Source organism: Pinus tabuliformis, chromosome 1_1 (genome assembly GCF_031772625.1).
Source record: "Pinus tabuliformis cultivar Carrire ecotype Pingquan chromosome 1_1, CPIR1, whole genome shotgun sequence".
Taxonomy (NCBI): domain Eukaryota; kingdom Viridiplantae; phylum Streptophyta; class Pinopsida; order Pinales; family Pinaceae; genus Pinus; species Pinus tabuliformis.
In genome coordinates, this window is record NC_142297.1 from 546,367,032 (window position 1) to 546,439,120 (window position 72,089).

Below are 72,089 nucleotides of genomic sequence, written 5' to 3' on the forward strand. Positions count from 1 at the left end.
TTACCAAGATGATCTTAATGTTTTTTCTAAAGATGGTATCAGTCATGTAAATCATCTTAGGCAGGTTTTCGATAGATGTAGAGAATACGGGATTTCTTTGAATCCAGCTAAGTCTGTTTTTGGAGTAACGGAAGGGAAATTACTCGGCCATATCATTTCTAAGGAGGGAATCAAGATTGATCCTGAAAGAATTGAAGCAATCCAAAAGATTCCTCTCCCTCATAATCTTAAATCCCTTTAGTCTTTCCTCGAAAATATAAATTTTATCAGAAGGTTTATTCCAAATTACGTAGAAATAGCTAAGCCTATTCAAAATCGTCTAAAGAAAGATGCAAAATTTGTTTGGCAAGAAGACCGCAAAAAGGCTTTTCAAGAAATCAAATGTGTTATCGCAAGAGCTCCTGTCTTAGTTAGTCCCGATTATTCCAAAGATTTCATGATTTTTTCTTTTGCTTCCGAAGATACCATTGCTGGTGTCCTGCTTCAAAAGAATAAAGATGGTCACGAGCAGTCTATTGATTTCATGAGTAGAGCACTTCAAAATTCCGAATTGAAGTACAATACCATGGAAAAGCAGGCTTATGCCCTGGTCAAGTCTCTTAAGCACTTTAAAACTTATGTGGGTTATTCTAAAATCATTGCTTTCGTCCCACATTCTGCTGTCAAGGATATATTAACTCAAACTGATTGCTTAGGGACGCATGTTAGGTGGGTTACTAAAATACAGGAATACGATTTAGAGATCAGACCCACCAAGCTGGTCAAAGGCCAAGGTTTAGCTCAGATGTTAACTGAAGGTAACGAAAAGGCTGTTGGTTTGTTCTGTCTTAGCAATCTATCTTCGCCGGAGTTGCAAAGATTAGGAGAGCATGAGTGGTACAAGGACATAGTTTATTACATGATGAATCTTGCATGTCCTAACCATTTAGTCGCTCATAAGAGAAGGGCTCTTAGACTAAAAGCCACTAAGTATTGCCTTATGAAGGATGGCTTTGGATGGAGAAATCCTGAGGGCATAGTGCTTAGGTGTGTTGACGACGTCGTGTCCAAGAAATTGATCTCTCAGTTTCATTCAGGATTTTGTGGTGGTCATTATGCTGCTAGAACTACCGCCCACAAAATCCTGAGGGCTGGCTATTATTGGCCTTCAATCTTTTCTGATGTGCACAAGTTTGTTAGAGCCTGTCAAGCCTGTCAACTATTCACTGGGAAACAGAAGCTTGCTGCCCTACCTCTACAACCTGTCATTGTAGAGGCACCTTTTTAGCGTTGGGGTCTGGACTTCATAGGGAAGTTCCATGAAAATTCTAGCAATGGCTACTCATGGATTTTGACTGCTACGGATTATTTTACTAAATGGGTTGAAGCCATTCCTACTAAGAATGCCACTGAAAAGGTTATTATGGATTTCATTGAAAATAACATCATTACTAGGTTTGGTGTCCCCGCTAAGATCACTACTGACAATGCCAAAGCTTTTAGTTCTTTAGAGTTTTCATCATTTTGTTTCAAGTATGGCATTGTCTTATCTCATTCGTCAAATTACTATCCTCAGGGTAATGGTCTGGCTGAATCAAGTAACAAGAATCTCATAACCATTATCAAGAAGATAGTAGGAGATAATAAGAGATCATGGGACAGCAAGATCAAGTATGCTTTATGGGCAGATAGAATCACTAAGAAGAAAGCTACTGGTAAATCTCCCTTCGAATTAGTTTATGGATTGGATATAACTTTACCTGTGCACCTCAAATTGCCAGCTTATCAAATCCTCCAGAATTTTTCTACTAATAAAGATGTTGTTCCGAATAGAATAGATCAGATTGTGGAGTTAGATGAAACTCGTAGGACAACTTTTGATGCCATATGTAAAAATCAATCTAACATTAAGAAAAGCTTTGATAAATTTTCTCGATCTAGATCTTTGCAGGTGGGAGATATGGTATTGCTTTGGGACCGCAAGAATGAAAAACCAAGAAAACATAAGAAGTTTGACAGTTTGTGGCTGGGACCTTACATCATTCGAGATATAGCTGGACCAAACTCATTCCACTTGAGCAGACTGGACGGTGAACCACTTGATCTACCAGCGAATGGCCAAATGCTCAAGCTGTTCTTCAAAGATGATATGTGATGCCACAGGGCATCCTTTGTATTGTATTTCTATCCCTACTCCTTGTCATTTCAGCATTTCATTTCTGTTTTAGATTAGATTTACTTTTCATAGTTAAAGAGCTTCTATCTTTTATGTGCTTAAATGTTATATGATGATTTTTGAATGGACGCTACTTATTTCTGTTGTGTGTTGCGTGGATGCAGATTCTGAATTCTCACATTCCTACAGTGCAGCAACGTGTCCCCAAGTAGAGCCAGATGTTAACCACTACCGGTCAACTGCCCATTGCAGTACACCCCCTTTTTCTTTGCAAAAAGGGTAGCGCTTGATCGACATGTCCGTGCCATTCTACAGTCATCGACAACTTGATCAACTTATGTTGTAAACCCAGTCTGCATGTATAAATTGTAAATAATCTTAGCAGATATGAGTCATGTCTGTAAATTGCCTAGGTGGACCTAATTTTCTAAGTGATAATCTACGTTCCGGAAGGTTTTTCGTTTCACCGATCCATGATCGGCAGAGTTTTCCTTCAGCCAACCCCAAAGCCGGGATGGATTTTGTCATTAGAATCTTAGGAGAATCCTAGTGTGTTAATCTGCTAGATTATAGTTGTGTCGCAGAACTGGGTGGTTTATGAGGGTCTATGTCAAATGGGTTTTCCCCCCTTGGGATGTAAAGTTGTAAAAGTCATGATGTAAAGTGTCTTGAGGGTTAAGAAATGTTTTAATCCCCTCATAAGTCCTAAGTCCTAGGTCCTAGGTAATTTTCCCAAAAGCTAAGTTCAAGGATCCATTTAAAAATAAATTAAAAAAATAAAATATATATATATATATATAAATAATAATAATAATAATATAATAAAGTAAAAAACCTAAAAATAATAAAATAATAATATTTTGAGTAAATAAATGCAGAATTTCAATTTTTTAATACATTAAAAATTCGACGGATGAGATCAAGAGATATCTTGATCCTCATCGACGGTCGAGATCATTTTGACATGGATCACTTGAACTAGCTGTTGGGATCTTTTCCTTTAAATAGGGTGCTAGGGGTCATTTGAGATCATTGGATCTGTGAGTCTTGTGCTGAAGAAGCTCTCTCTTGTAAACTCTTCTGGTGCTAATAAAGAAAGACTTTGGGGTTGAAATCTTGCCGGTGTTACTCTCTGGAAGTGCTGTGAGCTATTTTATTTTCTGCATATTTTAATTTTCAGCCATTAATAGCAGCGTATTATAGAGTATTGTTGAGCATAGGTATCTTGTTCACTTGCTAGGGTTTGAATGGCATTAGGTTTTCTAAAGTAATGGCAAATATTTCCATTGCTTTTTGAGATCTAGTATTATTTTTTCTCTCTTTATTAATGGTTGAAGTGAGTTGTGCAAGAAAACCGTGATTGAAGAAGATCAATGGGCGTTTGGGGAAATTCTCGGCTGAACCAGCCAACTCCTGCAAGCATCTTTCTTGCAGAGCCCAGCTAGTTTTGATCCTGGGTTTATCGTTCAGTTTATTTTTCTAAATTGCATGAGAGATTTTCTGAAACTCTTCATAGTAAAATCTGAAACTTTCGATAATATTACTGCTGATTACTGATAGATCTGGCTGTTTAAGAGTCGACAATTGTAAATTTTTAGCTGATTTGGAGTTTCATTTGTTTCTGGTAGGTCTCACTTCTTGGTGTTTTTTGCATTTCAGGTCACACGTACAGATCTTCAAAGTTTACTTTTGTTTTCAGGGTTTCCGGCAGGGAAAATCTTCATCGTATTTTCTAGATTTCTGAAGGGATTTGGTGGTTCGTTGTAATTGTTTTGTTGCTCAAGAGTTATTTGCAGGAAGAAAGATTTTTTTATGAGAGCAGGTTGTTTCACTTCTGTACAGCCTCCTGTTCTCCACGTGATTTACTTGGCAACCCTCTATTCCTGCGATCCCTTATCTGTTGTCGACTGCATACGTTGCCCCTACTGCTCTCCTCATTGATTCTTCCACGTTGTTCTCCATTCCACCATAGGGTTTACATCAAGTTGCTCGCAGAAAATTCACTACCCACCAATGTGTGGCATTTCTGCTCCAAACCCGTCACCCCTCGCTTGCCTGTTCACGCATATCGTCTTCTACCCACGCTATTCCTGCGTTCGCTGCTCTTCACGCAACTCCAACCTCCACCTGCTCAGCCGCTTGCATATTTCCCCTCACCTGCACACACATACAACGTAAATTCGATTTCTTTTAATGCGCTAAAGGAAAAGCGTATCAATCGATCCCTGTGGCTACGCCTTTCACCGCATATCATCTCCATCAAAACTGCCTGGCCCCGCATCCGTCCAAGCAGAAAATCGTTAAAGTTCTCAGAGACGGGGCAAGGATCAGGTTTTTCTCCCGTGGACGCCAGGTGAAAGTCCTAATCCATGCGTTTACAGTAAAGAGTGTTGATCGAATTGTTTTATTTACGCTTTGTGTAGGAAGCATCCCTTTTGTTTTGGTTTCAGCGTAATCAGGTGAGTTTAGGTTCTTAGCTTAGGTTTAGTTTTAATAATTAGAGCAATTCAATTTTATTTAAATTTTAAAGGGAAAAATCATAAAACTTAGGTTTCGATTTTTTCTTCTTTTTTTTTTTTTTTTCCTTAGTCTTAGATTAACTCTTAAATTTTAAAATTAAAAATATCAAAAATAACTTTTTGTTCTAAGTTAGATTTTATTTGATAAATTTTTCATTTTATATTTAAGATTTTAAAAACATAAAAATATTTTTGGAAATATCTTGCCAACTTTAGTCTCAGCTCAGGGATTTATCACGTTTTATTTTTTCTGCTAAGGCTAAAATTTTTGATGTGGAATTGATGTTTATCTAATTTAGCATGCATGAATAATCATTTTGAAGATTTGCTACATGAATATGATATCTGGTTAATGTTTAAAATTACGTGGTTGTGTATCGAGCTTTATCTTTCGAAGTTTTAAAATTGCTAGATCATTGTTAAAACATTGTGAATTTAATGAATATCTTGCATCATTCAAGTTATTTGATGATAAATGATTGTTGTACACGGTTTACATTTCTGCAACATCTAGTAAGTAATTGTTTAAACATCAATCCCATAAGGCACTGGTCCATTAAATTAATAAAGTCAATTTAGTGCTTGTTCCTTCGTGTCTCCCAGTCCAACTGTTTCACAGTTGGTTGTCCATTTCCCTACAGGGCCTACCCCCCTTAGCCGCGGGAGACAGGCTTAAACGGAGAGATCAGGGATCAGAGTGATAGCCCCCGATCTGAGCGTTGTCGTGACAATTTGTGCGACAACAGGGTCATCGAACTTCCTTGAATGGAAAATGAGGATAGACATAATCCTCAAAGAAAATGAAGCCATTGATCATATCAATGGAAAAGTCTCCAAACCATCCGAAGGTCAAGCATTAATTGAATACATGGAAAGGGATCAAAGGGCTCAAGGGATTCTTATGAAATCAGTCAAAGGTCCCCTCATTCCCTATATAGCAGGATTAGAGACAATATATGATAAGCTGGTAGAACTATTATTTAAAGATGCAATAAGAAAGGTCAAATCACTTAGATTTAATCTACACAAATTGAAGGTATCAAATGATGAAGGGTTATATTTATAAGATCTCAACTGCAAGATCTAGGAGAGATGATTTCAGATAAGGAAATGATCTCCTTTGTTCTAAATGCACTAACTGATCAACAAGGTAACAAATGTCTATGAGGATAAGAAAGTTATCCCATTCAACAACTTGTGGTTTCTATGCAAGATAGGAGATCACAGGTTGAGCAAAAAAGTGTTCAAGCATCAAATGAAAGGATTCAAACATTTGCAGGAAGTCCATTAAAGAGGAAAAGCATTAGAAGCAAGAGCTCATGACATCACCATAGGAAAACATGAAGGACAGCTGGAACAAAATTTATGGTAGTCAAATATGAAGGATATAGCTCTTGGGAACCTCATTGAAAACTCAAGGAAAGGAAGAAGTCATCCAGGACAAGGCTCACCATACATCAAAAGGTAACATCTACTGGATAGGATATACAAGAGCCTCAAGATTCTCTGATGGAATCTTCATCGGACGGTTCACCGATCTAGAGAGGAAGCAAGTGTTTCATCAGGAACTCCAACTTGTGGAATTCATTAAATGATGTTATGATCACATAAGAGATGAAGCGGATCAAGAGAATGAAGCTTCTTCATTCAAATGAAGCTACTGCAGAAAGTTTGGATGACCCAAAGGAAAGATGAGGTATGTATGCTTACATTTGATATTATGGAAGTGATGTCATATGGTTGCAGCTAACATGGATCACTTCTCTATCTTGAGAAGCATGATGAAAGAAAGGATCTCCTCCATCAAAGGGATGCAGGAATGCATGGGTGACATATTCAGTAGATGAAATCAACATAATATTTCCTCATATGAAGTATGAGGTGGTTGACTGCAATTGATTCACTCTGATTGGTAGCTCTTGGGAATGAAATGTGTGAAGAAAGGAAAGAAGAGATAGTGAGATATGCAACCATGGTAAAGGCAATCAACATCCGAAAGACCAAGAATATTTGACTAGGATATCTCCATGAAAGATATGAAGACTCTGATGGAGTCTGAAAAAGAAATAGACCCTTGACAATATATATCTTTGGGAGGTGTCGATATGTATGCAAGATGTTGTTGAAAACTTGTAGATGTCATGATGAAAGACCATCACAAAGGTAATGTTGATTTTAATATTAATTCCTTTATTTTTGAATAAATATCTGGATGGGTTTATGCAAGGCTACCATGGGAAGATTTATGGATGTCTTCCACCTCCAATACACATGTAGTAGGATGAAATATCCTTAAGTAAACATTGCAAGAAGAAAGCATCAGGGCATGAAGGAAGGCCATATATGGATTGATAGATCACTTTCCAATGATGACATGGCTGACTCTCGGATGAAAATAATGGATGGTTGGTGCCCTATGTAGAAGTCCCAAACATGAAGACTCCTAGATAAGGAAAAGAAGTTCATGACATCGTGAGGAGGAGTTCTTCAAGCAGTTGGTTGTCCCATCATCTCCACCTGAGGAGCTGTTGTAGGTCCCTAATTCAGAGGGAGCCTGGAAACAAGTTTATTACTTGGAATAAACTTGGAAATTCCTAAGCCAATTGGAAGCTTAGGTACATTCCTTCCGTAGGAATGAGTACATTCCTTTAGTGGAATAGATATGTCCTCCCTAATTGAGAGTGAGAAATAGACACGTCATTCGTGTCTTCACTTGGGAACCTCAGTGGGGTATGTTCCATGAGAGACAAAGATTAGGGTGTCTATAAATCATTGATGTTGCCAGCATTGAGCTAAGATCTTATGGAGAGATAGATTTGTTAGTCAAGGCCTTGCTATGCGACAATGCTGGTTGATATGATGCTATATAGATGGGTTACAAATCCAATTCATCTTATGATAAATTCTTCAGATTGAGAATGACCAAGTACCATTATGAATACCTCCCTAGTTAAGAGGGAGAGCTGAAAAGTGTAACTAAGTTCGGTCTTTTAATGACATGTAATTATGATTTTTATGTAATTGATGTAAAGAAGAAAAATAAAATGATTGTATGCTTGGCTCCTGGGTTTCATGAGCAAGAGTTTTTATTTTTAGATGGCTCCCATTAAGAGCCTTTAGGATTTGTCATAAAAGTCATATAGAGTCAATTTCCTGTACGAAGAACCCTTCTTGGGCATGTTACTAATGTATATGAGTCAATAAAATGGTCTAGTAGCCCTCCAAGCCAAGCACGAGGTATCCTTCTTCATGTCGGCTTCAAGATGAAGTGAAGAACTCATGTCGGCTTCACATTATGGAGACACACCTATTCATATGCTCTTGTTGGCTTATTTATAGAGGGAACCAATATATATATGTGTGAAGGGTCTTCGCATTTCCACAGAAATCAAGCTCAGATCTCTGAAATTCGGATCACAGAAAAGAGTTAAGTTCAGATGGAACTCGGAGAGGTGATGAAGGGACACCAAATATATTTTGGGCTAATCACAGAAACAAAAGCTTGGATAAGGGTACACAAGAATCTCGGTGTAACTACAGATATCACAGTGCGGATTGTAGCAGACAAAGTTTTGGTGATACCACAGTGACATCCCCTCACTTTCTCAGTGCTATATCCCAACAAGGATCTCGGTGTAATCTTTGTCTCACGGAAAAGAAGTATTCGGTGCCACCACAGGAAGAAGGTCACAAGTGTGTGAGAAGATCTCAGTGCTATTACAAGGAAGAACGTCTCGGTGCTATCAACAGTGACTATGGTTCAATGGTATGACTTCAAAATTCGGTGCTATTGGAGAAGGAGAGGTTCGGCATCCTTGTTAAACTCAGTGACCACAGTTCGGTGTCATCGCATATGGTGTGAAATCTGAAGTAGAAGGAACTGAGAGAGAGTAAAAGAGAAGGTGGAAGAGGACTTGTGTCTTGGTCTTGGAGTGTGGAACGAACAAAGTTCATTATTCAAGTTAAATACTTCACAATACTTGGAATATGTAGATCTGCATTGAGATACAAGAATATATATTAAATGTATGAATAAGAATGATGATCCAAACGAGAGTGAGGGGCTTCCTTATATACTAAGCAGTGCCTCTTCATGGAAGGTCATGTCCCATTTAGACATGCCCCTTCAGTACTAATTACTAATTAACTAATCATTATTACAAGCATCCTCATTATTTATATTTATATTATTTATATATATTTTATTCATAACATTGCCTTCCTCAAAAAAGCTTTGTCCTCAAAGCTTGTTGATGTGAAAGGCTTATCTCTTTTTTGATTTCGAATCACTTCTCGTCTCGGTGTTGATTTGGGGTAGCATCGGATGTGCTCTAGCCACGAAATTTGGTGGAGAGGTTGGGGCACATGAAATCTCTGATACCCAAAAAGGGTTTTGGGCAGATTCTAAACAGTTCAGGAGATATTAAAATAATTAATATTTTAATGGAGTCCCTAAGTCTAAACATACGGAACATAAAATATTAATGTGTATTAATATGAAACTGCGTTAGAATGGTCCAAAAGACATGGATCAAGCCAGATCTAATCTTAGTCGTTGATTAGGGATTTAATCTCGACCGTTGATATGTCAACGAGAAAAGTATAAGAGGGGGCTTGAGTGTCACTTGGAGAGTACACCAGAGTGATCACTCATTCTATTCTCTAGAGCGGGGTTTGCTAAGAGAGATAGAATCAGTGATCGGAGTTGCAACTGGGGGGTATTGAGTATAGAGAGACATAGAGGCAGAGATAGTGTCGGGAGAGCAGCGCAGTATCCGAGGAGAGTGACGCAGTAGTAGACAGGGCTCACGCAGGGCCATGCTGAAGCAACCGGGAGCAGCGCAATAGTCGAGGACAATGACGCAGTAGCCAGGGCTCACACGGGGCCATGCAGAAGCAGCCGGGAGCAACGCAGTGCTTCAGAGAGGCCAACGTTGTTGATGCAAAGGGCGAGAAGGCTGACGCAGACCCATTCAGGGTGACTCGAGGCCAGTGCTAGGCAGAGAGGGGTTGACGCAGTTTTAGCCGAGAAATTTGTCTCAAACTGAGAGGTATTACTACCAAGGAAATTCTTTGTTGGGTAGGCCAGAGTTGGCACCCAGATTGTACTATGATATTGCTTAATAAGAAACCCCTTAGATAGTTGCACCGGTTTTCCCACATTAGGTTTTTCTGGGGACATTGGTCCAAAAATAGCAGTGTCATTTGGTGTGATTGTTTCTATTTCCTTCAGTTGTTGATTTGTAATATGTTGAGCATGCACTAGTGTTTATTTTCAGTATTTACATTATAAATAACTTGTTAAGTAACGGAACAAGTAGGTAGGAATAAATCAGATAAAGTGCATGGAGGGTTTCTAACTAGTAGACTTAAAAACTTCAACATGGTATCAAAGCCTGATTGCAGATCCCTGGAGGACTAAGGACATCAACTGAAAGGAGCAATAGCAACAGAAAAAAATTGTCCTGAGATGACAGAAGTTGTTTCTAGCAGAGCAGCAACAAGGGAAGGGTGACGCAGTGCTTGCGTCATCAAGGGTGAGCCAGGAAGAGGCAACGCAGAGGCTAAGGAAGGCAAAGGGAGCCTTACGCAGAGCCACGCAGAAGCTAGGAGAGCTAACGCAGTTGGCTAAGGAGGTTGGATTGTTGGTGTCGGGATTGCGCACGCCTAAGAGCTCTCACCTTCAGGTTGCTGGGGTTTAGAAGGCTATGGGAACATTGCAGAGTGGAGCTGGTGAGGTACTATAGTCAGAACAATACCTGACAGGGCAAGGCCAAGAAGAGGAAGTTGCTACCAAGGGTTTCTAGCCAAGAAACTCGGATCAGTGGTGCAGTTGCACAGACGATCAGAGTAGGGGGCATCTCGACATCGGCAAGAGGATTTCCAGGAGGGAAATCAAGACTCAAAGGGAGTCAAATCGAGGACTTCCAGGAGGGAAGTAGAAGAGCATCATGGCACTACACGGAGTAAGAGACCAGGACAAACTAGACGGAGCGTCGAACTTCATAGCCTGGAAGGCCAGAATCTTATCCGTACTTTATAGAAATCATGTCAAGAACTTCGCCTTGAAGATTATAGCTATCCCAACCGACCCAAATAATAACGACAAGTACGGGGAGGCAATGGCGAGGACCAAGACCATCTTCCTTGACGAGGTCAAGGACCATGTAGTACCACACATTGCCGAGAAGGAAACGGCATATGAGATGTGGGAGGCCCTCAAGAAATTGTACCAGCATACTTCTATGCAGAGAAGAATGTTACTAGAGAATCAATTGAGGTCGTATCAGATGAAGAACGGAGAATCGATTGACACCTTCCTCGCAGGACTAAATGAGATCCGAGATCAGTTGACTGCGATAAAGGCCACGCCGGATCAGGAACTGATGGTGAGGACAGCCCTAAATGTTGTCACAAAGACTAGGAAGTATTTGTCCAGAGTATACTAGGCAGAGGGACACTTCCACCTTGGGATAAGATGTGGGCGGCTCTTCGCAAGGAAGAGAACAAACGACAACCAAAGATGCGTAGCACAACAAGGGGATCAAAGTCAAGCAGGAGGAGGAAGATGTTGCCCTAGCATCTAAGGAAAAGTAGGAAAAGAGGAAGAAGAAGGATCTCTCCAAGATCAAGTACTTCCACTGTGGGGAGTTGGGTCATTATGTGACCCATTGTCCAAGGAAGAAGAGTAAGGGAGAGTCTTCCGAGACTAAGGCAACGCAAGCAAGGGAAGAGAAGTAAGTGGAGACAGACGATGACTGTGCCATGATTACACACGTGACAATTGAGAAGAAGTGGGGAGACATCGAGCTGTAGTCAGGCGGACTACAGGCGATGAGGGGCAGGATCCTCGAGGTACCCAGACTCTTGGATTAGACCTTGCTACTATAGCCCGAAGAGGAGTAGCAGCATTGGCTAATGTGGGTAAAGACGGATGCAGATGAAGCGACAGAGAGGGCTACAATGCAGGAGTCACGAGGCAACCCGAGGCTAGTAGGCTGCAGCAGTGCGAGAGGCACGGGAGTGTTGCACCAGTGCAGAATGGCACAGAGAGGTGTGCAGTGGTGCAAGAGTCAGGGAGTTGTTGCAGCAGCGCAAAAGTCATAGAGGGACCACTTGTCAGCAGTAGAGGGAGCTTCAGCATCAGGAGGGTCTCTAGCCCAACAGAGAGGTCAGAGTTGGGAGATCAGTTACTTACTTCTTAGTAACTGAGTTGCAGTGCAGCAGTGGGTAGCACGATGCAACATGATGAGAGGAGGTGCAATGTGGATGCAGTGCTGGGAGAAAGGACCAACAGCAGCACGGATGCAAAGAGAGTTGTCGTACGGATGCAGTAGTGGCAGTGGCAGAACCATGGGCAGTAGTACAGGATACAACAGTGCAGAGGATCGTGTGCTGCAAGCTTAGCATCAGCACAGGGACCGATGTCGGATCATCAGAGTAGTACTCAGTAAGGAGTATTGCTAGAGCACAGTCTTTGCTAAGAGGGAGTGTTGACTTGGGGTAGCATTGGATGTGGTCTAGCCACGAAATTTGGTGGAGAGGTTGGGGCACGTGAGATATCCAATACCCAGAAAGGGTTTGGGCAGATTCTAAACAGCTCAGGAGATATTAAAATAATTAATAATTTTAATGGAGTCCCTAAATCTAAACATAGGAAAAATAAAATATCAATGTGTATTAATATGAAATTGTGTTAGAATGGTCCAAAAGACATGGATCAAGCCAGATCTAATCTTAGTCGTTGATTAGGGACTTAATCTCGGCCATTGATATGTCAACGAGAAAAGTATAAGAGGGCACTTGAGTGTCACTTGGAGAATACATCAGAGTGATCAGTCATTCTATTCTCTAGAGTGGGGTTTGCTAAGAGATATAGAATCAGTGATCGGAGTTGCAGCTGAGCTGCATTGAGTTCAGAGAAACAGAGAGGCAGAGATAGTGTCGGGAGAGCAACGCACTAGCCGGGGAGAGTGACGCAATAGTAGCCACGGCTCACGCAGGGCCATGCAGAGGCAGCCGGGAGCAGCGTCATGCTTCAGAGAGGCCAACGTTGTTGATGCAAAGGGCCAGAAGGCTGACGCAGGGCCTCCTAAGGCTGACGCAGACCCATTCAGGGTGATGCAGGGCCATTGTTGGGCAGAGAGGGGCTGACATAGTCCAGAAAGGCAGACGATGGGGTTTCTGGGGCAAATTGGAGCTAAGGAGCTGCCAGAAGGATTATCCGGGGTTTCAGCCAGGAAATTTGTCTCAAAACTAAGAGGTATTACTGCCAAGGCAATTCTCTGTTGGGTACGCTGGATTTTGCACCCAAATTGTACTCTGATATTGCTTAAAAAAAAACCCTCAGATAGTTGCACCAGTTTTCCCACATTGGGTTTTTCCAGGGACATTGGTCCAAAAATGACGGTGTCATTTGGTGTGATTGTTTATATTTCCTTCAGTTGTTGATCTGTAATATCTTGAGCATGCACTAGTGTTTATTTTCAGTATTTAGATTGTAAATAACTTGTTAAGTAACGGATCAAGTAGGTAGGAATAAATCAGATAAACTGCATGTAGGGTTTCTAACTAGTAGACATAGAAACTTCAACACTCGGCACTGTCATCTTCATTGATACAAGTTGATATGATCTTCTAAGTGACAAACAAAATTTTCGCCCTGAGAAGGGATTATACCATCCTAGATTAATCTTCTGTGGAATATTCTGATCAATGGAATTTCGTAACAAATTGTCATCATAGGACTAGATTGAGGTTACATCAATATTCTTTGCAACATCAGTTTGTTGTTTTCGTTCTGAATGGTAACGATACGTAGCTTGTTGAGTTGTCTACTCTCATGATTCGGATGTCGATAGGGAATTTTTTTGGTTTGACTTTCCCTTATTAGGTGTGTGGAAATTTTTTGATTTTCTTCTTGTGAGGATGTTGTTTAGTTGGTTACAAAACCTTCACTTGGGATGTTCATCGTCTGAACTGCAACATCTGAGTGTGTATTTTGTTCAACTTGCTTGTCTTCTTGAGTTGTGAAATTCACTATATTGGTATGTGCTCCCTTATCTTCAACCTGGACTGTTATGACTAGAGACTTTGATACTTCTTGAGCAAGTTGTTCTAACTTGTCTGTTAATGACTTTTTGTCCTTTTTAAGCTTCTTGATTTGTGTTAATAATTTTTCACTATGGTCTTTCAGCCGAGAAACTTCTTCATTTTTGTCAGTGGTGATCTTATCAACTTCTCTTTGCATATTTTGTAGTACTTTTTTACCTTCTTGAAAAATTATTTTCGCAATATCTTCTATGTCTTCTAGTATTACTGAACCTGGCTTCACCATAATATCTTGTAGCATTATTTTTTTCCTTTTGTAAGAAAATGTCAAAAACTTCTCCTTCGTATTCAGGATGAAGGAACCTAGGGTTTCCATCCATGGCAATCCTAGAATAATGTCACCTAGATCATTCCATAGAGATCGAACAAAGAATTGCGATATAAAAGTATAATCACCAACATTTAATTGTAATTCGGTTATGTCATATTGTTTTCTACTCAAGCAGTCTAAACTCTTAATTATATTTGACTCTGGAATCACCAATTGGTTAGCAAGGTTAGAGTTTATATAATTTTTCCCTTCAGTGGGAGAAATATAAATAATAACGTCTTTTCCTACAAGAGTCCCTTTAATTCTTAATAGCACTGGAGCAGCGCAGCGTGAGGCTCCTAAAAATCTCCCCTCCTTCAATTCCAAATTAGATGCCATTTTGCTTGTCAAGATGAACTTTTAAACTTCTAAAAGTGACCCACTGTCTACATATATATATATATATAAGCAATAATGAGGAAAACTAGAATAAAAAGGAAAGCTATTGAAGAAGTATATTTTTAAAGGACGAAACTTATAGGAAAGAAAAGGGGGGGGCCAATTTGTCACGCTACTATTATTTTTCGTTGAAGTAGAGAGTGGGTCACTTTTAGAAGTTGATATATATATATATATATATATATATATATATATATATATATTATAGTTCCATGTTATCCTTTTAACTCAAAATTAAAAAAGTACTATTATCATTTTTAAATTCAAATCCTTCACACTATTAGTCTTTGAGTACCCTTCACATTATAATATTAACATCCAATTAAATTTTTCTTTTAGTAACTCACTTAATATTTGATCGGATGATTTAACCTTGGAATAAACCTTGAAATAATTGTTTTGTATTTGTGTTATGAGAGGCCACAATTGTAGGTATAAGTATAGATGGCGGCAACGTTTCTGTGTAAGTTAAAATCAATTAAAATGAACAACGAACCAACAAAAATATGGATTTTAAACTTCCCTATACTGACAAAATTTCCACAAGTAGTAATTCCCTTGGAGTCGGAATGGTGGTTGCATTTTGCGGGTAAAAGTAGTGAGGGAAGGCTTATGTGCAAATTGCTCTGGTCGATGGAAACAATGGTGGTCAATGAAGGGTGCTTGGAGTTATTGTGGATGGAAGTTAGCGAAGCTTGAAGATACTGGACAGGGGAAGAGTTAGCATATGACAGGTGTCGGGGGCTGTGTTTGTAGCGAGTAAGGGGTCAAGCGGCGACGAAAGAGAGACAATCAATTGTCTGCAATGGGTAGATGATTGCAGCAATGGTGGCATTTGTGGGGTCCGTCAACCCGTGGCTATGCGGTCGTCTTTCCGGCATGGACGTAGCAATGGTGAGGCAGTGTTAAGGGAGAGTGATGGTCAGTGGGTGTGGACGCAAACTATCGTGGTTGTTGCTGTGTATGCTTCCCGATAGTTGCAGAACAGCGTGGTCAGGCTGCTGCTTGGACGACAGTGTGGCAAGTATAAGCTGGTAATTCGTTTTTGTTTGCTATTTTTTTTTTTTTAAATATATTTTCTTGGGCCTCTTGACGAATCAGCGATGGAGAAACTTCGAACTTATGTAGCGAAGTGCTTCAATTGTGACAACAACAACGTTCACGCAAGGTTGTTGGCCAAAGACCTAGATCGGAGAGCGTGGCTCTGTGCAGCAGTTGAGCAGCCACAGGATCGAAATGCTCTGATACCAAATGGAACGAACAAAGTTCGTTCTTGAAGTTAAATACTCCAAAAGACTTGGAATATGTAGATCTCCATTGAGATACAAGAATATATATTGAATGTATGAATAAGAATGATGATCCAAATGAGAGTGAGGAGCCTGCTTATATACTAGGCAATGCCTCTTCTTGGAAGGTCATGTCCCATTTAGACATGGCCCTTCAGTACTAATTACTAATTAACTAATCATTATTACAATTATCCTCATTATTTATATTTATATATATTTTATTCGTAACAAAGTGACTAATAGGTCAAGGGTCTTGGTCTTGGTATTCTTCAATTGGAATCTCTATAAGAAGAATTTGTGTGATTTTTCCTCTCAAAGAGTGAGAGGTTTTGGCACTGGCTCATAGCCTACATTCTGAGTCTCTTGTCTATTTAAATTCATATATTGGTAGTTGTTTGATGAAGAAGAACACTAATAACTTAAGTAAAGAATATCCTAATCTAAAGCTGTAAATATCACTCACAAGCAGTTACTAATGAAAGAGAAATCAGCTAACTATTGAAGTGTTACTTCTAGATCGAAGTACTACTACATCAAGGTCGAAGATCTGCTGCTGCATTTGGGTCAAAATTGTTTTTGGAAGCTTATCATCTGTAGAAGAAGGGAAGAGCTGACTTGGTGATTAGAGGAAGAATGTGTCTAGGAGTCTTGGATTATCTCGTGAAACTATTGAAGGAAGAATTGTTGACTGGGTTTTCCCCTAGATAGGGGTTTTGCCCTGGCTATCCGCCTACACCTGGTGTCTTTGATCTTCCTGTTATGGTTTTGGTAATCTTGAAGAACTAAGATAAAAGAAGAACACAAGAAAGTTAATAAGAACATAAGAATATCACAAGTAATTATCAACATAAAGAAAATATTTTTGCCTTTCTGACTTTCCAACAGAGGGTGTCTAGACAGGTGGCCAAGTCAAGGTGGTCTCTGGCCGCTGATGTTTTGTGGAGGATTATTGCTAGGTGGAAGTCTGTTCATAAGCCTTATGGACAAGAGTCTTATGGCATTCTAAGAACAATGCTTTTGTAGAGTTAAGGACTATTAAGTGGCTGCATTTTTTGTGTGCCCTAGATCAGTCTTCCTTAGTGGTGTTAAGGAACTATAGGTGGGCTTAATGGAAAGCCCTAAGTAAAGTGACAAAGGAGCACACTTGTCACTGTGTGAGGGCAGCTTGATTTAGCCCTAAGTCTAGTCATCTTTGGATCAACAGAGATATAGGACAAGGGCAGATTTGAAGACCCTAAGAGTTGGTTATCTTGGAGGAGCAAGAGAGAAACTCGAGGGCAATTTGGCTGACCTTATGATAGTGATCTTGGAGTAGCAAAGACACTGTGTGAATGCAATTGAGTTTTGTTCACAAACGAAGTTGTGGACAATGTTTGTCATGGGCGCGTATGCAGTGGGAGATGGACTTATCTACTATGAGAAGCCAATTTTGACAACTTGAAGATGCGAGCCATTCTAAAGTTGTAGAAGTACTTGTGAGCAGCAGAAGATGTGGAAAAGGACATGCCAAAAGTGTTCAAGGTACATGGACTGAAAGGGTTTTGGAAGCGCTACATCAACAAGTAAGTAAAGTGTACTTTGTTCAAGGTAGATTGATGATCATAAGTTGTTGAACTCAAGCCCTAGTTGAACTATGAAGAAGAAGAATAAGAAGTGATCGAGAATGTATCATACCATCCTCTACTGACCCGAAGTTAGTCCCATACAAAAAGAGAGTGTCTCATACCACTCTTACTGATCCGAAATCAATTCCAAAAGAGAGTGAGCTATATCACTCTTACTGACCCGAAGTCAATTCCAATCGATCCCAAATCAGTATCATCCTAGCATAAGGAGTATGGTAGTAAAACAATGCGTCCATCGATATTACTATGGTCCCTATCCTCATTTCCCTACTCATTGGCGAGATGAGAAGTACTTCCCATGAGTCCCAGACTGCATGGGTAGGATGTCTCAACAAGAGAAGGACGAACCACTCATCCTGCCTACATGTCGCCAGAGGTATCCAAGGGGAAAGCTGAAACACTCACCCTGTACACAACAAATCACTATGGTAGGGGAAGGCTAAACGACTCACCCTATGATTGTGTCTCGGCAGGAGAAGGATGAAGCACTCATCCTGCCTACATAGCAGACCGTTAGGGGAAGGTTGAACCACTCACCCTATGGTTGCTCATCGCTCCAAGATGTACCCCCAAGCCCCCGGAGCTCCCAGAGCTCAATGCCCATATCATACAGGACCCTTAGGAGAGAGTGTCTCCATGACTCCTAGCCATTCTCGGAAAGTCACAAATTTGACCTTTCCCAGGGGCTTTGACAAAATGTCGGCAACCTGTACATCAGTCCAAATGCGATGGAGCCTTCTTGCTTATCGATGTACCATATCCCAGATAAAGTGGTACCTGATGTCTATATGCTTGGAGCGATCACAGAATACGGGATTCCTCAACAATCGAATCCCCCTCTATTTGTCATAGAAGATCACGGTAGTATCCAGCATGTGTCTAAATAGCTCACTGGAGAGCTTCCACAACCATGCAGCTTCACACAAGGTCATACTCATAGCTATGTATTTAGTCTTAGCAGTGCTCAAAGCAACCGTCTTCTGCTTCCTGCTCATCCAGGATGTCGTAGCAGAACCCAAAGAGAACCAGCACCCAGAAGTGCTCTTGCGATTCTCCACGCTACCTGCCAAGTCAGAATTCAAATAATCATGCAGCTTCACATTTCCTGTAGTGTATCTCAATCCATGAGAGATTGTGCCCTGAAGATATCTTAAATGATTCTTGGCACCAATCCAGTGAGGCTCATCCATTTATGAGCTCAACCTGCTGACTGTAATACATATATCTAGACAGGAGTTCACCAAGAACATCAATTCTAGTATGAGTTTTTGAAACTCAGAGGCACTTCCCAAATCAGTTCTGGCATCAAGGTAGTCACGGGCTTGCAGTTCACCATTCCAAATATAAAATCCAACTCCCTCTTACTTTTGCAAATTAGACGGTCTGTACCTGTCAAAAAGAGGTCGTCCTCATAAGGTACCAATATGAGAGGTCTATCATCCAAAACCTTCAAGCAATGTGTAATATTCCTAACCCAGAATATTCCTCAAACCCCAGCAAAAACTCCAACCAAATATATCCAAATGATATAATAACCCAGAAGTGATAGAATAACAGTGGAACAGCATATAATAATGTAAACCAGAAATATAAGCAGATACACAAGAAATGCAGCGAGAAAATGCTAAGCCATTTTATTATACTAAGCAATAAAATGAGTACAAGAGGTGATTAGACAAATGGCACCTCGAGTTGCACAAGGAAAGCGAAGAAATACTCTCAGAATGACAAGAATGGCCTCTCTGCGTGAATGTTGTTGTTGCTGCTAGGAAACAAATGATGATATGGGGCTGCTCCCCTCCTCGAAAAAAGCTGAAACTCTGGATTCGGGCTCTACTCAAGAAACCTAGAAAAACCCAGAAAGCTTTCCTGGAATGGCCAACCCCCGAAAAACACCCTCTTGGGGTTCTGCGCAGTTCCTCAATGCCTTGCGCTGCCACTGAAGAAAACCACTCTAAACTCTGCCTGAAACACTGCTTGAAACCCTGCCAAAAATCCTCCAATGAGACAAGAGTTGGACCCCTGCTCAATCTCCCATCATAAATCCACCTATAAAACCCCAATCCAGCACTACAACCAAAAAGAATTGCGTCCCCCTCCAAGTACTGCGCAGTCCTCCAAAAAAGCTGATGAAACTGCTGCTAAAATGCTGATAAAACTACTGCTGAAATACCGATGGAAATACCTTGCCGGAGCAGGCACTCAAAGTCCCCCGGGGCTAAGGGTGAGATCTCCGAACGGAGACACTCAATGCACTAAACAGTGCTGCAGACCAGCTAAACAGCTCGCGTGCTCAAAAGTTGAAACGACTAGCTCAAAATGCACATAACTGAATGGTCCAAAATGAGGGGGCTCCTCTCTATTTTATAGCCTCTGCCTCTCACAATCCCTAGGCTCACCTCCTCCTACGTGCTTCTCCTCTTGCCACGTGTTCTTCCCTCCTGCACAGTCTCTCCATGTGTCTGTGTGGGCTCCATTTCTACGTCCCCCTTTGGCCTCCTTGGCTCCCCTTTAAGTCATCACGTTGTGCTACCTAGGAAGTAACTTTTATTCTAAAGTGAGTTATGTCCCCCTTCCTCACCTTTTATTTACAAATAACTATAGAAGGCAAAAATTGAACAAAATTGAATATTCCAATTAGCCATGGCTAATTAGGAATATTACAGTCTCCTCTGGCAAAATGTTGCTTGTCCTCAAGCAACTGAAGTGATGGATGCTGTAAGATCTTCTCACTCTCCCAAGGGGCATCCTCATCTGGCAAATTCTTCCACCTCACCAAGAATTCCCGAACCGTCCTGCTCCGCAGTTGCCTCTCCCTGGTATCAATGATAGCCTCCAGCTGTAATACCAAATATGCCCCTCATCATCCATGGGTGGTAGCTCATCTGTCACTGTCACCTGCTGCGCCAATGCCTTCTTTAGGCATGATACATGAAAAATTTTATGAATCTTGCTGCCTTGGGGCAGCTCCAACTCATATGTAACCTATCCAATCCTACGTATCACCCTGTATGGCCCATAAAAGCAGGGCTTGAGCTTCTCAGCCCCCTTCTGCTTCAGTGACGACTGTCTGTATGGCTGTAACTGTAGGTAGACCAGGTCCCCTACCTCGAACTGCCTCTCCACCCGACCCCTATCGGCATATAGCTTCTGTTGGTTCTGTGATGTAGCCATGTTATCCTTGAGAGCTTGGAGGATATCTTAACTCTCTTGGATCCAAATCTTGGCTCTAGGAGCCCTACTATCACCAAACATCACGTCAACAAAAGATAAAGGAAGATACATGGTGACATACCAATGGACATGTGATGTGAAGTATTGTAGCAGTACTCCCCCAGATGAAACCGCCTCAACCATGCTCGCTGCTGCCCGCTGACATAGTTTAACTATCTCTGTCTGTCTATCCGTCTGTGGGTGATAACTGGTACTCAGTGTCAACTTCGTACCCACCAACCGGAAAAGCTCCTGCCAAAACCCGCCCATGAAATGGTTGTCCCTATCACTGACGATGGTCTTAGGAAGACCATGTAGCCTAAAAATCTCTCTGAAGAATAGCTCGGCCACCTGTGCTGCTGTATAGTGTGCGGATATGGAAAAAAAATGTGCATACTTTGTCAGTCGATCAACAACGACAAAGATACAATCCTTGCCCTGTACCATGGGCAACCCTGTGATGAAGTCCATCGAAATACTCTCCCATTTCCCCTCCGGAATGGGAAGAGGCTGCAATAATCCCACGGGATGGCTCATTTCTCCCTTGTTTCTCTGGCAAACATCGCACTCCCTTATGTGCTGGAATACGTCCTCCTTGAGGCCCTTCCATGAGAAACTCTCCCTAATGGCCCTGTAGGTTTTGGTAAACCCCTGATGTCCTACCAATGGTGAATCATGAGATGCCTGGAGTATCTTCTTCTTGAGCTGAGACCCCTCAGTCAAGAAGATCCGGTTGCTGTAATAGACGATCTTATCGACCACCCTGTACTTGTCATCTGCCACCTGCCCATCCAGAACCTCACATGTAAACCTATCCTTGGAGTACTCTACTAAAAGTCGAGCCCTTTAGTCTATATCCAAGCTCATAAGAGACAACATTGTTGGTCTACGTGAAAGGGCATCTGCTACCACATTGTTCTTACCCTTGACATACTCAATGTCAAAGTCATATGCTTGGATCTTACTGATCAACTTCTGTTGCCTCTCCTGTAGCTGCTTCTGCTCCAAAAAGAATTTGAGGTTGTTGTGATCAGTCCTCACCCTGAACCTGTTACCCACAAAATACTGCTAGTACTTAGCCAATGCATGCATGATGGCCAACATCTCTTTGTCGTATATGGAATACAACCTCTCAGGTGGAAGGAGCTTCCGGCTCTCAAAAGCTATAGGGTGACCTCCCTGCATCAATACTACGCCAATCCCCTCTCCCGACGCATCACACTTTCAAAAAAATGGTTGCCTAAAATCTGGCAACGCAAGCACTGGGCAGCTGCTCATAACCTCCTTGAGCTTGTCAAAGGCTCGCTGCGCTATATCCGACCAACTGAATGCCCCCTTCCTCGTCAAATCTGTCAGGGGTGCAGCAAGCTGTGAGACACCCTTGACGAACTTCCGGTAGTAAGTACAAATGCCAATGAATCCTCGAAGTTCCGTCACGTTTCTTGGCTCCAGCCATTTTCTGATGGCCCTGATCTTCTCCTCGTGGACCCTCACTCCATCCACTCCTATGATGTGTCCCAGATACAACATCTCCGTCAACCCAAACTCACACTTGGAGAGTTTGGCATAGAACTGCTGCTCCTGTAAGATATGCAATACCATCTCAATGTGCTGGAGATGCTCCTCCCAAGTCCTGTTGTAAATGAGAATGTCATCGAAGAATACCAACACAAACTTCCTCAAGTGACTACGGAAGATGTGATTCATGCAGGACTGAAATGTAGCAGGGGCGTTGGTTAGCCCAAAAGGCATCACCAAGAACTCAAAGTGCCCATAATGACACCTGAAGGCGGTCTTGGGAATGTCCTGCTCCCTCACGCGAATCTGATGGTACCCAGATCTCAAATCAATCTTTGAGAAGAATCGTGCTCCCCTCAACTCGTCCATCAACTCATCGATCCTGGGTATGGGGTACCTATTCTTCAGGGTCTTCTTGTTCAGGGCCCTATAGTCAATGCACATCCTCAATGTACCATCCTTCTTCTTCACCAACACTACAAAAGAAGCAAAAGGACTCGTGCTCGGTTGAATGTGCCCAAGAGCCAGCAACTCCTGGATAGCCTGCTCAATCTCATCCCGATAGGCCTTGGGGTGCCTATAGGGGGTGGTGATCACGGCCTGTATGCCCTGCTCAAGCTCGATGGTGTGCTCAAACCCCCAATCTGGTGGCTGTCCTGGTGGAATCTCCCCAAACACTATGGCATACCGATCAAGGATGGACTGTATCTCTGGATGTACCGTCTGTCCTGTAGTCCCTGCCTCTGATGCCCGCAGCTCCACTGCCCACTCTATGTCTCCCTTCCGGAAGACTGCCTCCATCCGATGAGTCGAAACAGTCTGAGGCGGATATGTGTGTTGTCCCCGTATCTTCTCATGCCTCCCTGTCTTCTCATCATCCCACTCCATCTCTAGGGTCTTCCAATCCGTCGTGACCTTCCCTAGAGTAATAAGCCACTGAACACCCAATATCATGTTGGTGTCCGGAATATCGACCACGAAAAAGTGGTCAGTCAATGTGTAGGTGCCCATCGTCACTGAAAGCTCTGGAACATAGCGAGCACACGTCATGGTCTGATCTCCTGGAACCAATACTGAAAACCCATCGAAGCTCTCTGTCTGAATACCTCTCCGCTCAACCATCTGGGCATCGATGAAGTTGTGGGTCGCCCCACTGTCCACCAAAACTGATACTCGCTGGCCACGTACTGTCCCCCATACGCGTAGCGTCAGATACTTGGGAACTCCTCGCAATGCTGCAAGGGTCCCTCCAGTAGGTGCAAAAGATGCACCACCTGCTGCTGGCGGTGGAGGTGGCAAAGGTCCTTGTATGGCATGGCTATCTCCTGCCTCCACATCATCCTCACCATCCTCTTCTCCACTGCTCTCAAAGAAGACCTCAATAAAATATGCTTTGCCAGCAGCACATCTATGTCCCGGTGCCCACAGCTCCTGACATGTGAAGCACAACCGCTTCTTCATCAGCTCCCTCCTAGCATCGTCATCAAGTTGTACCCGTCCTGGATTCCCCTTTGGAGGAGGAATCCTCACATCCTTCCCCTTAGACTGGAAAGTCTGTCTCTGGGGGTAAGGTGTCCGGGTCCTGGGTAAGACATCCTGTAAGTCCCGGGTCCTACTGATAGCGTCCTGGAGTGTGGCTGGTTTAGTGGATCGGACTAAACCCCGAAGTGGCTCTGCTAACCCCTCAACATACATATAGACCCTCCATGTCGTGGATAGGTCTGGCACCATCACGGAGACCCTCAAGAAATCTGCAATGTAGGTCTCTGGGCTCCCTGTCTGTTTGAGCCTCGTCAGCTCAACAAAATGCTGCTCTGGATCCCTCCGATCAAATCGCTCCATCAGTCTCCTGGTAAACTCGGCATATGTCGTCACTGTGGAGTGCCCCAGTGTAACCATCCCATGAAACCACCAATCCTAGGCCTCGCCATCCAAATGCAATGTTGCCACCTTGATGGCCTCTGCCTCCGACATCTGGTTAAGCTGGAAATAAATGTCCAACTTCTCCACCCAAGACTTTGTCGAACTATTTGATGAACCATCAAACATAGGCAAGTGGAATCTACTCGCTGCACTGTGGGTGTCACTATCATGGTAATGCCAGTACCCTCTATGATGGTCGCAGGGTCTACTATCCTACTGGAGCTGAACAAAATCTCTGAATGAGAGGGCTTCCCTGAACTCCTGCCCATAGGCCTGGTACTCTGCAAAATAATCGCCCATATGTCCGGGCTCTGCCTCCTGCTGGGCTACGGCCCCCGTGTCGGCTCCTAAGAAAGTGGGCATGGTAGAGCGTGTAGGGGCATGTGAGGCCACCTGCTGCACAGTATCACACTGCTCTGGCAAATGGTAGGATGCACCCGATCCCTCACCAACCTGGAAAACCCGTGGGCTCTCACGCTGTCTAGCCTCTACTGCCGTGAATCTCTGCCTCATCACCTCAATCTGTCTCGACAGATCCTACACTGATTTGAGGAGCATATCTGCAAATCTCCTCCCGTCTTCATCTGCCATCTGATCCTTCTGCTCTGCGTCCACCACAGGCTCCTCTTGTTCTACGTCCACCACCGGAACACAGTCTCCCTCTTCGTAGGTATTCTCCAACCTACGCTCACTGTTTCTATATTTCCTACCTCTGTAACAGATGTAGGGTTTTTCCCCTGGTGTCATAGATTGCTAGCTCCACAGGCTGAGCCAGATCTGTGCTCTGATACCACTGTAATATTCCTAACCCAGAATATTCCTCAAACCCCAGAAAAACCTCCAACCAAATATATGCAAATGATATAATAACCCAGAAGTGATAGAATAACAGTGGAACAACATATAATAATGTAAACTAAAAATATAAGCAGATACACAAGAAATGCAGCGAGAAAATGCTAAGCCATTGTATTATACTGAGCAATAAAATGAGTACAAGAGGTGATTAGATAGATGGCACCTCGACTTGCACAAGGCAAGTGAAGAAATACTCTCAGAGTGACAAGAATGGCCTCTCTGCGTGGATGTTGTCGCTGTGTTGCTGCTGCTAGGAAACAAATGATGATTTGGGGCTGCTCCCCTCCTCGGAAGAAGCTAAAACTCTGGATTCGGGCTCTACTCAAGAAACCCAGAAGAACCCAGAAAGCTTTCCTGGAATGGCCGACCCCCGAAAAACACCCTCTTGGGGTTCTGCGCAGTTCCTCAATGCCCTGCGCTGCCACTAAAGAAAACCCCTGTAAACTCTTCCTGAAACCCTGCCAAAAATCCTCCAATGGGAGAAGAGATAGACCCTTGCTCAATCTCCCAGCACAAATCCCCCTGCAAAACCCCAATCCAGCACTACAACCAAAAAGAACTGTGTCCCTCTCCAAATACTGCGCAGTCCTCCAAAAAAGCTGATGAAACTGCTGCTGAAATGCTGATAAAACTATTGCTGAAATACTGATGGAAATACCTTGCCCGAGCAGGTACTCGAAGTCCCCTGGGGCTAAGGGTGAGATCTCCGATGGAGACACTCAATGCACTAAACAGTGTTGCAGACCAGCTAAACAGCTAGCGTGCTCAGAAGTCGAAATGACTAGCTCAAAATGCACATAACTGAATGGTCAAAAATGAGGGGGCTCCTCTCTATTTTATAGCCTCTGCGTCTCACAATACCTAGGCTCACCTCCTCCTGCGTGCTTCTCCTCTTGCCACATGTTCTTCCCTCTTGCGCAGTCTCTCCATGTGTCTGCGTGGGATCCATTTCTGTGTCCCCCTTTGGCCCCCCTGGCTCCCCTTTAAGTCACCACATTGTGCTACCTAGGAAGTGACTTTTTATTCTAAAGTGAGTTATGTCCCCCTTCCTCACTTTTTATATACAAATAACTATAAAAAGCAAAAATTGAACAAAATCGAATATTCCAATTAGCCATGGCTAATTAGGAATATTACACATTGGTTTGGATCGACTTCACTTGTTAAGTTACGGTATGTTCTATGCTTATAATAGTTTACTTCTTTCTCTTATTATATTCCACAGATTAACAATCACATGTACATAAAATAAAGTGCACATAGAACATTAAACGATCGACAAAAAACAAGCCAAGACGAGACACAAGATGTGGCGGCTAGCTAGGGACAAACCCCACAATGTGTGGGGAAATCCTTTGATCAAATTTTCTTTTATCTTCAATAATTCAGCAGAGAGAAATAGTACAATAAATCTAATTTATATTAGCAGTAGCAAACCCTAGATCAGCAGCATCAGCATTAGTAGCTTTATCATCAAACTACGGCAGAGGATATCTCACAAACCGACCGTCGGGTCGACGTCATTCCACCACCAAAAGTTGCAGCTTCCAGAGGAGGTTCAAATGAACCTACAGCGCAATTCAGATGAGGAGATCTTCTAGTCCACGCACGTCAAACTTTACTTCTGCAGTTGCAGCTTCAGTTTTAGCAGCTTCCGGCTTCAAACTAGGGCAGTCGATATCTTGCAAACCGTCTGTCGCATTGACTTGATTCCACCACCAAATGTTGCGTCATTCAGAGGAGGTTCAGATGAACCTACAACGCAGTTTAGATGAGGAGATCTACTAGTCCATGCAGGTCAATCTTTACTTCTGAAGTTGCAACTTCAGTTTCAGCAGCTTCCCGCGTCACATGTGTGAGGGAGAGACCCTTTTCTGCGCAGTAAAGAAGAGACTCTTATCTGCGCAGTAGAGAGAGAGAGATGTGATGAGATGAGTGAGTCCAAATGAGGAAAAGTCCTCCTATATTTATACACAACGTTGGTGTTTGAATAGATGTGACTGTTCGGCTTCTGAGCCTACATGAGTTGTAGGTCGGCTTCATAATAATTCCATAATCAAAATAAATTCATACTCCATGAATACTTATCGAAATCGGATGATCTTTATATCAATCCTACACCTCTCGACGAGAGGAATCTAATAAAAATATTATCAGCCATGAATAAGATGACCCACATGAAGTTTTGCTCTGGTTGCCAATTTTAACATCACTCCTAGTGAATCTCACCTTGATCAGACAACTATCAATCCTCTCATATCAAGCCCGGGGTGTTAGCTCTAAATCGTAGAGAGATTTCTTCAACCTGCATACATGAGATTCTTGATCATGAATCTCAAACCCCTCGGGTTGTTCCAAACCTGTGGACTTGCTACATGAGGGGAATGGTCCCCTTGTAAGATTTTTCTTTTGGTACATCTCGGACATGTACCTTCATGCTCTTCTTGAATTCAGGCATCCCTATCACATTCTGACTCATATCGGGTAGGGCCCCCCAATAAGCAGACCTTCGGTGCTATAGAAGACACGTGTCAACTGACATGGTCCCTAATGGACTTCCTGCAACTTGATACAAATTGCCAACCCTGAACCCAAGAATAAAAGCATCTTTGAAAATTCCATTTTAAAACATGCACCTTTCCATCTATGAATGCCACCTTAAAACCTTTGACTTCCATTGCTGAAATGGACACCAGGTTCTTCTTGAGATTAGGTACATAAAGAACTTCTTATAAATGAATCGTGTTGCCCTCATTCAATTGAGGGATGACATTCCCTACACCCTTTTAAGGATAGGTGGCATTGATTCCAAGTATAATCTCCACGATTATCTCCTTCTCTATCAAATTAGAGAGAGCTTCCTTCTATTTGATGAAGTGCCTTGAAGTACTACAATCTATAAGCCAGATTCCCAAAGAGTCTGGAGAAGTAGTGGAGAGGGCCAATATAAGATAATACTTCTTTAGCTTATCAGAAACAACATTTGATTCTTCATACCTAGAGTTCCTTGCTTTCTTTGAAGAGTCGGCCATTTCCTTGATGACCTGCATTACCTGTCATTCCTCCAATCATTGAAGATGTCCCTAGAATGATTGTTATCATCATCAAGTGATGTGTCCCTACCATTTTGACACTCCTTCACATAATGGCTGAACTTATTGCAAGCAAGGCATCTGCCTTTCCTTCCACCCTTAGATTCGAACTTCCCATTGGAGTGATCTTTAGTTAGGCCATCAGATTCTTCTGCTGCGCCACTCAATAATATTCTCAGCTTCAACTTCACCCTTGGTGAATTTGAAGAGGGATGAGGAACCCATTCAGCCTTTTTGTCCTTTCCAACTGTCTTTGGTGATTGCTCTTTCACTCTTGCTTGGGCTTTGTCTTCACCTCAGCTCTGATACCATGTTAATTTTAGGTGTGTTCTATGCTGATAGCAAATTTACTTCAATTTTCCATATTAGCTCAATATCAATTCCAGATTAGCAATCACATTTAACATGATAGTAAAATGCAGATAGAACATAAACATAAATCGCAAAAAACAAGCTAAGACAAGAGGACACAAGATATGGCGCCAGCGAAGGACAAACCCCAATGTGGGGAAACCCTTGATCAATTCTTATTATATGTTCTTCAATAGTTCAGCAGAGAGAGAGATAGTACATATACATCAGAAGTCAACATTTTGACTTATCTAAATAAGAGCAGGGATCTCCTTAAAGAAGATGTCACATGAGGTAGCTGATATGGACTCAGGTGAAGGTATGTTGATCCTCCAAGGTGACTCCATCACCATGCTACACCTCACTGTGTTGCGCCTCATCATCATGCTGCACCCGTCACTGTGTTGCACCCATTCACTGAGCTGATCTTATCACTGAGCTCCACCCAATCACGACTGTACCCATCACTGTGCACTATGCTGCACCATTCCATCACTGTTGTACCCATCACCAACAAGCTACTGCAATATCGAGTCGCTTCTATACATACATATAGTGCCACACCATGTTGCATTCAATGTGTTGCACCATACTGCACCTTGCTACCGACAGCTGTCATTGTATTCATCAATGCATTCATTATTCATGTTGCATCCATCCAAGTATGTTGCATCTTAAAATACTGTCCATCATTATTGTGCTGTACACTGCAATACTGTCAAGGGACAGACTTAGCTGCTTGTTATGGCTTGCAGTCTAGCAAAGCAGCTAGTTGTAGCAACCCTTCAAATCAAGCTCAATCCTTAACACACTTATCATCTACAACATCATGACAACACTGTCTTCCAATCAGCCTTATAACTACACAATCACCTTTCCTTACAGCACAGTATGTACATCCTCCTTTGTTGTAGATGAACCCCTTGTTAATTGTAGCCTAGAACAGCGAGTTAGGGATCTCTTTATGGACAGTATTAAAGTCTTTACCATGACTGTGTTTAGGGTAGCATTAGGGTATATAGAGACAGTGTTAAGGTCTACTTAACTGTATCTAACAGTCCTCTAACATTCCTTCTAATTGTCCTCCTTAACTGCGGATTGAGTTCCCTTCATGGACTATGAATTGACAGCGTCTAGGGCACCATTTTGTGACTCATAAGACTGTGGTTAGGGCAGCGTGAACCGTCTTCCCTTTGACTGCGTTTAGGCCTTAACCATTGCTTCGTTTAGGGCTTAACCATTGTTGCGTTTAGGGCTTAATCATTGTTGCGTTCTTCATCATGATTGCGTTAGGTGGCATCTTCATTAGGCAACATAGCTCCTTCTTACCCATGACAACAACTAGGTCTAGGGTATCTCCTTAGCAGCATAAACTCCCTTTAGACCTGCGGCTAGGGCATTTTGCCTTCATGACTGTGTTTAGGGCATCATTAGGCCAGCGGTTAGGGATTGCTTCATACCAACGTTTAGCCTTCTCCATGATAGCGTAGAGCCTTCTCCATTAGGGCAACATTGTCTCTTAGGATCTCTCCTCCCACCAAAACCTAAAGAGAAGTGGAGAGGAAGAAATCACAAGAAGAGTGTGTGTACAAATGACTAGCAAGCCACCTGTTTTTATACTAAAACATTGAGCACAAGTGTGGGCAATTTTGTTACTAGCCGACCTTGACAAATTGTCCCATAACACAAATAAATTCATATCTCCATGAATACTTATCGGAATCGGATGATATTTAGATCAATCCTACACCTCTTGATGAGAGGAATCCAAAAAAAAAATCAACTGCCATGAATAAGTATACGCACATGGATTTTGCCCCTAGTTGCCAATTTTAACACCTATTTTTGTCTCACATGGGTACATGTGAAGATTGTAATGTAAACATGTTGTAAAAGTGAAAGACCAAGTGTCAATAGTAGGATGTAACAGTCATGTGTAAGTTGAAGAGTCATGAGGGTAGGTGAAGAGTCACAAAGGGGAATGTCAAGGGTCACCCCACCCTTTCCTATTTATAGAACCTCATTACTCATTGTATAGGCTTTTGGGAGTCAAGCTTCCTATAGGGGTAACTTAGAGAAATCTTGGAGTGTATTGTAACATGCCTTGGCTTCTCCACAGTGCAGAGCTAGTACATCTCTTTGAAGGAGCATGCGGCAGTGACTGTAATGTTCCGCTATCGGGACTAGTAGAAATCAAGGTTGTATGTATGATTGGATATTTCACTCTTTTAATATAACAGAGCCAACACATTTCATGCATATGTTGTTATTGTAGTTCAGCTATCCTGGTTACTTTAATGATGTATGTAGCTGTAATTTACGCATGTATGTATGGACTATTCCGTATGTGTTTGAATGAATCTTATGGAAGCGTGTTGTTGGTATAATCCATCACTTTGGATGGTCGGCTATCTTTCTTTCCATATCGTGATGTCTTTTTCTCGTGTGTTCCCTTTCAAGCTGCGTGTTATCACAGGTTTCTAAGGGGCGCACTCTTCCCCCCTTCCGTGTGTTAAAGCCTTTCATGCACCTTCCTTGACTTGCTGCAAGGTCACACCCTTGCTACCAACAAGGACATCTTACTTACCTCTGCGCACAAATCCAGTCAATGCAATACCGTACTACCCACTACTGGGACTCCTACTCCAAACGGTCTGATATCTAGTTGGGACTTCTTACCGAAGAGATACCTTGACATGTTGGCAGGTCCAACACCGTCAACAGGTCCACTATGATGCATCCATGGTTTTGTTATCTAATGATTGTTGATTTGTGCTTGATCTTCAGAAGGTTTCAATAGGTGGTTCTCATCACATCAACGAATGGATGCTTGAGGTGATTTCCCCACCTCCTCAACAAATCAATAGAGGTTGTAGAATCCATTGCAAAGAGAGAGAGAGAGATTGACTTTGATGGTGTAGTGTTTCCTACCTAGAGCATAGAATTAGGTTATTTGATGACCCCACATGATGCTTAACACCTCGCGGGACCTCCAGATGTTGAAACATTGAGCTCATGACGCTTGGTGTTAGAGATATCGATGATGTGCCCAATGGACCTACGATGCCCCTAGGCTAGCCTTAACAATGTTTGATGGGCATCACTTGTTCCAGAGCCTAGATATTGATGGTCATCCTTGAGATGACAAGGGAGGGGTTGCACATCACCTTGGAGCCCTAACACTTGAGCTATTAAATGCCAAGTCACCCTTCTTCATGTGAAATTGCCTTAATTGCAATTACCATAATTTATTCTTCTATATTATGCATATTATTTTTCTTTAGAAATTAATCACGGAAAATAATGAATAAATCACTACTGCAATTTTCGCAAATAATAACAGTAACTGAGAAATAATGCACACACACAAAATAATGAACACAAATGTTTTTGGACAAATTGTACTTCGAAAAACCCCAAAGGGAAAACTAGTTTTGCAAGTGAAGGTTTTATTAATAATCTTCAGAAAATTAAAGAGTACATCAATCTCTTGCCTGACACTGGCAAAGCTCCAGTAATTTTCTTTTGCACTGCAATTGACCAAATCAATCTAGGAAATTTGGAATCCCCCTCTACAAGTCAAATCAACCCTTTCTAGCAATTCGCTTGGCTATCATGCAAATCGCTCTCCCAACAATTTTCACTTCTTGTAAATACAGGAATCTGCCCTTTCTTGCAATCCGCCTTTCCTATAATCCACCTACAGGAATTCGCACATCCTGAAATCACACGAATTTCCTGCAATTCGCACTTGCAACTAGAATCTCAATCCCAGCTATTCACACTGCGTCTAGAAATGCACTCTATTAATATGTACTACTGAACTTGGCTTGCCTTTTGCATAAATAATTCGGCCTCTTCCTTCCTCTTGGAAACTGGGATTTCGATGAAGAATTCCTCCGAAAATTCTCTCCTCAATTTCTCCTACTGAAACCTCATTGTCGGTGTCTTCCTTGCTCAAATTGTGCCCTTGCTCTCACTGCAACTAGATAATTCAAACTCCCTTGTGTGTCGCCAAAGGCCCAATCGATTTTCTCTTATAATCTCTCGTTGACAAATCAACAACCACGATCTATCGCCAATCGATGGCTAAGATCATCTTGACCCCATCAAATGACTTTTCTAAAAGTCACTAGAGAAAAATCGAATTACCTAAATAATCTGATTTAATTAAATAGTTATCATAAATTAGACTAAGGAAAATCTTTAATAATTGGCTAATCAATCTAATTAAGGCATTTTTGCTTGGGAATTTTTTTTCGGTCTTGGAGATAATTATCCTAATGTGTTCCTTAGCCTCATACACACCAATAGAGACTAGAACACCTGTCCGAGCTACTCAAAAACTAACACTTCATCCTTTGAGGGTGATGTAGGGCACCTTGGACATGACATGTTGGCATGGAGTGACTTCAGATAGCTTGCACATGATCCTTAGATGCACATTGGATTATGGAGCACTCATTAGCCCTTATCTCACCTTTTGGTGGCTTATTGAGTTCATTTGGAGGATGATGTCATGCTTTAGGAGCATCTATTCCTACACGTGGGATTTTATGGCACTCGTGTTATGTTTCTTGAGCTATGAGGTTGGCTTCTAACCTCTTTCTTATGGAACACTTAAATTAAACTTGTCAATAGGGATTTTTAGTTGAATTATTGTAAAATGAGTGGGAGAAGGCTCATATAAAGAGAGCCTCCCCTCTTCTCTTTTTGTCATCACACATGTAACTTGGCCTCTACTTAAGAGAGTGTGACTCAACTCTTTTTCACTATATTAGGAAAAATGCGATACTTATGGATGTGACTTGCTATTGGATGTGATTTTTGCTTGGAGACATTGTTTTGGGAATGAAAAAAGTGCACATGGGGAAGATTGTTGTAAGTTTATTGTTTATCATCAATATTTTGCATGCTTTAGTGTTTAAAGTAGGGTTTTACTTGTTCCATGACTAAATGCTTATGATTGTTGAAATTTTGCTTCTTAATTGTATTTAAAATTGTCTTCTTCAAAGCCTATAAGGAAACTCTATATGTGATGACCTTATATTTAATTTCTCCCCTCACAAGAACAAAACCTAGGGTTTGAGAAGTGGATGCCCTAGAGCATTCCTCTTTAATCCTTCATTATCCTTCCTTGTAATTTTGTTCCATCAAGACTTCATTAGCCCTTGTAGGATAAGGCATTGGTCCAAAAATGTGTTGATCACCTTAAAACCTAATAAAAATCCTTTAATTTTCTCTCTCCTAGACAGCTAGGGCAACCACAATGGTTTAGGAGCTGATTTATGCATAACGGTGTTTTTTTAGTGCAAAAGGTTGGCTTATAATTGGAGGTTAGTCTCAATAAATCATATACAAGCAAAATATAGCACAGTGCATAGCTTTGCTTACCCTAGAAGGGATGACATCACCCTTTATTTTTGTTGTTTATGCATATCTAGCAGCCCTAAAATTGTTTGCCTCTATTTGAAACACTTGCTCCATTCTTCATGAAGATCATTTTATGCCATTGCATGCCCTATTATTAAAGCTAATCCAAACACTAACCTATAGCAGCCCATTTATTGGTTTAAATTTAGAGTGCTTGAACCTTAGCATTGAAAACCTAAGTCATCTTTGGCTTTTCCAAGCCCTCTATCCATCTTTAGACCTTCTAAAAATTAATCACCTCGACCCTAGTTTAATAATACCCCTATAGGTGATTTAGGGAAGCCTCCCTTATGGTTTAAATCCCACTAAAGAGGAGGAGGAAGGTTGTTGAGGTGACAATGGCAACCCTTCCTCATTGTTGATGTAAGGTCTAGCACCTCGCTAGGTGAGGCTTTGTACTAGGCATGCTAGATTTTGTGGCAACATGGCCATTATCCCAAGACAAAAGCTCAAGTAGGTTTTGAGTTATTAATAAAGAATTGTTGATTCTGTAGAATCTGTTTATGTCACTTTTGATTGAGATTGGTGAAATTTTTGCTTCCACTAGTTGTGTCAAGAAATTAGTCATGCCTTTATTCAATAGACCTATAACTTGTAACCTGCTAGGCTAATAAAGTGTCGGGTGCTAGTTTCAACATAAATTTATCATGGTATCAGAGCTGAAACTTTGCTAACTGATCTCCAAGTCATGCAAGAAACTAGGTTCATACATGTTAGAAAATCTATAAGGCAAAAAGATTTTCTTATGTTGATAATTACTTGTGATATATTTGAATTCTTATTATCTTTCTTATGTTCCTTTTTATGCTAGTTCATCAAACAATTACCAAACCAAAACACAAAGATCAAGGACACTAGATATAGACACTTAGCCAGGGTTAAAACCCCTATATAGGGTAAAACCCAGTCAAGAACTCTTCCTTCAATAATTCAAAATGAGATGGACCAAGACCCTATACCAATAGAACTTCCTCCTCCACCATGTCAGCCTTCCAAGATGATTTAGTGGTCTTTTCTTATCCAACAGCTTCAACCCAGCAACAATCCAGAAATTTTGGCTTCCCAGCGACAGAGCCTTAACGCAGCGACATAATTTTGGCTTCCCAGCTACAAAGCCTTAACGCAGCGACATAATTTTGGCCCAACTTCAGTACTTCAGTTTTTGGCCCTTCCAACAGCTTGACAGCTTCACACGTGTGTGTGAGAGTGAGAAAATTTCGACTTCTACTGCTTGAGAGAGACCTTCCTTTTCACTCGCCTTCTTCCTCTTCTTCCTTGAAATTCGCACTTTTTTTTTGGCCGCAAAAGATACAAATCGGACTTGGTGAGTGAGTGTAGCAAAATGAAGTCGAGTTGTTGCATTTATATAGGTATTTTTGCCCCTCATTTTAGGTCAACTTGTCCAGTTTGAGGCCAACTTGGTGTAGAAGGCCTAGAAGACCTAATTTACAAAAATAAATTTCTTTCTTGACAAATAAATCCCAAGGGCTTGTTACAATATGAAATGGGCAAGAACACTTGACATAAACACTAGAAACATGCAATGGAGGCTTTGACCTATAAACAACTGACCCAAGCATGAAATCCATGCTTTAATAAGTCAATTTATTTATAAAATAAAATATTTTTCTTTCCTTTGATAAATACATTACATCATGACTCAATACAATTATGAAGACCGACATTAGTTGCATTCTTCAACACTCCCTCTTAACTAGGGAGGTATTCATAATTACAAATATATAGAGGTACATGGAAGATCTCCAAAATGAACTACGAAGAGTTCCAGCACACTCAGTGCTACAAACTAGATACCTGACCAGGGTAATCTATTCAGGTGGGACCAAGATGGACTCAAGCTTTCATCCAGTCTAGGTACCATCAGGGCTACTTGCTAACCATCAACCCAAGAATCTAGGTGCGTATCCAAGGTCAGAGCTCCATGACCAACACCACCCTCCCTCTTTGGGATCTAGATAGCAACACATAGGTCAGCCAGATGTCCTCCCAAGCATCCACTAGTAGATGCTTCAATTCTACCTATCAAACTAGATATATCCATTTTTGCATGCTTACAGATCGTTTAACCTTCTTGTGGAGAGATTTACCTTTTCTTTTATCCAAGCTCCTTCTCAACATAGGGAGATGAATAGCTTCATAGCATTAGAGAAACTTCATTCTTTCAAGGCTTCATCTTTCTTATGAAGGTCATTTTGATCATCATCATTCTTATAGCTTCCTTTCATAATGCTCATTATTATAAACATCTTCAACCACGAACATCTTCAACATCTTGAAGATCATGTACTTGCAAAACTTTCATAGCAACTATAACCAAATACAGACGCATGAAGTTAACTATATTAGAAACATGTTACTATAATGGAAGCACCAAATCATTCAAACCTTTAGACATCATATCAACAAAGGTTACATCCTTTTACACACTAGACTTCAATTTATGGCTAGATTATAAACCCTAGATTTCATTTTGAGACACAACGCCTCAGATATCAATAGTACAGTTAAATATAGTCTAATCATAGTACTATACATCTAAAGCTTCAATATTACCTTTAGAATTGTATAACAGACTCTACTAGGATTTATTGTAAACCCTAGATTTTCATCAAAAGCTAAACAATTGAAAACAATATCATCATATCTTAGAACATCAATCTCTACTAGGGTTTTGTCATAAACCCTAGATTTCACAAACTAAAACATGAGCATCAACAATTAAGTTGTCATTCTTGCATATATCTAGGATTTCATAACCATGCACTAGCATATTTTAACAATATCTACTAGGTAAATGGTTGACGGTGTTGGACCCGCCTACATTCAGGGGATCTCTTGATATGAAGACCCGACTACACCTACCACCGTCTGGAGTAGGAGTCCTAGTAGTGGGGTGTTAATGATATACCTTGGTTGCAAATACGCATAGAGTGGTGCATGGTGTCTTTGGTGAGAACAAGTGTGTGACCCTGCAGATAGTGAAGTGCGATGCATGAACGATTCCAACACACGAAGGGAAAAGAGAGTGAGACCCCTAAAAGCCTGTAATACTACGCAACTTAAAAGGAACACACGATCATAATGACATCACGACCTAAAATGCGGAGTAGTCCACAAGTTAAGGTGACAAATTAATACAACAACACGCGTTCAACAAGATTCGTACAAATGCAAACAAAATAGTTCATAATCATGAGCGCAAGTTAAATACATACATTGCAAATACAAGAAGAATAGTCCTACTATATTCACAACATATGCATGAAAGTGTGTCAGCTCTGTTTTATTAAAAGTGAAAGTTCCAATCAGACATACGCCATTGACGAACCACTAGCCCCAATAATGGAACATTAAAGTCAGCAACACAGGCTCCTCCAAAGAAGTATACTCCCTCTACGCTACGGAGAAGGCAAGGCTCTCACAAAAATCCCAAGCTCTTCCTAATCCTAGCCAAAAGCTTGGCTCCCAAAAGCCCTTTACATGACTTACGAGGATATATTTATAACAAAGAGAGTGACTCTTATCATTCCCCTTTGTGACTCTTAGACTCCCCTCCTGACTCTTCAACTTCTTTACAAAATGAATCATTACATTGCATCATGACTCTTAACATTCCAATATTGAGACTTGGAATTTCACTTTACAAATAATATTACATTTTACACTCATACCCATATAAGGCAAAATAGGGTAAAAACAACTTGACAGTCTAACAAGACAAAATACTATGATGCTTGAGATTGGGGAAACTCTAGCTCAGCAACTTCCACTCGATGCTTCTCAGTCACATATTGGTTCCAAGCTCGATACTGTGCGATGACATCCCCAAACTGCGTGATGGTGTCTTGCTAGGAGCGGACTCTAGCCTCCATAGCATCCGAGTACAATGACTTGGAGCCAGTTTTAACATCCCTCTCGAGCGAGAGCAACATTGTTCTAATCTGGACAGCACCACAGATGCAATTTTGAATGTTCTACCTGTTCATCAAGCAATTACCAAAACCAAAACACCAAGATCAAGCACACCAGATATAGGCACTCAGCCAGGGCTAAAACCCCTATATAGGGGGAAACCCAGTCAATAACTCTTCCTTCAATAATTCAAAATGAGATGGACCAAGACCCTATACCAACAAAACTTCCTCCTCCACCAAGTAAGCCTTCCAAGATGATTTAGTAGTCTTTTCTTATCCAGCAGCTTCAACCTAGCAACAACCCAAAAATTTCAGCTTCCCAACTACAGAACTTCAACCCAACAATATAATTTCAACCCAGCTTAAGTTCTGCAGTTTTCAGCCCTTCCAACAGCTTGACAGATTCACGCGTGTGAGAGAGAGAAAATTTCGACATCTAATGCTTGAGAGAGACCTCCTTCTTTTTCACTAGCCTTCGTCCTTTTCTTCCTTGAAATTCACATTTTTTTCTGGCCCCAAAATATATAGATTGAACTTGATGGCTGAGTGTATCAAATGAGGTCGACTTGTTGCCTTTATATAGGAGCTTTTTCCCCTTAGTTTAGGCTAACTTGGCTAGTTTGAGGCCGACTTGGTGGAGGAGGCCTAGAAGACTTAATTTATATGAAAATAAATTTCTTTCTTGACAAATTAATCCCAAGGGTTTGTTACAATATGACATGGACAAGGACACTTGACATAAACCATAGAAACCTGCAATGGAGGCTTTGACCTATAAACAATTGACCCAAGCATGAAACCCATGCTTTTATAAGTCAATTTTATTTATAATAAAATTTATTTTTCTTTATTATGATAAATACATTACATCATGACTCAATACAATTGTGAAGACCGACACTAGTTACATTCTTCAACAATACACGGATTACCAAAGCTATTTTCTACGATGATCATACCAAGCATAAAAAAATGTATTTACACACCGATAATGTTGTAAAAAGGCCGTACAATGTAGGACATAACAGCTAAAAGTGAAAGCTTAAAAATCCAAAAGAAGGGGGGATAAGTTGCTAGCTGGAGGTGGCCGACAACCACCAAACTCACAGCCAGGGATTATCAGACTCCACCAGTCAACCAGGCCAATAGTCAACAGAGGAGCAAGTGTTGGGGTAGAATTGGCTTAGGCACGGTCACGTAGCAAGAGCCAAAACGCAAGGAACCAAGCGCAAAACAAGTCGCGTGGTGGCAGAAAATTCAAGGCCACATGCCATTTTCCAAAGCTAAAAAAATTAGCACGCATAGCAGGTAGAGGCCATCGGTCGAGGGATGTAGCTATGTAGCAATGGGAAACATCCTTGTCAGCAGGCAAAGAAAGAAGTCGTCAAAGCAGAGCAAGTCTAAGAGAACACATGGACCTAGTCCAAGTGAGCAAACACAATGTCGTCAAGGGTCAACAACCACATTAGTTCGTCACAAGGGCAACAATAAGCATAGATGAAGGCGCAACCGCTCAAGTAGAGTCTAGGTGCAGACAACAACAAGATTACAATGATAGGGTTGCGTTCGAGAAAAAAAAATTGACAGCTCTATCTGGACATAGCGACCATTAGGGGTCACAGGATCAAACAACAAAGGTGGGTACTATGCGTCAGCAGTGAAGCAACAAATGCTAGGAAAAAGATTCGCCACGAGAGGCATGAGCCAGTAGTGACTTGGCAGAGTTGGTAGTAGCCAACAAAGCTAACCAATAGAGGTCATATAGACCATACGAGGTGCAAATAGCAAGATTGGTGGACGTCAACCCACAGAGTGAGAGAGGGAGACCGTACCAATTAGGGGTGTAGCAATAGAACATTTAAGATGAGTTTCTCATTTCGAAAAATCGCAGAAATCGGTCTGAGATTTGAGGAAAGGTTGGAGGGTTCCCATAATTTCATGCCCTGGAAGGCAAGGGTTTCACTAATTCTCATGGAGAATGGCATGTGGGAATTTGTTAACACCAAACTCACCTTGCCTATAGATGTTGAAGTTGTATATCTTGTTGAAAATTGGCAGCTGAGGGAACAATTTCCGCATTGGAGAAGGCCAACAAAACCTAAGGAGACCCTGTTGACCACTACGTGTCAACTACCCTTAGCACTACACCCCCTTTTCTTCGCAAAAGGGCCAGTGCTGGATCGACATGTTTGTGCCATTCGATTGTCATCATCAGCCGATAATATTGTTTTGTAAACCCAGTCTGCATGTGTAAATTGTAAATAATCTTAGCAAATCTGAGTCATGTATGTAAATTGCCTAGGTGGACCTAATTTTCTAGTGATAATCTACGTTCCGAAAGCTTTTTTGTCTCACCGATCCATGATCGGCAGAGTTTTCCTTCAGCCTAACCCCAAAGCCGGAATGAATTTTGTCATTAGAATCTTAGGGGAATCCTAGTGTGTTGATCTGCTAGATTATATTCGGTCGCAGAACTAGGTGGTCCATGAGGGTCTATGTCAAATGGGTTTTCCCCCTTCAGATGTAAAATTGTAAAAGTCATGATGTAAAGTGTCTTGAGGGTTAGGAAATGTTTTAATCCCCTCATAAGTCCTAAGTCCTAGGTCCTAGGTGATTTTTCCAAAGGCTAAATTCGAGGATCCATTTAAAAAAAAAAAAAAAAAGATTAAAAAATTAAAAAAATATATAAAATATATAAAATTTAAAATAATAATAAAATTTAAAAATAATTAAAATAAAATAATAATTTTTAAAAATAACAAAATAATAATAAGTCAAATTTTTTGAGTAAATAAATGCAAAATTTCAATTTTTAATATATTAAAATGCATTTAAAAATTCAACGGATGAGACTAAAAGATATCTTGATCCTCATTGACGGTCGAGATCATTTTGACATGGATCACTCGAATTAGCCGTTGGGAATTTTTCCTTTAAATAGGGTGCTAGGGGTCATTTGAGATCAGATTGGATCTAAGAGTCTGGTGCTAAAGAAAGCTCTTGTAGTCATTTTTTGTGCAATAAAGAAAGACTTTGGGGTTAAAAATCTTGATGGTGTTACTCTTCTGGAAGTGTTGTAAGATGATTTATTTTTCTGCATAATTTTATTTTCAGCCATTGATATAACTTGATGAAATAGATTTAGGCACAGGTATCTTGTTTGGTCTTTGGGGTTTGAACGATAGTTTAGATTCTCAAATATAATGGCAGGTATCTCCATTTGATCTGGATTTCACTGTTGTTTTCTCCCTCTATGTTAATGGTTGATTTCAAGCTGTGCAGGAAATCTTAGTTTTGAGTTTACCGGGCATTAAGGGAAGTTCTCGGCTGAACCAGCCAACTCCCAGACTGCGTTTTCTGAAAGAGCCCAGCCAATTTTGATCCTGGGCTTATCATTTGAAACTTTTTTATGAATGCATGAAGGGTTTTCTAAACTATCTCACATTAAGTTTAAAATTCTGAAAATATTTATGTGGCATATTGGCAAATCTGGCTATTTAGAGCCTTTAATTTGTAATTCTGTAATTATTTAGCCGGTTTTTGTTAGGGTTTTAGGTTTCTTGCTTGCACATTTTATTTCTAGGTGTTCGGTTTTTTTTTTTTTTGCAGGTTGCAGGTTAAAAAAAAATATTTTATCTGAAGCCAAATCTAGGCCCTGGAGGGTAAGATCTGGCCTCAGGATCAGCTCTGGCAGAAATATTCACTTTAGATCTGGAAATTTCTTGTGGGGTCTTTCATCAGGGAAATTTGAAGCGAATGGATTTAAAAAAAATTACTCTTAGAAGAAATTCGAGGGTTTTTTCAGGCTATTAGTTTGCTGCCTGGGATTTCATTTACAGAATTTTTTCGAATTTTTTTTTATGTTGTGGCATCCTGGGGTTTCATTTGTGATACAGGAAAATTTTCAGGGAGGTTATGCGATTTCTATTCCCCATTCTCTCCACGCTATCCCTTGCCAACGCTGCTCATCCTTTCTCGCTGCCACATTCGCCTTCACGCAACCAACATTGCGACCTCCACACGTTGCCGTAAACATTTCTTCGAATCTACGTATGCATTTCTTCCTTCGTCCCTGCTCATCGATCTCCTCTGCCCTCAGCAAAACTTCAAACGCAGTATTTAACTGCATATCCCTGCATCCTCCCTACGCAGCTCCATCCTTCTGCGTCTTTACTTCTTCGCAGCCTTTAAACGCTACCCAAGCTGCCCATTTCTCTGCTTCACATTACCTATCCTCACTCCTTCCTCACGCAGGCATAAAGCGCCCAGCTTCTCTCTCTGTCTGCACGCAGCTCCTCATTCTCACGCAATCTTCATTTCATCATCGTTGTTCTTCCGCCTTCCAACCTGCAAAAAATCTCCAAGCTGCCATCCCTCATAGCCTGCGTAAATCTCTATTTTCAGCCACCTGCAAAACAAAAAACAAAAAAAAAACATTCACGCTGCCCACTCATCGAATCTTCCTCTGTATGTAGCCATCCTCTTCTCCAAACGCTGCTCACAACCTGGCCACTATCGGTCATCAACCTGCACACCTTGAAACACAACAGCAAAATCAAAGAAAACAAAAAAAGAAATCGATTTTTGGTAAGTCGTATGAGTTGAGGAGGTTTAGCGTAGGTAGTATTTTAAGGTATTAGCTTCAATTCATTTCTTTCTTTCTTTTACTTTGATCTTAAGTTTAGTTAGCGTATGTTTTCTTTTTCTTTTCTTTTTTTTGAAGTATGTAAGTATTTAAAAATAAAAAGAATCCGACTTTCCTTTTTGCATATATGTGTTGTGTTAGTTTAGCTTTTAGAATTAGATTTTTTAATAAATTTCTAGTTTCAGATTTATTTCTTTTCAATTTTAATTTAGATTTAATTTTGTTTAAAATTAGATTTTAATAATAAAAAAATCATAAAAAGTTTGAAAATAAAAAAACTGATTTTCATTTTTTTAGATTCGCTCTAAGTTCAAGTTTTGTTTTGTTTTATAAATCAAAAATCATAAAAAATATAAAAAGTCACAAATGGTTTTAAAAAATAAAGGTTCCTTTTCATTTTTAGCTAAGAACAGATTTAAGTTTTGTTTTATTTAGTTTTTAGTTCTTCTGTTTTGATTTTTTTTTTCTTAAATAAAAAAAGTTAAAAAAAGGTTAGTCTTTAAGTTATTTTTTATTTAGATTTAACTTCTAAAATTTGATTTTAAATAATATTAAAAAATCATAAAGAATTAAAAATTAAAAAAGGCATAAAGAAACTTTTTTCTTTTAGTTTTAGAATTAAATTTTAGATTTGGATTAGTTTAATATTTGATTTTTTCTAAAGTTAGTTTTTTTAGTTTTAGTCTATTTTCTTTTCTTTTCTTTTCTTTTTTTTTCTTTGAAGTTTAGTTTAGATTTAATTTTGTTTAAAGTAAATACCAAAAAAAAAACAAAAAATGAAAATTCATTTTTTGTGGTCCATTTTTCTATAGCTGAACGCACTTAAAATGTTTATTTATAAGTTGGCTATATGAAAGTGGTAGTTTTTCAGCATTTAAATTTTATGATCATTTAAAGCATTTAATTTTTCTTTAAGTTTAATTGTTGGATCACCGTTAAGGCGCTGTGCATTTGTTGAAAATCTTACATCGCTTGGCTTATTTGATGATAAATGATTGTTCTATATGATTTATATTTCTGCAATATTCAATAAATAATCATTTAATCATCAGCTCCTTAAGGCACTGGTCTATTAACTTAATAAAATCAATTAAGTGCTTGTTTCCCTTCGTGTCTCCCAGCCCAACTGACTCACAGTTGGTCATCCAATGTCCCATAGGGTCTACCCCCCTTATCTGCGGGAGACAGGCTTAAACGGAGAGATCGGGGATCAGGGTGACAGCCCCCGGTCTGAGCGTTGTCGTGACAATCTGTGCGACGACATTTTTGGCGCCATTGCCAGGGACAAAGTTTTTTCTGTCCTTGGTTTGTTCGACATTCATCTTCTCATTTCTCATCATTCTTTCATCTCTCATTTGAGCTGACAGAGTCAACATTTTTTGGCATCATTTGGATCTTTCGTCATATCAGGACCTGCACTTCAGTTCGTTTCTTGTTTGGGTGGCCACTCCATTCCATTTTCTTATTTTTCCCAAGCAAGAAGCTTCCCTCATATTTGCTTGTTGGTTGCTTTTTGGATCCTAGAATTAGATTCCTTGTTCAAGTGGCGACTCCACTTCTTTCATCTCTTGATTTCTTGAGCAGAGATCTCTTTCTATCATCCATTTGGTCCCTCGTTATTCATCATGGATTATTCGTTTAAACTATGTCATTTTACTGATGATCTCCATGATATTCCGGAAGTGGCCATTTCTAAATTACCTTTGTTATCAAGTGTTGATTCAGTCACTGTTAAAAGACATCTAGGCTTGTTTACTCATATAATGATCATATATTGTAGACCCCCTCAGTATAATCATGAAGATATCAAAATGCGTCTCTTTGTCTTTTCTTTAGAGGGTGATGCTTTGAATTGGTTTAACAATTGTCCTAAGGATGCTTTCACTTCTTTACAAGACATTGTCAATGCTATTAAAGATAGATATGGTAATCCAGATAGCTCGCCTTGTGCCCCTAAAATTGTGCAAAAAAATGAAAGTAATCTTATAAAAGGTCTAGCTGTCGGTGAAAGATTCCAAGATGATGCTTCATATCAAAATGTGCCATCCACCTGTACCATTGCAGATCAAATCCATGATAGTGGAAAAGCAGGGACAAATTGTAAAAACAGTGTTAACAATGAAAAGGAAGATCAGAAGCAAATTATACAAGAACTAATGCTGCTGGTAAAAAATATGGAGATCAATTAGACTAATTACGTCAATGATGTGAGAACTTTATGCACCCACCTGGAAAAACGTAATAGGGAGATGGAGATCATGCAAAATCATCATGCTAAGAAAATTGAGGCCATGAAGATTAATCATGACACAGAAATTAGTTTTATGCAAAGCAAGTTATCAGGCTTAGAGGAAAATATGACGACCATGAAAGCTAATCATGAGAGGGAAATTAATTCTATGCAAAACAAGTTATTAACTATGCATGAAGAAATGACTATCATGACGTTCGATCATAATAATCAGTTGGCTGCCATGCAAGCAAATCATAAGGAAGAGATAAACTCTATGCAGTATTGCTTGATGACCATAAAGGAAAAGAATGATAAAGTAATAAAAGATATGGAAGAAAACCATGCCAGGGAAATTAGTGCTATGAAGGTTGAACACTCTAGTCAGATAGATGCCATTAAAATATAGGTTCGGAAAATTCAACAATGGTCAGAGGATGAAAGAAACGAGGGAATGTCAATAGATCAGGAGCCGCCTTATCTGTTACAACAAGCTCCATCATACTATGAGGTCCTTTGTTCCATTGAAAAGTGGATAATTGAAGGTGACCTGGATAAAAGGGAAATTAATAATCAGGTTGATGCTCACATGGTTAATCCACCAGCCATTGAAGATCAAGTTATAACTCATGGCACCTGTGAGATTGATCCATCATCCTTGACAGGGCAGATGCAGAATGAAGAAAGACATGTCACACATATCTTACATACTTCATCTGAGAGCTTGAAGTAGAAAGTTCCACGACATCAGTGATACAGCCTACCGGGAAGAAAAGGCGCAAGAGGAAGAAAATGAGAAGAAGATTTGATGCATCAGACGGCCAGGAGCAACTTGATTTCCGGATAGGAAAGAGTCCTACCATATGCAGAATTGGACATGGCACATCTGACAAGCAGCCGACAGATTTGCCTGAAAGCAGGCAAATGCTCAGTATACACTATATTGAACACATTTGATGCCATGGGGCATCCTCTGTATTTCTAACCCTACTCTTTGTTTTTTCAGCGTTTTCATTTTTGTTTTAGGATTAGATTTACTTTTCTAGATAGTTAATAAATGAAGAGCTTATATCCTTCATGTGCTTAATATTCTATGATGATTTTTTGGATGGACGCTACTTATGTTTTGTTTTGTGTTGCGTGGATGCAGATTCTGGATTCTCACATTCCTACAGTGCAGTGACATGTCCCCAAGTAGAGCCAGATGTTGACCACTACGTGTCAACTACCCTTAGCAGTACACCCCCTTTTTTTCGCAAAAGGGACAGCGCTGGATCGACATGTCCGTGCCATTCGATTGTCATCATCAGCCCAATCATATTGTTTTGTAAACCCAGTCTGCATGTGTAAATTGTAAATAATCTTAGCAAATCTGAGTCATGTATATAAATTGCCTAGGTGGACCTAATTTTCTAGTGATAATCTACGTTCCGGAAGGTTTTTTGCCTCACCGATCCATGATCGGCAGAGTTTTCCTTCACCCTAACCCCAAAGCCGGAATGAATTTGGTCATTAGAATCTTAGGGGAATCCTAGTGTGTTGATCTGCTAGATTATATTCGGTCACAGAACTGGATGGTCCATGAGGGTCTATGTCAAATGGGTTTTCCCCCTTCGGATGTAAAATTGTAAAAGTCATGATGTAAACTGTCTTGAGGGTTAGGAAATGTTTTAATCCCCTCATAATGTTTTAATGCATGAAGGGTTTTCTGAACTATCTCACATTAAGTTTAAAATTCTGAAAATATTTCTGTGGCATATTGGCAAATCTGGCTATTTAGAGCCTTTAATTTGTAATTACTGTAATTATTTAGCTGGTTTTTGTTAGGGTTTTAGGTTTCTTCCTTGCACATTTTATTTCTAGGTGTTCAGGTTTTTTTTTGCAGGTTGCAGGTTAAAAAAAAAAAATATTTTATCTGAAGCCAGATCTAGGCCCTGGAGGGTAAGATCTGGCCTCAGGATCAGCACTGGTAAAAATATTCACTTCAGATCTGGAAATTCCTTGTGGGGTCTTTCATCAGGGAAATTTGAAGCGAATGGATTAAAAAAAAAATTACTCTTCTGAAGAAATTCGAGGGTTTTTTCAGGCTATCAGTTCGCTGCCTGGGATTTCATTTTGACAGAAATTTTTCGAAATTTTTTTTTTATGTTGTGGCATCCTGGGGTTTCATTTGTGATACAGGAAAATTTTCAGGGAGGTTATGCGATTATTGTTCCCCATTCTCTCCACGCTATCCCTTGCCAGCGCTGCTCATCCTTTCTCGCTGCCACATTCGCCTTCACGCAACCAACATTGCAACCTCCACACGCTGTTGTCAACATTTCTTTGAATCTGCGTATGCATTTCTTCCTTCGTCCCTGCTCATCGATCTCCTCTACCCTCAGCGAAACTTCAAACGTAGTATTTCACTGCATATCCCTGCATCCTCCCTATGCAGCTCCATCCTTCTGCGTCTTTACTTCTTCGCAGCCTTTAAATGCTGCCCAAGCTGCCCATTTCTCTGCTTCACGTTACCTATCCTCACTCCTTCCTCACGCAGGCATAAAGCGCCCAGCTTCTCTCTCTGTCTGCACGCAGCTCCTCATTCTCACGCAATCTTCATTTCATCATCGTTGTTCTTCCGCCTTCCAACCTGCAAAAAATCTCCAAGTTGCCATCCCTCATAGCCTGGGTAAATCTCTATTTTCAGCCACCTACAAAACAAAAAACAAAAAACAAAAACATTCACGCTGCACACTCATCGAATCTTCCTCTGTATGCAGCCATCCGCTTCTCCAAACACTGCTCACAGCCTTGCCACCGTCGGCCATCAACCTGCACACCTTGAAACACAACAGCAAAATAAAAAAAAAAAAGCAAAAAAAAAAATCAATTTTTGGTAAGTCGTATGAGTTGAGGAGGTTTAGAGTAGGTAGTATTTTAAGGTATTAGCTTCAATTCATTTCTTTCTTTTTTTTACTTTGATCTTAAGTTTAGTTAGCGTATGTTTTCTTTTTCTTTTCTTTTTTTTGAAGTACGTAAATATTTAAAAATAAAAAGAATCCGACTTTCCTTTTTGCAGATATGTGTTGTGTTAGTTTAGCTTTTAGAATTGGATTTTTTTAATAAATTCCTAGTTTTAGATTTATTTCTTTTCAGTTTTAATTTAGATTTAATTTTGTTTAAAATTAGATTTTAATAATAAAAAAATCATAAAAAGTTTGAAAATAAAAAATTGATTTTCATTTTTTTAGATTCGCTCTAAGTTCAAGTTTAGTTTTGCTTTATAAATCAAAAATCATAAAAAATATAAAAAGTCACAAATGGTTTTAAAAAATAAAGGTTTCTTTTCATTTTTAGTTTAGAATATATTTAAGTTTTGTTTTATTTAGTTTTTTGTTACTTCTGTTCTGATTTTTCTTTTTTTTTAATAAAAAAAGTTAAAGAAAGGTTAGTCTTTAAGTTATTTTATATTTAGATTTAACTTTTAAAGTTTGATTTTAAATAATATTAAAAAATCATAAAGAATTAAAAATTAAAAAAGGCATAAAGAAACTTTTTTCTTTTAGTTTTAGAATTAAATTTTAGATTTGGATTAGTTTAATATTTGATTTTTTCTAAAGTTAGTTTTTTTAGTTTTAGTTTATTTTCTTTTCTTTTCTTTTCATTTTTCTTTTTTTTTTTTTATTTAAGTTTAGTTTAGATTTAATTTTGTTTAAAGTAAATACAAAAAAAAAATGAAAATTCATTTTTTGTGGTCCATGTTTCTATAGCTGAATGCACTTAAAATGTTTATTTATAAGTTGGCTATATGAAAGTGGTAGTTTGTAAGCATTTAAATTTTATGATCATTTAAATTTTCTTTAAGTTTAATTGCGGGATCACCGTTAAGGCGTTGTGCATTTGTTGAAAATCTTACATCGCTTGGGTTATTTGATGATAAATGATTGTTCTACATGGTTTATATTTCTGCAATATTCAATAAATAATCATTAAATCATCAGCTCCTTAAGGCACTGATCTATTAACTTAATAAAATCAATTAAGTGCTTGTTTCCCTTCGTGTCTCCCAGCCCAACTGGCTCACAGTTGGTCATCCATTGTCCCATAGGGTCTACCCCCCTTAACCGCAGGAGACAGGCTTAAACGGAGAGATCAGGGATCAGGGTGACAGCCCCCAGTCTGAGCGTTGTCGTGACAATTTGTACGACAATAGACCCCACTTGCAATTGGAAAAAATTATATTTTCTCATATAAATAGACGTAACTTAACATCACTTAGAGGCATCATCATCACACATCACATCTTCCTCATTGCTTCGTACACTTTTGAAATTGCAGGGCCGAGTTCAAACGTGCAAAGGAGAGGAGATTTTGATTTGACTGTGTTGACTCTATGTTTTGCGCATCTCTGACGAGCATTGACTTGGGGCTGATTTGACTTGGTTGACCAAATTTTTGGATCTCTTTTGGAAGGCTAAATTTGCGGAGATTTTGACCAATTTAACCTAGGCACTTTGACCATCTTTGATGGCAAATCTAAAGATATGGTTTTTTCAAGTTAACTGTTGACTTTGACCGATTTGTGGGCAAAATTCTTGGATTGTTTTGATTGGGTTTGACAAAGCAAGGAAGGCTGAATTTATCACTACCTTGAACAAAAAATTTTGAACACTTTGGACCATTGACTTTAACTGGTTAAGGCTACATTGACTGTTGTTGACTAAACTTGACAAGGCCAAAAATTGCAGGACTGGTACTTTGACCAGATTTGGCTTTTATGCTCATGTTTGATTGCATATTGATTTGTTGAATTGGATAGTCAAGGCTTTGACCTTTGACTTATTGTTAGAGGTACTTTGACGATGTATCTCTACTGAACATTTAATGAATATCCAATAGAAGAAGAATTTGGTTGGATTTTCCCCCTTGTGGGGTTTTTCCCTGGTCACTGACCTAAATCTCTGTGTCTCGTTGATATTGTCATCTTCTTGTGTGCATATTGTTCATTATTCTATCTACAATTGTTAACTATTATTGGGTGATTGAAAATAAATTAGAAAAGTGATTACTACTGAAAGAAGAAATTGTTTAAGTGATTGTTGTTGAGGTCATTTGACTAAATCAAGATGTCTATCTCATACTTCAAGATTGAGGAGAAGTTGAATGACTCATCCAGATTTGCTACTTGGAGAGCTAGGGTGGATTTGACTTTGAAGAGAATGATGTTATGGAATATGTTGAAGGTGAGGTACCTGAGCCTCCAAAAAAAGCAACTGTGTCTGCCAAGTCCAAGTACAAGAAATGTATGATAAGTTGATTGGAATGTATGAGGTCAACAACTTGACCCATATTCTTTCTTTAAAGAATCAACTCAAGGACATCAAGATGAACAAGGGGGAGACCATTCAAGCATACTTCATGAAGATATCTCAAGGATCAATTTTTGGCTATTGGTGATATTGTATCTGATACTGTAGCTGGTGTTGATCGGCCTTGGAGGTCTTCCTATGATGTGGGAGACATTTATTACAACCATTAGCAACAATGACAGGTTTCCCTCATTTGATGAGCTATTACGCAAGTGCACTCAAGAGGAGTCCAAGATGATCTCTAGAGGAAGAATTTCAAAGCATGAAGAAGGAAAGAAGAGGAAAGAAAGAAAGAGAAGGACCATGTAATTCAAGAAAGCTTGCTCCATCATCCAAGAACTCTAATAGAAGATTTAGAATGGACATGTCAAAAATTCAATTTTACAATTGCCACAAGCATGGTCATTAAACCCGAGACTGTCCAGAAAATGGAAGTGCTCCAAGGTCCAACAACAACAATTGTGGCTACAACTATTGATTTTGATAGCTTAGGTGGTACTCCAAGCCTTGAGGATCGAGGGTTTGGAGGAAAGAGCTCCACAAGTGCCCTTGTGGGCTTGAAACCCAACTTTGGGGTTTTGCAGCCATCGATGTTTGGACCAAAACCATGTAGCCTTTTGGACATGTGATGGATGGAGATGATAGAGGATGACGAGACGAATCCAACACAACAAGAATCATCAAAATCTGAGTTGTCTAAAGAGAGATATTAATTTTTGAAGTTAATGAGTGGGCTTGTGTCACAAATTTAGGTCGGCCTAGTGTTTTTGGTCACCTTATGACAGTTGGTAGCCCACCTTCATGAGATTCGTTGAAGCCCTTGAGAAGGCTATATATCAAGGGCATGTGTGAGGTTATTCTACACATCCAAGGGAGCAACACAAGTAAGTAATTTGACCTCCTTAATATCTTTGTTTTGGCCGCAGTAGAGAGGAGCTCAGTGAAGGTGAAGGAAGCCATACTATGCCTCCTTCTAGACTGTTTGGGAGTCGAGTACCTACAGGCATGAAGACGAGCTCATGGAGAGAAATTATGGGCAAGCAACGCAGTAAGGGTCTCACTCTAGGAGAAATGCATCTCTATTTTGGGTTGTAGGTAGAGGCATCTTCAGCGAAGAAGAGAGGAGTCGTTTAGTGCTCTCTTGTGATTTTTTGAAGGGCGTGGCAATCTGCAAATAGGACGAGGAGAAGGGAGTTGTTCTAGGCATATTTTGGAGTGGTCTTTCTTACTATAACAGGTCGAGGAGATCACAGACCCGTGGAGGCTAGGCCACAGACCTATGGTGGCTATTTGGAGGGCTCAACAAGCTTAAACAAGGTGTTGTAGGTGCCTAACAAGACAGCGAGTGGCAAAGGCTTGTAGATTCAAGGAGGCCGCAGTGTTTGTGGATGTTTTGGCCACAGATGGAGGACTGGTGTGGGTTACATGTGTGCCCTAACCAGTGATCAGACTTCAGTCCATGGACAGTAGCTAAAAGGTATGTTATTTCTCCATTCTTGCCTTGTGTTGGATCAAGTGTTGACGAGATTAGATGATAGATCTTGGTAGCTTGTAGTAGCCAAACGAGGAGGGGCAGACTTGGAGGTTAGATGCCCTAACAAGTGGTAGTTTCTACAGCGATTGTTCGTTGGTGTCTTGGACACTTGTTGAATGACTGTGGCAATTAGAAGAAAGGGTTTTCTTAGTAGGAAGATACTACAGTAGGAAGCACAAATCCCTGGGCAAGATGGCAGCAGCATAAGAAGTTGCAAATGGCCTCTTGGATGATGGGTTGATGAGTGTCCTTAGAGAGGCAGATTTGAGGATTTTGTTAGCAACCATGTGGAAGGGTCTCCACAGGTTTTGGATGCCCTAACTAGGAGCAGATGCTACAACAAGGATTGGTCACTCGAGGTCTGTTGGAGAGCAATGTGAGAGTGGACCAAGTGTGGACATTGGATTGGGCATTTATGGTATATTGGAGGACAGCGTGATAGTGCTCAAGTTGGAGCTTGGTGTGCACCATCTTCATGGACCTAGGTGGTTGCTAGAGTGGCAATTGTTGAGCTCAAGGTTTGATGAGAAAAGGAGCAGTTTAGTAGCCCTAGACTTGTGTGTGGAGGAGGATTTCTACAACAAATGATGGGCATTCCTCCTAGCCCATGTTCATTGTGGGAGATGGACATCTTGCAGTGATAGGTGGCAGCCCTTCGTGCCCTATGTTAGTCTTCATTGGAGCAACGTAGGAAGACTATAGTGGGTTGAAGTCCCTGAGTAGTTGAGCAGTATTGGGCAATTGTGAGTTGTTCAAACAAAGTTGTGAACAACTCGACAAGAGTCTCGATGTGTTGTGCGCTTGTTGGACTAAGGCCAACTAGTGAGCAAATTGGATAGCCAAGATTCAATGGCCAACCGGACTTGGATCGTTGATAGAGGCAGTGTTGCGGTTTGAGAGCCGAAGGATCGGGCAAGTACAGGGTACAATCGAGAGGAGCTGAGAGAGCATGCAACAGCCAGATGGTCAAATTATCTTGTTGAGGGTAGATTGGTGGTCGATGGACTGACACCAAGCCCCAGTTTTGTATCTTGTACGAGAGCCCTAAACTATTGTATTATTCAGTTTGATTAATATAATGAAGTTGGGTGAAAATTTGTATAAAAAAAATCTATATTTTATGCACTAGTAGATTTACTATTGTTTATATTCCGCTATGCAAAGTAGTTTGGCTGTTATTCATGGTTTGGTAGCATCAATGATTAAAGATTCTATCCCAGACACCAGGCTCATGGAAAAACAACAACAACAACAACTCCAACAATAGAAGAACACGAGAAGCTCCTGTTGCTCATGAAGAAGGTCATCGTCCTCAAAATAGATCAAGAAATCCAAGGTATGATAATAATGCAGTTGAAACTCAATTTGAGTACTTTCTTGTTTCTGCTCTTTCTAGTTCCTCTCCTCCAGATTCCTTTGATCGCTAGTTAGCAAATAGTGGGGCTTCTAGACATTTCACCGGTTATAGAGAAGTCCTCTTAAACTTGGTTGAGATAGAGTCTGATTTGAAGATAATACTTGGCGATAATTATATATATCCTGTTAATGGGTTCAGATCTCTTTATTTTCCTTTGAATTATGGTCAAATCATATATCTACATGATGTCCTATATGTGTCGGGATTGAAGAGGAACCTTGCCTCAATTTTTGTCATGGAAGACAAGGGTTTCAAGGTTGCATTCATTAAATAAGAACATGTTTGCTTGGCCAAGGAGAACTAGTATGAGAGATGCTTTCATAATTGGGACAAAGCATTTAATATGTTCAGGGACTTCAAGGCACTGGTGGAAAATCAAACTAGAAAGAAGATCAAAATTTTGAGGACTGATAATGGAGGAGAATTCACTTCAAATTAATTGATTGAATTTTGCAATAAAGTTGGAATCAAGGAGACCATCGTACCTTACAACCCCAAACAAAATGGTGTCGCTGAAAGGAAGAACGGGACTATCATGGAAGCAACCAGAGCTATGTTGCATGATCAAAAGCTACCAAAGTTTGCATGGGGAGAAGTTGTTAACGTTGATGTCTATGTTCAAAATAGAACTCCTCACTATCTTAAATGACAAGGCTCCTGAAGAAGCTTTCACAAGCGTAAACCCCAAGGTTGGAAAATTGAGGATCTTTGGCTGCCCCGTCTAGTTTCATGTGCCAAAGGAAAAGAGGACCAAGCTGGAAGCTTCTAGAAAGAAAGGTACTTTTGTTGGTTATTGTGAAAATTTTAAAACTTATAGAATATGTGTACTTGGTCAAAGGAATATAGAGCTTACCAGGGATCTTACATTTGATGAAGACGTTGCTCTTGCGTAAGTATGGGACACTCCTCACCCTGCCAATATTGAGAGAAAGGATGATGCCATGGATGTACAAGAAGAGCCTCCTATGCCAGAGTCTAAGCCCAATCTTGCTGATGATCCCATGGAACCTATGGATCCCCCTCCATGTGACCCTCCTAATAGAAAGAGACTATTATGGCTTTGTGACACCTTACAGGATGCTGAAAGATATGTTGTTGCAAGACGAACCTTCAAAGAAAGCATGAAGTCATGTCGATATCAGGGATATATTGTAGCTATGAGCAACCTTATACAAGTTGAACCATGCACTTTTGAAGAAGCAGTGAAAGAACAAGTGTGAAAGGATCCTATGGCCGAAGAGTATGAGTCCATCATGAAGAATGATGTGTTGGAAGTGGTTTTGAGGTATGTTACCCACCACCAGTGGAGGACTCCTATAGGATAATTTTTCTCCTAGATATGTCTTCAATCGAAAACCAGCAACACCTTGCGTCCACCAAATAGCTCGTTGTGCCACCATTGTCCGTCACCTAAGCCAGCCATTATGTTCCCTCGCCCATCTATTTTGATCGTATGTTTGAAGGTGTGGCTTCAAACCCTATAGGTATGGCTTTCATTATGTAATTCACTATATTTGCTTGATTTTCTTAGAGACATTGGGACATAGATTAGTGGGGGGATTCAATGGAAAGAATGGGCTTGGTTTGTACTCTTGCCCCTTAGTCCGAACTTGGTGATTAATCTTGTATCATACCCCCGTGGGATCTCCTCTATTGGCTACTAGCTTTAAGAGTGGCACTACATGGGAAAACTTGATTCTGGTTGCATGGTACCGCTATCCGACACCACATATCTCACTCCCCTTCACTCATTATAACCCCTTTCATCAATTTTCCCATCCAGTTCCACATTTGTCGATTGGGTCAACAAGGTGTTAGCCTCACCCTTCCCTTGTCTACACTTTGGGTCAAGCCTAGTGTTAATTTTTGCAACTAGGGTCAAATTCCACATTGGATAACTCAGATGACAAAGATGATGCTTGCATTAAATTCCTCTTTTCAAGAGGACCAAAATCAACCTAAAGATCACCTAATTTGGTTAAGTGGAAGTTAAGTTTTGAATTATTTTATTCATACATACATTATGGAATGGGTCGGCCCTAACCACATGGGTAATTGCTTGGGTCAATCTTAACCCCAAGTTAACCCTCAGGAAAGCCTATAAATAGAAGCGACCTCAAGTTCATTTCAACACATCAAGTCGTCTTTCTATTCTCCTATTTTGTCTTGGATCGCATAGGTTCAACGGAAGGAGTTCGCACAGGATCCAAAATCACAGGCGAAAGGTTCACTCCGAGTTAGAGTTTTCTGGATCTTGGTCGCTAGCACAGAACAGGGCATTTGGTCCCTGGTCAAGGGCACAGAGTAGGCAAGAGAACGACTAAGGCTCTTTGGTCGCTGGGAAACAGTCTGTGAGAGCGACTCTGGGTTCAAAAGTGGATCGGAAGGTTCAGGTCCCCGGGTGCTCGCACAAAGTAGTCCTGAGAGCGTCCGGGACATCTTGGTCGCTTGCACAACAACTGTAAGGGAGGGACTCTGGGTTTTAAATGTATTGAACCTCAGTCACACACATAGAGACTTCCTAAGAGTGACCATGCAGTCACAGTCGCCCGCATACATTGACCGAAAGAGCGACAAGGGGGTTTCGGTCGCACACAGAAAGTTTTGATGAGTGCGACCAGAGTTCAGATCTAGAGTTTGACATCTTGGCTTCAGTGAACTTCAATGATATGGTAGATCTGGGTTTTCTCTACTGTTATACAAATCTGTAGATCTGTACATATTATTTGTTATTAGATTATACTGCTAATAATTGGATGCATTGTTAATGAAAAGACAAATTGGGCTAATGTAACTGATACAGCATAGAACAATCATAAAATTTAACATGGAATTAGAGCTAACGTGAAAGACAAGCCCAAAAGAAGACAAGCTTTGAAGCCCTCTCTTTCAGAAAGCAGATTGCCTATTCAAGGTCAAGAAGTCATCCTCTACCTTCAAGGAGCATGAAAAGTTGGGTGATCCATCAAACTTTGCTGCATGGAAAGTCAGAATGGAGATCATAGCTGACAACAATGATGTGCTAGAACACATTCAAGGGAGGATGCCCGAACCTCCAAAAAATGCTTCCGCTTCCCTCAAGAACAAGTACAAGAAAGGTGAGTCCAAAGCAAAGCAAATTATAGTTAATGGTTTACAAGATCATTTACTTGCATATGTTGGGAATTTAAGAAAGTCTAAAGATATGCATGAGTAGATAGTCGACATGCATGAAATCAACAACTTGAATGAGATCATCACCTTGAAATATTAACTCAAGGAAACTAAGATGAACAAAGGAGAAATTGTTCAATCCTACATTATAAGGATCTCCTGCCTTAGAGATCAATTGCAGAGAGTTCAAGAAAATGTGCCTGACAGGGAACTAGTAATGGTGACTCTTAGAGGTCTCCCTCCTATTTGGGAAACCTTCATTACTACAATTAGCAACAAAAATGTCCTTTCGACATTTGACAAAATTGTTGGGAAGCTCACTCAAGAAGAATCAAGGATGATAGCAAGAAGAAGGATTCAAAAGCATGAAGAGGGAGAGCCTGCGGCATATATCACTCTTGGCAGAAGGAAGAAGGTAAAAGGAGGTCCATCAAGGAAGCATCCTTCTCGAAATACAAAAGGAAGGAATTAAAAATCATTATCTCATGTTGAATGCTTCAATTGTCATAAGACAGGTCATTATGCTCGTGACTGTCCCGAGAAGAACAAAAGACCACACTACAACACTAGAAGCAACTATAATAACAAAAGAAGAAAAGACTATCAAAGGAAGAATTATGATAGAAGATACGAAAGAAGAAGAAGAGATTCCTCAAGCGACCGTGAAGAAAATCATCCTCCTCAAAAGAAGTAAAAGGCTCCTAGGTATGAAAGTAATGTTGTAAATAAATATGAATACATTCTTATTTCTGCTCTTACTAGTTCTTCTCCACCAGATTCATGGGATAGTTGGTTGGTTGATAGTGTGGCCACTCATCATTTCTCTGGTTACAAGGAAGTCCTCTCTAATCTGGTAGAGAGCAAGACTAAGCTAAAGGTAATTCTTGGAGACAACTCCACTCATCTCGTGAAAGGCTTTGGGTCCATCAAATTTCAGTTGAATTTTGGGGAATCAGTTCTGTTGCATAATGTTATGTATGTACCAGTTTTAATGAAGAATTTGGTATCTATATCCGCTTTGGAAGATAAATGGATGAGGGTTGCCTTCATCAAAGACAAAGTTTTGACTTGGCTTGTTGATTCACCTATGAGAGATGCATTCACATTAGGATCGAGATTTGAAGGACTCTATAGAGTCACTGGAAGACCTCTCCCAGCATTGGTTCATAATACCAATCATTTAAGCGAATTATGGCACCAAATACTGGCTCATCTTCACTATGATGCACTTCCAAAATTGAAGAAATTGATCTATGGTATTCCCAATGTTCAAGCTCATCATGATGTAAGAACAAGACAAATGACTTCCTCCATCTCATTCATTCTGATATATGTGGTCTGATGCCTGTACATTTTGTTGGTGGTCATCTCTAATACATCACTTTTATTGATGACTTCTCAAGAAATACATGGATATACTATCTTAAGCACAAGGATGAAGCCTTTGAAACATTCAAGGAATTCAAATCCTTGATCGAAAATCAATCAGGAAAGAGAATCAAAGTCTTCAGGTTCGACAATGGAGGAGAATACATGTCAAAAGAATTCATAGCATTTTTCAAGAAAGATGGATTCAAGAAGGAAACGATTGTGCCATATACTTCTGAATAGAATGGTCTAGGTGAAAGGAAGAATAGGTCTATATTAGAAGCTGCTCGTGCTATGCTCCATGATCAAAAGGTGCCAAAGTTCCTTTGGGCCGAAGCTACATCTACTGTTGTATACATTCAAAACAGGGTGCCTCATCAAGCATTAGAAAACAAGACTCCTGAAGAAATATTCACAGGTATCAAGCCTGATATCAGCCATTTTCGTGTATTTGGATGCCCCGTATATTTTCATGTGTCGAAGGACAAAAGGAACAAATTGGAAGCCACTAGTAAAAAGGGTGCGTTTGTGGGTTATTGTGAAAATTCTAAAGCATATAGAATTTATATTCCTGGTCAGACGAAGGTCGAGATTAGTAGGGACGTAACATTTGATCTGTTAGATCCTCCTCCAAGTGCTCCTCCCTCCAAGAAGAGACCACTTTCGGTCTACGATACTCTATAGCATACTGAAAGAAATTTCCCCATTCGTAGATCATTCAGAGAAAGAAAGCAACCATGCAGGTATCAGGGATATGTTGCTGCTATGATTTCTATGATTCAAGCCTAACCGTCCTCATTCGAAGAAGTTGTAAAAGAAAAGGTTTGGAAGGATGCTATGGCTGAAGAATATGAATCGATTATGAAAAATTATGTATGGGATGTTGTACCTAAACCGAAAGGGAAATCTGTTGTAACTTCAAAATGGTTCTTCAAGACCAAACATGGAATTGATGGCAACATTGAGAAATATAAAGCAAGGTTCGTAGCTCAAGGCTTCTCTCAGAAAGAGGGAGAAGATTATGATGACATATTTGATCCTTTGGCTCGATATATAACCATCCATTCTATAGTTGCCCTTGCTACGAGTCAGGGATGTACTCTTCGTCATATGGACATAAAAACCGCATTTTTTCATGGCATGTTATAGGAAGAGGTATATGTTGAACAACCACAGGGATTCGAAGTGGAAGATTGAAGAACACATGTTTGCAAGTTGAAGAAGGCATTCTATGTTTTGAAGCAAGCTCCTCGAGCTTGGTATGCACGCATTGACAGTTACTTAGTGAAGCTGGGATTCAAAAGAAGCAATGTCGATCCCAAGACCTTGGTCTCATGCACTACCTTTTGGGCCTTGAAGTGTGGAAAAAGCCTGGTGAAGTTTTCCTTTCACAAGGAAAATGTGTTTTAAAGTTATTGGAAAGATTTGGAATGATTGAATGTAAATCCATGGTTACACCGACAGAAATGAACTTCAAGAAGTTATGTGGAGATGTTGCAGGACCAGACTTAGAAAATCCATCCGAGCATAGACCATTGATTGGGGCTCTAATGTTTCTTGTGAACACCCGTCCAGACATATGCTCTGTTGTAAACACATTGAGTCAATTCATGACCAAGCCCCACCACACACATTGGATAGCTGTCAGACACATATTGAGATATTTGCATGGGTCGATCACACTTGGCCTGAGATATTCTGCAGGAAATGTTCAACTTCATGGATACACTGATGCTGATTGGGCCAGAAATGTTATTGACAGGAAAAGTACATCTGGATGTTGTTTTAGCCCTGAATCTGCCATGATATCCTAGATGAGAAGGAAACAAAAGTCTATAGCATTCAGCGCCACCGAAGTAGAATACATTTCCGCTAGCATGGCTAGTTGCGAAGCAGTTTGGTTGAGAAGGATCTTTGGAGAGCTATTTGAGCAAGTCCTAGATACTACAGTGATATACTGCGACAACAAGAGTGGAATCCGTTTGGCAGAGAATCCTTTGTTCCATGACAAATTCAAGCATATTGAAATTCGATATCACTTTATTCGTGACATGGTGCAAAGAGGAGCTCTCAGGCTCCATCACATATCGACAGACGAGCAGATTGCAGATATTCTCACAAAGGCATTACCAAAGAGAAAGTTCTTGGTCTTCAAAGAGCAACTTGGACTGATGGATGTAGCCCCTCCAGATGAGGGGCAGCGCTAATCAAGGACACTGAGCCAACTCTTCTTACCCTGTTTGAGCTCCCAAGGTGAGGAATGGAGATAGAGGGCTCCTCGGGTTGAGGGAACTCTAGACAATAGGGTGTTGCCCCTATCTGTTACCCATAGGGTTGAGGGTTTTACTCCCCTATTGGGCTTTGCAGAGTATACCCCAGTTGGCATCATACCCACAAGTCGGGCTTGTTGGGAATATTGCTCCTCGTCTAGCCAATGGGATTAGAACATACTTGGGGGTGTACAACCCAAGTCAATTATGATGCAGGTGTTCTACCACATGACTACTAAGAGTCATTGCTGGGAAGATCGGTAGGCAATAGGATTCTGGGTTGAGGGTAAAGCTCCCTGATGAGACTCCAAGTCAAGGGTTTACTCTCCTATATGATGAGTTATCCTATTGCTAGATATGGGTGGAAGCTATTGGTCCCTGATTCTTCTTCTAGATTCAAGAAAGTTTCAACAGATAGAGTTGAGCAGAGACAGACAAAGCATTACAACAACTTGACAAGTTGATCAACTGACAGATATTGGCAGGTGGAATTATTCCTAGTTGAGAGGGAGTGTTAATTTTTGCAACTAAGGTCAAATTCCACATTGGACAACTCATATAACAAAGCTGATGCTTGCATTAAATTCCTCTTTTCAAGAGGACCAAAATCAACCTAAAGATCACCTAATTTGGTTAAGCGAAAGTTAAGTTTTGAATTATTTTATTCATACATACATTATGAAATGGGTCGGCCCTAACCACATGGCTAATTTCTTGGGTCAATCTTAACCCCGAGTTAACCCTCAAGAAAGCCTATAAATAGAAGTGACCTCAAGTTCATTTCAACACATCAAGTCATCTTTCTATTCTCCTATTTTGTCTTGGCTCGAACAAGTTCGACGGAAGGAATTCGCACAGGGTCCGAAATCACAAGCTAAAGGTTCGCTCTGAGTTAAGGTTTTCTGGATCTTGGTCGTTGGCACAGAACAGGGCATTTTGGTCCCTGGTCACTGGCACAGAGTGGGAAAGAGAGTGACTAAGGCTCTCTGGTCCCTCGAAGATAGTGTTGTGAGAGCGACTTTGGGTTTAGAAGCGGATCGGAAGGTTCAGGTCCCCAGACGCTCACACAAAGTAGTCCAGAGAGCGTCCAGGACATCTCGGTCACTCGCAAAACAACTGTAAGGGAGAGACTCTAGGTTTTAGATGTATTGAACATCGGTCGCACGCATAGAGACTTCCTGAAAATGACCGTGCAATCACAATCACTCGCATACAATGACCGAGAGCGACCAGGGAATTTCTATCGCACATAGAAAGTTTTGATGAGGACAACCAGAGTTCAGGTCTAGAGTTTGACATCTTGGCTTCAGTGGACTTCAATGATCTGGTAGGTCTGGGTTTTCTTTGCTGTTATACAAATCTGTAGATCTGATATGTTATTATGCGTTGCAATCATATGTATTGGGCTCATTGTACTCTGCTAAAATCCTTTTATGAGGATCTACTAAAGAAGAACATTTGAAAGGGTTTCCCCCTAGTGGGGTTTTTCCCTTGTCTTGGACCAATCTGTTGTCTCTTATGGTTGTGTTGTTGCCTTCTTTATCACTGCATATATTGTTCTTTCTTCAGTTGCTTTTATGATTGATTATACTGCTAATAATTGGATGCTTTGTTGATGAAAAGATAAACTGGGCTAAAGTAATTGATACAACATAGAACAATTAGAAAATTTAACACCTAGAACGATGCCCCGGAGGTTGATGCAGTTAAAAAGAAAGTTAAAAGCATAATTTGGCCACTTATAACAGGAAACATACCATAAAAAGCCAAGCATGAGTTCTACCTCCTATCATTATGGTCATCACCTTGGTTCCTAGGGCCCCTATGTGTGCCCCCTGCATCATTAAGGAACCAATGATTGTCCCGACCCCTAGTGGGCGATGACCTGCCCAACCTTAAGGGGATATTCATTACTATACCATACACATCATGTGCTCGTTCCCTAGAGCCCCGAGCAATTAAAAGAAAAAAAAATCAATACAAGGTAAAAGGCATATGAAGAAGGGTGGGAAAATAAAGGTCGTGGTAACTCACATACCACAATTGCTCCCTCCTATATCTATATAGTGTACACCCATGTGTGGGCTTCCCTCATTATAGCTACCCTTGTACCATGGCATGTGGCTTGGAGCATTCCCTATTGCCCCGCTACCATTCCATCATTATTTCACATGACATGTGCCATGGACCTATCACTCTGTTACAGGATGAAACCACCTCATAGGGTCCTTTATTAACCTCCCTCTTGAGCCTGGGGAAACTTGTACATTCTAAATCCCATTTGGATGGGCATGCCACTATGAAGTGTCCACTTGGGCCCCTGATTTGTAAACTTATTTACTCAATTACACTGATGAATTGTTGTACTCAAAGGTGAGGACACGCATTAGATCTTATACAGGATAGCAGGTGTGTCTTCATCTTGGGTTTGGCCTCTCTATACAGGATCCAATCCCTTTGGAGGGTCATGATGGCACTTGTAGGGTGAGTGTTGAAAGCCATGGGCCTCCACAACAGCAAAGCATTGTTTTCCAAGCCATGGGATTCATCAACACCACCTATTACTTGTTCGTGCCCCAGTCATACAGAGATGATGATGTACATGGACCACATTGCCCAGTCGGCCACATACTTGCACTAGACACTTGGTAGTTGATCCAAGGCCTGTTACCCACCACCTTGTGGGTGACACACATAGGAGAAAATTTTCACCTATATCGTCTTCAACCGACAGCCAGCAACCCCTTGCAACCACCAGATAACTCGATGTGCCACCATCTCCGCCACTTCAGCCAACCATTATGGACCCTCACGCATATGTTATGATCATATGTTTGAAGGTGCACCTTCCAACCCCGAAGGTATGGCTTTTCATTATGTAGTTGGGGTACTTTGCTTACTTATCGTGGACACCTCTGGGCATGGATTAGTGGGAGGATTCGGTGGAAAGAATCGGCTTGGTTTGCACTCTTGTCCCCTTGTCCAAATTCATGGTTAACATTGAATACTATTGTCATGGGATCTCTTTTATTGGTTGCTAGCTTTAGGAGCGGCACTACATGGGAAATCTCAATTTTGGTTGCATGGCCCTGCTTCTCGACACCACATACATCACTCCCCTCCACTCATTATATCCCCTTTCCACATGTTTCCCATCCAGGTCCACATTTGTCCATTAGGTCCACAAGGTGTTAACCTCCCCCTTCCCTTTTCCACACTCTAGATCGGGCCTAGAACGATGCCCCGAAGGTTGATGCAGCTAAAAGAAACTAAAAAGCATAATTTGGCCACTCTCAATAGGAAATGTACCATAGAATGAGAAAGATGGTCAGGACATACAAATTTAGCACATGGGCAAAAAGTGAAGATGAGTTATACGCCTATCATCATGGCCATCACCCTGGTTCCCAGGGCCCCTATATTGGCCCCCTTCATCACTAAGGAACCCATGATTGTCCCAACCTTTGGTGGGCGATCAACTACCCAACCTTAAAAGGGGTATTCACTGCTATATCATTTGCATCAAGATGTCATCCCCTGGATCCCCGAGTAGTTATAAAAGAAAAATCAATAAAAGGCAAAAGGCATATGAAGAAGGATGGAAAAACAAAGGTCGGGATAACTCAAGTACCACGATTTCTCGCTTCTACATCTATACACCCAAGTGTGGGCCTCTCTCATAGCTACCCTTGTACCATGACATGTGGCTTGGAGACTTCCCCTGATGCCCCACTTCGTTCCATAATTATATCACATGACACCAACCATATGGTGGATGTACCATGGACTTGTTACTCACTTAGACGTTGAAAACACCTAATAGGGTCCTTGATTAACCTCCTTCTTGAGCCTGGAGACACCTGTACATTCTAAAGCCCATTATAGAAGGGCATGCCACTATGAAGTGCCCACTTGGTTCCAAGATTTGTAAGCTCAATTGCTCAACTGCACTAATGAATTGTTGCACTAGAAGGTGAGGAGAAGCATTGGATCTTATATAGGATTGTAGGTGGATCTTCATCTGGGGGTTTTGTCTCCCTATACGAGGTCCAAGCCCTCCATAGGGTTATATTAGCATTTGTAGGGTGTGTGTTGAGAGCTATGGGCCTCCACTATAGCAGAGAGCATATAGCCATGCCATGGGATCCTTTAGCACCATTCATTGCTCGCTCATGTCTAACTTATTTGATGATGATGATGCAACTGGACCACCCTACCCAGCTGGCTACACACTTGGTAGTGGATCCAAGGCCCAGATGGGGTTTTGTCCCACCATGGGAGAAAAGGGAGGGCTTGCATCATTGTTACAACCCTTGCAAATGGGATACATGCTTGTTCGATTCAGTTGGAGACCCATGAGGATGCTTTTGTGTCCCCACAACCAACTGGGAGCACCACAAGTCATTTCCTTGGAGATCAAGGGGCCACCTCCTTCATCACTGTTATTGGAGCCCTCCTATTCATTATGGCACTTGAGGGACTTCACTAGGCCTTACAACGACCATCCTAGATATTGTATTATCATTTCGGCCCACTTGAGAAGATTATTTTTCATATTATGGAGCTATTTGGTGGACTTGTCACCAAAAGGATGTTATTTTGCACATTATTTTTATTGTAGGGGCATTATTAGGCATAATTATGGCATTCTAATCCCTTGGAGGATCATATAAATATAAGAGAGGATCATTTCATCTCTCATCATCACTTGTATTGGTATCTCTTTGGAGAAAAGAACTCAGACCTTCTATTGTTGAATGAATTGGATGTTAATTGATACATTTTGATGTTTGGAAGATTGTTATCTTGTCTTGGAGCTTCATCATTGCAAATCAAATAGATGGATATAAGTTTTTTGTCATGTAAGTGATTTCTTATGCGAATTTTTCATGTTTTATGTCTCATGTATTGAACGTTATGCTTGGATTATGTTTATGCCCTCATTATTCATGCAAAATTCATAAACACATATAATCTTGGCTCATTGCATCTATTACTCATCTTAGCAAGAATAATGAACTATTCCTAGGGGTGGGTTAATAACTTTCACATTGAAACTCCATTAATTTGTTAAAAGAAGTATAAATTTATCTTGTAACCTAGTTGTTGCATCTCTATGGCATGTGAAGTTGCACGACTCCTTGAAAGAGCGAAAATCCTAAATCAATTTCACTTTGACTCCATTCTCCACAATCGACGAGGCACTAGTCTCAATCCTTGCTGATCACCCTAAATTTTTCCCTTTTCATAATTTTTATGCCCTAATCCTATACGGCTTAGCTAGGGCAACCAACAAATTCCATTTGAGCCATCCATTTGCAGAGCATGTTGGCAAGGATCTGTGATGGGGTGTCTCCCACTGGCCCTCCAAGTTTGAAGCCAATCCCACGGTCGGTTTGTGAGAAACACCAAGCCCTAGCTCCAAAATCGCTTGGGTTTAGGTCATTCTAGGTTAGCAGTATTCTAAAGGGTCTATTGTGCTTGAAAACTCCAAGGAATTGAATCTATCTTGACCCTTTCCTCTCATTCTTGCTTGACCTAATCCTATTGTTGGTGATCATCATAAACACTAGGCCTTGCTTGGATCTTCCAGGTCTCTCTTGTGGTCCCAACCTTTCATATGATTGTTACCTCATAAGACCTTAAGGGAGGCCCTTAGGTCTAGGACATACTTTTTTAAGGAATACCTATAATCCCTATGCCTAAGCCTCTCGTGAGCCTTTCTTAGAGAGCCCTTGACCTTGCTTCTAAAGCAAGCAAGTCTATTATTTTTAGTCTCTCTTATGAATGAGCATTAGGAATTGCATTACTTCCTATCATTGACTTATGTTCCTTCTGATTTCCTCTATACCAGGACTCCTCCCATCAAGGAAAGTCTGTAAAGAGCAAGGGACATTAACTGAGGTGACAATGGGTCCTTGTCGCATTGTTGCCACTTGGTCTAGTAGTGGCCCCTTTGGAAGCCCTCCTAAGACCCCTACAAAATTGAGCGGTAACATTTTTGGCATTGTTGTCAGGGACACCATACATGTGTCTTGTTCCTTATACAAAAATATTGATATATCATTCTTGGCGACTCCATCGAAAGAACAAAGCACTAGTTCTTCATTGAACTTTAAGGTCAATGCTTGTAGGATGGAGCAAGCATTTCTCTAGTCATCTCTAAATTCACCCTGACGACTCCTACATAATTTACATGTATACCTCAATAGGGTGTCTTTCTTTGATGATTTTCCCACTTTGGAGATCACTACGATCCCTGAGCACCCTAATCATGTCACAAGAAGGATGGTACTGTTGAAAACATAACTAGGTTCGGTCTTCATTTAGTGTACTGGGTCATGACTTGATGATGGACTTGTTAAAAGAAAATGTAATTATTGATGCACTTGTCAAAAGGAAAAAGAAGTATAAATTATTTGTAAAAGAAAATTATTATTATTTTAAGTGGGTTTCTTACCCATATTGTTGTAGTCCTAGAGGCTAGGTCAAAGCACCCATTGAGTGCTCTAGGGGTCTTGTTGACAAGTCAAAAGGTCAAGGTCATGATGTACCAGCCCTTGGAGGGCTCAAGTATTGAAAAAGGAAAATTATTATTGTAAATTTTAATGTCTAGAAGCCTCCAAGTGACGGGTCGGCCAGCCACCTACAAGTCAACCTAGTAAGGCCCAACTCGTACTCCATGAAAGCCTATATAAGGAGACTCGTCCTCCTCATTAGAGGACAAATCGAAGAAGGAAGAATCTATATGATCCAGTGAAAAGAAGGAAGATCTGTCCAGCAAAATTTTGGAGGGCCAACGAAGGAAGGAAGATGTGACTTTTCTGTTGCCATTGCTTAGGTGTGCAAGTTCTAGGATGAAGACCTAGCATTTCCTCAGGCTGATCCTTGCAGAGAATTGTTTTGGGGTTTGGCTGGCTGATCACTTGGTTTGGTTTGGGTATTGGTCTTGGAAGGCTTCATTGGACAGATTCTATAAGAAAAGAGAATTTTTTTGGGTTTTCACCATTTGGGGTATCGCCCTAGCTTGGGAGCCTATTTTTGGTGCTCTTGCATTTTTCTTGATCTTCTTGTTGGCATTTGTCTTGATGTTAAACAAAACTACAGAATGAAGTAAATATCCTAATTTGTGGTGGCTTCAAGATCCATTTTCTGGGCATATATTCTAGCCCTAGTTGCAGATAAGGCCATAGTAGTCTGAGCAAAAGCGAGATCATTTAAGAAGCACCTAAGCTATGTTTCAAAGGAGCAAGTAGATGAGGAAACAGACCTCTCCAAGCCACATTTATTGGCAAGAGGAATGAAGTCCTTTGACACTAGTCACCATATCAAGCCGCAGACCTTCTATTGCAAGAGTGAGGGTTTTGATAACACATCTTTAAAGGATCAAATAAGATAGATAAGTCGATCAAGTGAGGTCAAATATGTTGAAGAAAGTGTAACTACGTTCAGTCTTCATAATGACATGATCTTTGTATTTGATGTAATAAAAGGAAATAAATTATTTTTGTAATCTTGCTACATGGGTTTCATGAGCAAGAAGTGTCTCTAGGTAAAAGACTTCTTCTTGATGTCTTTAGGATGTATTTATATGTCAAAGAGTCATGTCATGTGTATAGAAACTCTTCATGAGTTCATGTAAATATGTACAAGTTTTCAAAGTTGTGTAACAGCCCTCCAAGACCAAGATCAATGCCTCAAAAGCAAGCCTACCTACCAAAGTCTGCAAGCAAAACAACAAGGGATCTTCAAGTCGGCCAGAAAATATATTAAATTAAATAAATGGAAGTAACGTCGGCTCAATAGAACAGTCACGACGGTTCATAAGTTTATGTGAGCTTGCATATATGGGCATAACCACTATAAATACCCATAAAGGGTCAACGCAAAAGAGACAAGACAGAATTCGTATGCCTCTGAAATTTTCGCATATAACTGCAAGCCGCAGTAGGGTTTGACCGCACCTGGTTTGGGGTTTTAGGTGCAGTCATAACCAAGGCTATATGGAGCAATAATGACGCAACTGTAAGACAAGTTTTTGGGCTAAATATATCCTCAATTGCGGGTGCAAAATCTCGGATAGATGAAGCAGAGGAGATCTCGGATGAGGATACAGTTTTGGCATGAAGTCTGGACATTCTCGACATGGCAATCTCGGCATCACAGTAATAGGCTAATCTCGCATGACAAGGAACAGTCTTGGCATCAAGACCTCGATGGCACTCCTATAGCAGACTGGACATTGGACAACACTGATATATCTTCTCTCTCAGCTCAATGAAGATTATGTCAAATGTTGTCTCTTCTATATATATTACAGTCTTGCCATGACCTGATGATGAAATAAGGTTCGGTGAAGAGATCCTCGGCATACATGTAGAAGGAGACTAAGTCATCACAGTATTCAGATCTAGTATAAGGCAGTCTCAACATGCTACGAGGAATAGTGACAAGGATCATAGTCTTGATCCTGACTTAATTGTATCATAGTAATTATAGATCATGATCATATATCTATCAGTGGTCTCATTGTCTCAGGGTGTAACAATGATCTCAGTACAGCAAGAGATGCATTAGCAAATGATCCTTGTGATACTATTGTGAAGGCCTCTATGTTACAGCAATGGGGTTGCAGCAGTGATAAAGATCAGGACGTTGCAGCGGTGATAAAGATCAGGATGGTGCAGCAGAGATGACCTCTGTGGTGTAGCAAAGATAATGGTATCAGCAATAACACGAAGAGGATTGATGGCTTGGTCTTAGAGAGGCAGATTGTGTCAAGGGTCATGGTCTTGGTATTCGTCAATGAAATTTCTATAAGAAGAATTTATGAGTGGGTTTTTCTCTCCAGGAGGGAGAGGTTTTGGCCCTGGCAAAAAGCCAAATACTTTGGGTTCTTCTCCCTTTTGTTTTAATAGCAGTTTGATGAAGCTAACCAGTGAAACAAGAATCGCCGACTTTGGCGATTAATCGCGAGTCATACTCGGCTCGGTGACGAAAAGATCCGATTGGAAACTCTACGAGTCAACTCGCGTTGACCGAGTTTGACTCGTGGTCAACGCGAGTTTGACTCGCGAGTCTGGCGATTTAGCCGATTCTGCGTTTTTTTGGCGAGTCCCGCCAGTTTTTTTTATCGGGTTTTGGGTTTCGGATTGTGGCGGTAAGGCGTTTATAACTATATCAGTTACGTGATAGCGTTGTTTCATTGTTTCTAACTTTCTCACTGTCGATTGGCGCTGAATTTCTTTCTCATTTCAGGCTGAGGTTACCATACCAAGAGGTTGGGCGCATCTCTCTTTGCTGGCCAAGTATACCTTCCTTGCTAGCTGAGAGCTGAGTGTTAAAGTCGGGCCGAGTCCAGTTATTTTAGAGGCCCGAATTCATCCTAGTATGCTGCACGAGTTGCTGGAAAGGGTCACAATTCACTGGCTAAGTTGTCATCATATTATGCCGAGTTTATACCTGTTGTAGTGACCATGAACTCCCTGGTCTGTTGGCTGAGTGGACTGATATAAATATACAGTCTTTTGTGTAGGTTGAGTATTAAGAAAAGGGGTCGACCTGCTGCCGGTTTAGAAGACTATACAAACAACCTTGCACGGGACTGCTATCTCTGTGGAAAAGGGGCCGAGTTACAGTCATTTTATTCATAGTCCCGAGTCCGCAAAGCTGCATTCGACGTCGCAGAGCCGGATTGCTGAGTACCTGCGTGAGCCGCCTTCAGCCTTGAGGACCGAGGTAACCTGCGTGAAGTTTGAACGGTTACGTATTCGGTATTGACAGTGACTTGACATATTAAGTTTTAAGTTTTAACATATATATTATAAACTTAACATATAGAGTCTAGAAGACTGAAGTATGACCGAGTGGTAGATTTGTTAAAACATGAAAGGAGACTTAGCATAGTTTTGAAGTTGTTGATTAACATTTAATATGGCTAAAAGCCTAAAACATCAATGTTCCCCATTTAATTTTTAATGTGCTTTAGGATGTAAAATTATAAGTGACCATGAACTGTGACGGGCGTGAGAATGCATTGAGAAAAGCTCTTTCAAACGTCATATATATTATATACAGAAAGTTTGTTCCCCTCTTGATATATGCAATTCCCTATGTCGAAAAACTATCAAAACAACAGAAATTGGATCACAAAGCTGAGAACTTAATAATAAATATTATCAAAACTCCTTCTCTGGATTGGAGGTGCCCTACTTTCTTAGGTAAACACTCTCTGTTCAGGGTGACAGTTGGAAGTTGGAACTCAGTATGTTCAGCAGAAGTCCCTTCATCTTCACATAAATCATGGTCTAGCCCTTATGTTGACCATGTCTTCTTGAATCTGCCTTATATTTGAACTACTAATGCTCTCATCCATGACCGAAGAAAGAGTTAACTGTTAAACAACAGTAGGGCAGCGAAAAGAGGTGCAGCCCTACAGAGAAAAATAAACCCCAGCACAAGTACACTAGAGAGAGAAATAATCCAGATTCCAAGCACAAGGCTCTGCTTTTATTGAAAGGCAACATTTCTATATGTTTACAACTTTACTGACATCTGTCTTCATTTAATTTTTTAAATTTCTAGCATATTTTAAATTTTTGGATCATTTTTAAATTTGATTTTTTGTTGTCTTTCACAGGAGCCACAAATTAAATAGAAGCCACGACTCCAAATCTTGACAGAAGCCACAAATTAAACACAAGTTCAAAGCAACAACAATGCCGAGAGAGCTGGACTTTGCTTGGGCTTATTGTGACAAGATTCCCAGAAAATCCAAGCTCCTTTGTAAATTTTGCAAAAAGGAATGTAGTGGAGGCATTTATAGATTCAAGTTCCACCTTGCACAAATACCTGGCCATGATATAGGTCTTTGCGGCAAGGTTGACGACAATGTCAAATACCAAGCAGCCTTGGCCCTTGATATGTTAGAGCAGCATAATGCCAAGAAATCAAAGCAAAATACTGAAATAGGAACTGTTGGAGTTGATACTTTTTCTGCCACTAGCCCCATGTCACCTCAATCTGTTGAATCCTCAATGTCGTTCCCAAGTTTTCCAGACATGCCTCCAAGGCCAAGTCAAACTCAAAGCCATGCGAGTCCTTCAACTCCTTCCTTCAACACTGGAGGTGGAAACATAAACACCTTTTTCGCTCCCCGCACAAAACCCGGTCGACCTTGGATGGCACTGGTTGGAAAAATATCTATAGTCAGGCAAGGAAGGCCATTGCTAACTTTTGGTACTATTCTGACATACCTTTCCACTATGCCAGAAGTCCTTATTGGCAAGCTATGATTGATGCAATTGTTGTTGCAGGTCCAGGTTCAAAGCCCCTACATCAGAGAGCCTTAGAACAGATATGTTGTTAGAGAGTGTTGAAGATGTCATGCTTGTGCTAGCTGAGTTTCGTTCATCATGGGTAGAAACAGGGTGCACCATCATGAGTGATGGATGGACAGATCAGAGGAATAGAACTTTAATAAATTTCCTTGTATCTTGTCCCGCAGGCACAATGTTTCTCAAATCAGTGGATGCTTCAGATAAGGTTAAGACTGCCCAACTTATCTGTGAAATGATGGAGGAAGTCGTTCAAGAAGTGCGAGAAGAAAATGTTGTACAAATTGTCACCGATAATGCAGCTAACTATATGGCTGCTGGTAGACTTTTTGAGATGAGGCACCCCACTATTTTTTGGACCTCTTGTGCTGCCCATTGCATAGATTTAATGCTTGAGGACATTGGTAAGCTTCATTGGATACATGAGGTTGTGGAGAAGGCAAAATCCATAACCAAATACCTATACAACCACACTATTGTCCTAAACACTATGCGAATATACACTGAAGGTAAAGAAATTGTTCGACCTGCAGTGACTAGATTTGCAACAAATTTCATATCTTTGCAATCTATGGTTGAGCAAAAGATAAATCTAAAGAGGATTTTCTTGGGACCTGAGTGGATGGGATCTAAACATTCCAAGACCCCTGAAGGCATCGAAATTGCTGCACTTGTGTTTAATGATGGCTTCTGGAAAGATGTCGAAGAGGTTATTGCTGTGACGGAGTCCCTTGCTAGAGTTCTCAGGTACTTCAAGTCTTTTAACTTTTTCATTTTTTAAATTTCATTCCAAGCTTCTTTTTATTTACAATGTTTCATATTTCTTTAAATTTGAATGCTTGAACTTTCAGGATGGTTGATGGTGACAAACCCGCTATGGGTTACATTTATGAGGCGATGGATCTCGCAGAGGCCATCAAAAGAAGATATGGGGATGATGAGACAAAGTATATGCCTCTTTGGGACATTATTGATGCACATTGGGATAGGCAATTGCATTCCCCCTTACATGCTGCTGGGTACTTCTTAAACCCACAATATTTTTATGATA